General features: G+C 42.0%; 13 non-coding genes across 13 annotated transcripts; all 13 read right to left on the reverse strand.

Annotated features, from left to right (window-relative positions):
- Positions 1-17683: 17683 nt before the first annotated feature.
- Trnat-ugu lies at positions 17684-17757 on the reverse strand. Its single transcript has one exon. It is a non-coding gene; the product is annotated as a tRNA-Thr (tRNA).
- A 364-nt stretch (positions 17758-18121) lies between these two features.
- On the reverse strand, positions 18122-18195 carry Trnat-ugu. Its single transcript has one exon. It is a non-coding gene; the product is annotated as a tRNA-Thr (tRNA).
- Positions 18196-18559: 364 nt separating this feature from the next.
- Trnat-ugu lies at positions 18560-18633 on the reverse strand. The gene has a single exon. It is a non-coding gene; the product is annotated as a tRNA-Thr (tRNA).
- A 364-nt stretch (positions 18634-18997) lies between these two features.
- On the reverse strand, positions 18998-19071 carry Trnat-ugu. Its single transcript has one exon. It is a non-coding gene; the product is annotated as a tRNA-Thr (tRNA).
- Positions 19072-19435: 364 nt separating this feature from the next.
- Trnat-ugu lies at positions 19436-19509 on the reverse strand. The gene has a single exon. It is a non-coding gene; the product is annotated as a tRNA-Thr (tRNA).
- Positions 19510-19873: 364 nt separating this feature from the next.
- Positions 19874-19947, reverse strand: Trnat-ugu. The gene has a single exon. It is a non-coding gene; the product is annotated as a tRNA-Thr (tRNA).
- A 364-nt stretch (positions 19948-20311) lies between these two features.
- Positions 20312-20385, reverse strand: Trnat-ugu. Its single transcript has one exon. It is a non-coding gene; the product is annotated as a tRNA-Thr (tRNA).
- A 364-nt stretch (positions 20386-20749) lies between these two features.
- Positions 20750-20823, reverse strand: Trnat-ugu. The gene has a single exon. It is a non-coding gene; the product is annotated as a tRNA-Thr (tRNA).
- A 364-nt stretch (positions 20824-21187) lies between these two features.
- Trnat-ugu lies at positions 21188-21261 on the reverse strand. Its single transcript has one exon. It is a non-coding gene; the product is annotated as a tRNA-Thr (tRNA).
- A 364-nt stretch (positions 21262-21625) lies between these two features.
- Trnat-ugu lies at positions 21626-21699 on the reverse strand. Its single transcript has one exon. It is a non-coding gene; the product is annotated as a tRNA-Thr (tRNA).
- A 364-nt stretch (positions 21700-22063) lies between these two features.
- Trnat-ugu lies at positions 22064-22137 on the reverse strand. Its single transcript has one exon. It is a non-coding gene; the product is annotated as a tRNA-Thr (tRNA).
- A 364-nt stretch (positions 22138-22501) lies between these two features.
- Trnat-ugu lies at positions 22502-22575 on the reverse strand. The gene has a single exon. It is a non-coding gene; the product is annotated as a tRNA-Thr (tRNA).
- A 364-nt stretch (positions 22576-22939) lies between these two features.
- On the reverse strand, positions 22940-23013 carry Trnat-ugu. The gene has a single exon. It is a non-coding gene; the product is annotated as a tRNA-Thr (tRNA).
- Between the last annotated feature and the right edge of the window lie 49076 nt (positions 23014-72089).

The raw sequence follows: 72089 nt of genomic DNA on the forward strand, positions 1-72089 counted from the left end.
TGGCCAGTCGTATTGACGTCATCGAAAGTACTAATGACAATAAAGCAGACGATACTGCACCGATTTCATTTAACCAAACACCTGAATTTCAAAATTTACAGCAGACAATTAATGAGATCGATTCGTCTAATAACACGTTGCGTAGAAAATTGTCGAGTTTACAACAAGAAGTAACAGAGATGAAAAACATTTCAGTTAATAATAACATACAACAGACGCCACTTTATGAACATTTGTCAGACTCACGCAGCGCGTATAATTTGGGTAATCTACAGAGAGTACGGGACTTAAGATTCCGATCAACCTCAGTTCAATAGATTCTCTTACGATCCTGAACATGTTCCATCACACAGAGATGATAATTTCGACTACAAACATTTTCTGTCAGTGAGAAAGTTTAAAGTTTTTAAAAACGATAGAACGCAGATTCACCCACTGGATTGGATTCAACAATTTAGCTTTGCTCTTCCACCGACTTGGCCTGTAACGCATAAACTTGAATTTATTTGCAGTTTTTTGGAAGGCGAACCGGCAACTCGTATGAGACCGATCGCGAGGCAATGCTATTCAGTAGAAGAGTTTCAGAATGCTTTTCTATCTGCGTACTGGTCGAAGACGACACAGCGCGGAATTAAAGATCAACTAATTAGTTTGCCAAATTATGAGAACTCCAATTTTCCCAGTGTCACGCAATTTTTTGAGTATATGGTCCAACAAAATCAGTACCTAAGTGAACCGTACAGTGAATCTGCACTTATACAATTATGCATTTCCAAATTACCACGGTCATTACGAGTGTCACTTCTAACGGGCCAGCAAAAAGAAAACATTTCAGCATTCAGAGATTTGTTACAGCTCTTGGAAGTACAGCAATCCGATTATTCTTTTGTAAACAAAAACTTTTCTTATAATAACCAAGGTCAACAAAAGTACAGCAATTATGATCAGACACGTAATTTCAATAGGAAAAGTAACAGACGCTTTAGGAACGACAACTATCAGGACTTAAATCACAGACAGAATTCTGTTTATCAATATCGTCAAAATCATCAGCAACAGGAACCACATTTTGGTAATAATAGAAGTTTTCCACCGCAACAGCATGAAAGTCAGACGGTTGGAATACGTAACCAACAATGTAATGCACAAGGTCAACCAGGCTTTAATGTTCCGCCGCGTGCACGTATAGTCCCAGATCCAACAAATAGTAATGCACGGCAGCAAGGAAACAACTACGTACAGAGAAGACAGTATTTCAATTCCTATCGCAATACACCGTATAGGAATGACTATTACGACAGACGTAAAAATAATGAGAACAATTTTCAGCGTACATCTAACAACAGTCGGACATACCAACAGCAAAATTATACACAAGAACATATTCTCATGAATGAACCCGACAGTAGGTATCATCCAGAGCGTAACACGTCTGGAAGAAGTAATAGAACGGTTCAAATAGTAGAAATGCCACAGAATCCTCCTAATGATAATAACACGTCAGATAGAATCTGACTAGATACTGTACAGGACGCATCTTCTAATAACACAAGCACTACCTTTGACAAGCAAAATGTTGTTCACGAAAATGTAATTACTTTTGACGATATCAGAGACACTCTCTTGCAGGAAAGACCAGTTGTTCAGAAAACTATTTCACATCCTGTTATCGAAATTAAAATTGGTTCATCGAAATTCTCAGCAGTAATTGATTCCGGCTCACCTATATCAGTAATAAATGAAGAGACTTTCAACGAGTGTAACAAAGAGAATACGTATCCGACATTACCATTAGGCAAAACAAAAGTGAAGGGAGCAGTATCGAGTAAAGGAGTAGACGTTAAATTACAAACGCATTTATCATTTTGTATTGGAGGTCATACTTTCCACTCTAATTTTTGGATTGTTCCTTTATTGACAACAGACATTATTTTAGGTACGAATTTTCTGGTACAACACGACGCAGTTATCGATTTTCAAAATTCTTATTTAATGTTAAGGGATGAAAATGTACAACTTGCTTTAGAATTTCAGCACTCATTATCTGCGGAAGAACAAACAATTAACCGCACAGAGGTCATTTCCGCAACACGTAACATAGACTATAATCCCACATTGTTCACGGATACGTACGTACACAACTATAATACTCCAGACGAAGCTGACTACGACGTAATGCAATTGATTTCTGATAAGGTTAAAGAGAGCAGTGCAACTACAGACGACGAACGAACGCAATTACACAAAATTCTTTTACAGCAATCTCCAGTTTTTGACAACATTCCTGGTACTATGTCCGGATTTATGTATGAATTTCAAGTCAAACCGCACGACACATTTAAAGCAAAGCATTATCCCATTCCATATATTCACAGAGAACAAGTTAAAAAAGAATTGCAGGATATGCTTGATCAAGGAATTATAGAACCAGCAGTTAGTCCGTACATAAACCCGCTGCATATTGTTAAGAAAAAGGATGGCTCACTTCGCCTCGTACTTGATTCACGTCACACTAATGACATTATTATTAATGAAACAGATCGACCACAGACTCTAGAGGAACTTTTACAGAAATTTCATGGTACAGCTATTTATTCTACATTAGATTTGAAATCGGGATTTTGGCAAATTCAACTTCATCCAAATTGCAGAAAATATACAGCTTTTCTCTGTTTTGGCGACTGTTATCAATTTTGCAAATTACCGTTCGGCTTAACTATTTCTTCTGCAGCTTTTATTCGCGGTTTGAACACAATACTTCCGACAGAACTTAAAGACAGAATTACGACGTACGTAGACGATATTCTTATCGCAGAAGCTAACTGGTCTGAACACAATCTGATTCTTGAACAACTGTTACAAACTTTTCGTGCACAAGGACTTACAGTTAACCTCAGTAAATCGCATTTTGGCAAAACTTCTATAAAATTTCTTGGACACGTAATTTCAGCAGAAGGCATTGCAACTGATCCGGAAAAACTTCAAGCTCTACGTGACATTACTATTCCTACGACAAAGAAGCAATTACGCAGTTTTTTGGGCTTAATTAATTTTTTTCGTAAATTTATTCATCATTCTGCTTTAGACACACCCAGGTTATGCCAATTAACAGGTAAAAACACTATTTGGTCTTGGGATAAGCAAGCACATTCTGAATTTGTGAACCTGAAACATGCTTTGTTGAATGCTCCACTTTTATCGCACCCAGATCTTACCAGAAATTTTTGCATTGCCACTGACAGTTCCAATACCGCTTTAGGCGTACACATTTTCCAGGAAATTGAAGAAGATGGCTCTACAGTAATTAAAAACATCGCATTTGCAAGCCGCATTTTGTCACCTGCTGAGCGAAATTATTCCGTTACAGAACTGGAAACATTATGTGTTGTATGGGCTTTCACGAGATTTAGGCACTTTCTTTATGGCAGACATACCACCGTTTACACAGACCACAGAGCGATACAATTTTTACTTTCGGCCAAATTCACTCACGATAGATTAAGTAGATGGAAACTGTATTTACAGGAATTTAATTTTACGATTGTTCACATTCCCGGCACACAAAATGTTATAGCAGACGCACTATCGCGTTTTCTCGGCAACAATCAGCAAGACGTAGCAACCAACTTCTGCAAAACAAATTTCAGTGTCATGTACATTCAGCAAGTTGCATTTGAAAATTTTATTTCATCGTCATTACAGGACATAGCACAAGAACAAAACAAAGACAATGTGTGGAAAGAAATTAAACACCTTTGGCAAGATAGGAAAAATGTTACGATTAGGAACCACTACACTGTACGCAATGACATTCTGTTTCGCCGCTCTCATCCTGACAGCAACAATTGGTTATTATGCATTCCTGACGAACTGGTTAACAAATTAATCTGGTACACTCATTTAAGTTACGCACATTACGGAGCAAGAAAATGTTTTCTTATACTGAGACAGAACTGTTATTTTACCAACATGGAGAAACGTATACGACGAGTTTTAGCGTCTTGTAAAATTTGCCACAAAGCTAAATCAGACACCACTTCACATATTCCTCCATTATATCCCATTATACCTGTTAAATTAAGACACATGGCCGCTGTAGACATTTTTGGTCCAATTCCGAGAACTAACAGAGGTTTTTGCTACATCTTTGTCGCTGTTGAGCTTACTTCAAAATTTGTTACTTTCACTCCGTTACGCAAAGCTACTGCTAAAACTGTTTCAAAAGCATTTGTAAAACATTTTCTATTTCATGTAGGGCATGTAATGAAAGTAATTTCTGACAATGGATCTCAATTTCGTAGTAGCGTATGGACACGCATGTTACGAGCCAGAAACATTTCTCCGATCTATATATCCAAGTACCACGCTTCTTCGAACCCCTGTGAAAGATTAATGAAAGAAATTGGTAAGCTGTGCCGAATATACTGCCACAAAAGACATATTGATTGGGATACACACATACTCTCATTCCAAGATGTGATTAATTCCATTCCAAATGAATCCACTATGCTATCTCCGTCTGTTATACTGAAAAACGTTGAACCACCAAACAAAATTAAAGAATTAGTAAAATTCCCCAAATGTCGGCGACTAAGACACCACGAAATAATTGACATTGCGCTGAACAACATCAAACGTGCCGCAGAGCGCCGGAGAAGACAGCAAAAACAGGTTTGTAGACGCCGAGACTTTCACGTTGGACAGAAAATATTAGTACGTACACACTATTTATCCAGCAAATTAAAAGGTAAGTGCAGTAAATTTGAACTTCTATACGCCGGTCCATATCGGATTCGCAGCATGCCTCACCCCAATGTTGTACACGTCGAAACTTTGAGAATCAGAAAATCGAAAGGCAATCACCATATCTCAAACATTAAACCGTTTATTGAGTGAAGACACTTTATGATTCAACACACTATGATGTCATTTACTAATGCAATTATTTCACCTGACTAATTACTGATGATTATCGTATTTTTTCTTGGCAAGTGCCCGACAAGGTAAGGTTAGCAGGTCGTTTTTCTTGTCGTTACACATCAGACCGTGCATATTTTTTCAGAGACACTTACGTAATTTATGACTAATTAAGCAATGTTATCTAATGACATGTTAATTTCGTTACATTTTTTTCCATTAAAGTCTTTAATTCTCGCCTCTATACAAGCTGAACATAACGAACGTCACATTTTGTCTTTTTATGTATGATTGTATTCCAGTTTTGTTTGTATGTATTGTGAAATAGTTAGGATATAACACACACCAGTTGACTTTGACATTTTTTGCCTTATGACATCTCAACATCGTGACTGTTTTACATTTTTTTTTGCTGCTGCATTGTATTATTCTGTGTACATTTTTGCATCTGAACACTGTCAATGTCTTTGACACATTACGTTTTCTGTCATGTTATGCTGTATGGCTAATTGTGTCACCATAAACCAGTCATTATCTAGTGGGTATATGATTTAAATGCAAGACATTAATCCTTGTTCATCAATTTCAGAAAGAAATGATGCGTGTAAGAAATAAATTCAACAGAAATGGGAATTTCACCTACGGAATAAACGAAAGAGGATGCAATAACTTTATGAGGAAGAGTAAATGGATCAGGATTGGCAGGCATTAACAAGAATATACTATACTCATTGTAGAATAGCAGTCTTAACTAATTTTTTCTTTCAGAATACAAGGTGATTGATGCAGGCTGTCAGACAGAACTACACATCTTAGTTTTAGTGATGAAATACGCTAGAGATAAGGAATAGTTGTATAATGAGTAATGAAGTGATTTTTTGCAGATGATAATGAATACTGATGAATAATGATGAAGGATATGCTGTTATGAATAATGAAGTTTTTCTTTACAGGTGATGATAATAATGAAGTTATGATAGTGTGGATAATGAAGTGATTGATAATGAAGTTTTTTCTTTACAGATGAGGATAATGTTGAAGTTATGTATTTATGCTATGTAGTTATTTAAGTATTTGTTGCAGTTTGTTTTGACAGCAGGTGTTACATTGCATAGTAGGATGACGGAAAGTTTTGGAAAGGACAGCTATGGAACACATTTTTATACACATTTCACTACCTGTTAATTCGAAGTTCACTACTTTTCAGCATAGTGTGCGTTTCTTCTTTCAGGTCAATAATCCATTTTATATTTTTCAGGAGAAGTTTTTCATGATGCTTACTAAACCTGTTACTTATTATACCTGTTCTAGTACTTGCATTTTAATTTTTACCCATTTGTGTTTATCATTTATAAATGTGATCACATATACTGCCTTATTACATAACCTTGCTACAGCTGACTCATGACGAATGACGTTACTATCCTCATTTGCAGCAATAGGTCAAAAACAAATAGTGTTATGCCTCAGCAATTAATTATCGATCCCAACACAATGCATTGCTAACAAAAAAAAAAAAAAAGTATTACCAGTCCCAAGTAGTGATACCAGTTTGAGAAAGTTCTGAGTAATACTGATTAGCTCTGAATAGTATGTCACTTCAGTAATGACTTCTTAATGAGACAAAAAAAAAGTGTATATATAAAATAATGCTTTGTGACTGGCTAATAACTGCCACTGTTTATTGTAATGAGACTATTTATAATGCCTGTGATTATTAATGCTTTCATTGTAATTAGCTGATTATTAATAATGACTTCATAATGATCTGAATAATACTGAATGAGGAACAATGTTTTATTGTAATGAGACTACTTATAATGCCCATGATTATTAATGCTATGACTGTAATAACTGATTTTTTAATAATGACTTCGTAATGATCTGAATAATACTGAATGATGAACTATGTTTTTATTCTATTCAATACTTGCTGGCCACTGAGTGCCAATAATTAATGCCACTCAATTGTTATTAATTATGCCATTAATTAGCTCTTGTTTTCAATGTTCATACTTTGTAATTGGAAATGAATGTGACTGTTTAATAATGCTTTGTAATTAGAAGAAGGCTAATGATTCTTACTATTGGAATGACAAATGATTAATTAACTGACAAATAATTAATTAACTATGCTATACTTTGTAACTGGAAAAGAATATGATTCTTACTATATTGAAATGACAAATGATGCTATGCTTTGTAATTAGAAGGCTAATGAATCTTAATTACTGTTTAATAATGCTTTGTAATTAGGAGAAGGCTAATAATTCTTACTATATTGGAATGACAAATAATTAATTAACGATGCCATACTTTGTAACTGGAAAGGAATGTGACTGTTTAATAATGCTTTGTAATTAGGAAAAGGCTAATGATTAATACTATTGGAATGACAAATGATTAATTAACCATGCTATACTTTGTAACTAGGAAAAGAACGCTACTGATTCTATGTAAAACAATTAATGAACATTTTTCTGTAATACTACATACTTGGTACAGAAATGTTCAATAACTGGGCTATGGATGCCACAAACTACTAATTAAGTCTGTAATTGTCAATATTATGTGACTTGATGTCCTTCACCTCATGAGTTAACTACCCTGAATTACTGCAATGTCCATTTGTCCTGTTTATCCTAGTGATCATGGAGCACTATCTTTGGTTTTGCACTAATTCTACGTTGGTGTGCCTTGTAAGAGCGTGGTGTTGACACGACATGCTGTCCACCACCGTGAGCGATGAAGACGTTATTATGGTCCCACTGTTTGGTGTACCTAATGTACTGCCAAAATGAAAACATGTAATATTACTACGACAATTCAGTGTCTTGGCTACGCTGATAAATTCTGATGGGAAAAGAACTTAGAGTTGTGTCACTTGATGTTGTACTTCTGTGGAAAGATATGGACTTTCAGAACAGCTGTGTGCAATCTAATGTGCTACAACCATGATGCAATCCTTCCCTTTCCTATCCTAATTCTTGTCACATAGTGAAAATCATTTTTTGCTAACATTATTTATGTTCATGGCTATACATTTTTTTTTAGATTTGCTCAACTCCAGTGCGAGTACATTTATGTCACTGGTCGACATGATGTTTTGCCATTATGTTTGTTTATTGCGAAAATGCTAAAGACATATTTTTTCGATTTGTTCTGAAGTACAGTATATGTACACTCTTGTCTTTTATATTGTATATACATTTTTATTTTAATGATATGTTTTGAACTACAGTGCATGTGCACTTATGATAGGTGTTAATATGTTTTCTACTGAACTTCAGTGCCTGTGCACTTTTCTCATTTTTCAATATGATTTGTACTACTATACTGTATATTCAATACTTCAATGCGTATGCACTTATGTCATTTGTTACTAATTGTATATACATTTCATCATTTACTGATATGTTCTCAACTGCAGTGCATGTGCACTCATGTCACTTGTCAACATAATATTTTTTGCCAGTCTGTTTATTTGTTCTGAATATGCCAAAGAATTTTTTCAGTGCCTGTGCACTTTGTTATCTGTCAAATAATTTGTATATACATTTTTCTGATTTGCTACTATGTTTTGTACTCATATCTTGTCTTTGTCTTATATATTTTGTACTCAGTGCGTGTGCACAACATTTAATTCATGTACTACATCTAAATATTCTGTAAATTGTAGAAGTTTATTAATTAAAGAAAAATTTTGCCGCGATTGGCAAGTCCAAATGACTCACCATCGCTGCCAAATTTTTGCCCCCCCCAGTGGAGGGTTATGAAACACGTATGTAACGTAGCAGCGATGGCGAGGCATTGCAGCGTCTCTGACCAGAGAGTCTGCGCTTGACCGCGCGAGTGTTGCGAGCAGTTCGCTAGTTGTCGCTATGCAGAGCAGTACTCTGTCAGTAGTCGTTGCGAGTCTGTAGCTCTGTTTAGTTGAGTGCAGTACTCTGTCAGTAGTCGTTGCGAGTCTGTAGCTCTGTTTAGTTGAGTGCAGTACTCTGTCAGTAGTCGTTGCGAGCAGTAGCTCTGTTTAGTTGCGTGCAGTATGTCGGTAATAGCAGTCGAGTGGAGTTGTGTGTGTGAGGAGTCGGCGAGCGTCGACATGGCATTCTGGTCAAGAGGCTAAATGAGGTATATTATTAATTAAGGTAATGATCACATAATGTAAAGTTCTCCAACAAGTGCCCCAATAATAATTTTTATTTCAAAAGCATTTTTTCAAAAATTTTATTTTTTATTGAACTAAAGATTTCGTTGCACTTCCCATTTCATTCCACTTCCGTTAAAGAAAAATTTCAGTAAAATCACAGAAAAAAGGAATATTATTATTTGCAATGCAGTTCCTCCAAGCCGCGCGCAAGAATAAGAGCAGAAATTTGACATCCAGTTATACTGAGGTAAGAATTTAATTCTGATTGTTTTATACAGGGCCAAAGACCGATATTTCGGTTTAATTGAATTTTCTTATCACTGAATAGACTTTAATTTTTTGTGAGGAATTTATATTTGAGTCAGATTGCGGTTCTCATTTTTATTGTCATTAAATGTAATTGCTGGAGAGGTTACACTTAGCGCAATGTCCATTAGCATTTCTTAAATAATATTGTCAACCATTTCTTTTTAAATTTTTGTGGGGAGGTTACAAGGTGTAAATGAAGAAACTAAAGAAGAAAAGATCTTATGGATTAATCCGAAGCCGTCTTCAACCCTCTTTTGCAGACCACTGAAGTTAGAATTTACAAAGGAAACAGAGCAAACGTCTTTAAATGAGAAAGCGTATTACGACAAACAGATCGAACAATTCCAGTCATTCTAAACAGTTATTAATGGGAAAGACATTTCCATTAAATACAATTTAAGCATGAGCATGGTAGATGGTAAAGTGTGCAATGCTATCATCAACACGAAATCTGCGCAACTGTGCTATCTCTGCAAGGCTACGTCTGCCCAGTTTAATAACATTGACGATGTTTTGAAAAAACAAGTTACCGGCGATTATCTGCAGTACGGACTATCAACTCTTCACGCCTGGATTCGATGTTTTGAATGTTGTATTCATTTGGCATACCAAATGAAAACAAAAAAGTGGCAGGCACGTAAAGCAGAAGATAATGAGGAAAAAGCAATACTGAAAGCCAACATTCAAAAAGCTTTCAAAGAGCAGCTTGGAATTGTAATTGACATGCCGAAACAAGGGTTTGGCAGTACGAATGACGGAAACACCGCTCGACGTTTTTTTGAAAACACTCCAACATCAGCGCTGATAACTGGAGTTTCCGAAGAACTAATCCACTGTTTCCATATAATTTTGCAGACGATTTCGAGCGGACGTCAGATCGACTTTGAAAAGTTTCGAGCATACGCCTTAGCAACTGCCAGGCACTACGTGAAAGAATGCCCCTGGTACAACATGCCAACAGCAGTCCACAGATTGTTGATTCACGGTTCAGACATTATTTCTTCAGCCATTTTACCCATCGGTCAACTATCAGAATGCTCAGGAATCAACCAATAAGTTGATAAAGCAATATCGCCTCAGTTTTTCTCGAAAGTTTTCAAGAGTTAAGACTATGGAAGACGTGTTCAGGAGATTGTTGGCAACGACAGACCCCTACGTTTCTTCCTTACGCAAATCTTCGCCGAAGAAACTGAAGAGTTTGTCGCCAGAAGCCGTTGCCCTCTTAGTTCCTGTGGCGGAAGACTATGAAGATTCAGATGCAGATGCAGATAATGAGGAAACAGTGTTTGAGGATGATGACGATTCAGTTGAAGCAGAAGATGAAAAATGAAAACTTGAAAATTAAGTTATAAAAAATTTACAAAATAAATAATTGTAATTAAAATGAAATAATTTTTTGTAATATTTTACACCATCTTGTAACCTATATTTGGTCCTTTCTTCGAGTTTTCCACTTTTTTGGTTTATTTTTTTAAGCATTAACTACAATAACCCCTAAATACTGACTTTTATATGAATAAAAATATATAAATATAAATAAATAAAAAGACATAGATTTTGACCGCCATCTTGGATCCACCATTTTTAAATTTTTTGAAGTCTGTCATCATCAGTAACCTCGATAATTCCCTAAAAATTACTTTTATACGTAAAAAATGATAGTAGTGTACATAGAGCCTGCCATCTTGGGTCCGTCATTTTGTTTTTTTCACTTTTTGATATCATATTCTTAATCAGAAACTCCGTAAACCCTTACATACTAAGTTTGGTACAAATTGAACAACTACTTATGTTTTGACCAGCTTTTTGGGATTCTGACCCACTGTGCGATACCACAGTTCATCAAGAGTAGTGACTGGCGAATTGTGACGAGCCAGTTGCTCGGCCACCGTTGACCAGACGTTTCCAATTGGTGAGACATCTGCAGAATGTGCTGGCCAGGGCAGCAGTCGAACATTTTCTACATCCAGAAAGGCCCGCACAGGACCTGCAACATGCGGTCGTGCATTATCCTGCTGAAATGTAGGGTTTCGCAGGGATCGAATGAAGGGTAGAGCCACGGGTCGTAACACATCTGAAATGTAACGCCCACTGTTCAAAGTGCCGTCAATGCGAACAACAGGTGACCGAGACGTGTAACCAATGGCATCCCATACCATCACGCCATGTGATACGCCAGTATGGCGATGACGACTGTAGGCTTCCAATGTGCGTTCACTGCGACGTCGCCAAACACGGATGCGACCATCATGATGCTGTAAACAGAACCTGGATTCATCCGAAAAAAATGACGCTTTGCCAATTGTGCACCCAGGTTCGTCGTTGAGTACACCATCGTAGGCGCTCCTGTCTGTGATGCAGCGTTAAGGGTAATCGCAGCCATGGTCTCCGAGCTGATAGTCCATGCTGCTGCAAACGTCGTTGAACTGTTTGTTCAAATTTTTTTTCGGGTAGAGACGTGGCTGCACGATCCGTTACAGCCATGCGGGTAAGATGCCTGTCATCTCGACTGCTAGTGAGACGAGGCCGTTGGGATCCGGCACAGCGTTCCGTATTACCCTCCTGAACCCACCAATTCCATATTCTGCTAATAGTCATTGGATCTCGACCAACGCGAGCAGCAATCGCGTTTGTGATAGGCTACAATTCGCCCTTTATCAAAGTCGGAAACGTGATCGTACGCATTTCTCCCCTTTACACGAGGCACCACAACAACGTTTCACCAGGCAACGCCGGTCAATTGCTGTTTGTGTATGAGAAATCGGTTGGAAACTTTCCTCATGGCAGCACGTTGTAGGTGTCGCGAACGGCGCCAACCTTGTGTAAATGCCCTGAAAAGCTAATCGTTTGCATATCACAGCATCTTATTCCTCTCGGTTAAATTTCGCGTCTGTAGCGCGTCATCTCATGGTGTAGCAATGTTAATGGCCAGTAGTGTATTAGGAAAAGCAAATGCCGGAATGAGATTCGTGGGAAGAGTCTTAAAAAAGGGAATGCAACTCATCCTCAAGAGAATTCACTTATAAGACAGTTGTTCGACAGATTCTTGAGTATTGCTGATCGATCTCGGACACTTACCCGGTAGGACTGGTCTAACAGGTAGAGGAGATCCAACATAGAGCGGAGTGCTTCGTCGCGGGATCGTTGACAAAGGCGGGAGATCGTTACAGAGATTCACAGCAATCTCCAGTGGAAGACGCTACAAGAGAGACATTGTACATCTCGAAGAGATTTACTATTGAAATTTGGAGAGAGTGCTTTTCGGGATGAGTCGGACAACATATTGGTCTCCCATACATACAGCTAACGATATGAGCATGACGACGAATTTCCAGATATTAGAGCTAATACAGAGGCTTACCGACAATAATTCTTCTGACGCGCCATCTGCAAGGAAGTTGTACCAAAATTGCCTTCCACCGCAAGTCGGAAAGTGGGTTGCGGAGTATTGATGTAGATGCAAAGCTTGGTGGAATAGCGAAACGAGATGATGGCGCAGTCAGATAAGTCCGTAGAGAAAATCCGAATGATGGGAGAACAACTTTCACACAGATTCTGGTGGGAGGAAAAAAATCTAGAGCGGACAAACTGTTTCTCATTGGTGGGCGATTTTTTAGACGGGGACTCAGTGGAGGACAGGGCAGAACCACGAGAAACGACTATCGTACACGTCTCTTGCTCGCAGATCTTCGGGGTACACAGTTTGCGGCAGAGAGAGTTTGTGGCAGAGAGGAACACAGACGCTCTTGGCTTGGCGGCAGATGATATTTCGATTTCGCCTTGCTTTGAGGCAGCCTCAATTATCAAAGGAATTCCGGTGACGTCCATGTGCACGATCTACAGTCTACTCGTCAACACACATCAGTGTGGTGAGAATACGTGGTGGCATAGGCTGGTTTGGACGGACAGTATTAGCGGTTTTCCAACATTTCAGTAAATATGAACAGACTCGCCTCTGACCTGGAAGACAAGGATAGTTGCATGTTTAATTTCACTCCTCTTTCTGGTACGATTGCACTATCACTGTTGTTCACCCAGGGCTATGTGCGCTAACTTAACGTATTAGAAAACTCATTATCACGGACCTCATTCCTTGTCAGATAAATATGCCAAACCTGTCAGAGTATGTTGTATGTTGTAACTTTCATGTTTCAGTCAGTTGCTTTTGTGGTGCCTTCAACATATTTCTATGTAATTCCGTTATTAATCTGTGTATTGTATTGTATTGTACTGTACGTTAACCGGGGGCCTAGAAACGACGGAGAGGCTCCGTCCCGCCGCTGCCGCAGTGGTCCGCAACCCCACGGCGACTACCGCAGTCCACTTCACCCTTCCGCCGCCCCACACTGAACCACTCTTTCAGGGTTATTGTGCGTTTCGGCCCCCGTTGCCCCCGCCCCCACCCCCCACCCCCGCTCTCAAGGAATGTCACACACCAGACGAGTGTAGCCCCTATGTTTGCGTGGTACAGTAATGGTAGTATACCGATACGTGGACAAGTTGTTTGCGCAGCAATTGCCTACGTGGTGTAGCTGAGGCGGAATCAGGGGGAACCAGCCCGCATTCGCCGATACAGATAGAAAACCGCCTAAAATCCATCCACAGACTGGCCGGCTCACCGGACCTCGACACGAGTCCGCCGGGTGGACTCATGCCGGAGACCAGGCGCTCCTTCCCACTCCGGTAAGCCCTGCGTTAGACCGCTCGGTAACCGGGCGGGCATTAATCTATGTAAACTGAATATTTGCTTGAAAACAAAACTGTGTTCACTTTGGCCAAGTTTTAATTTTACAGTAAGTGAATCCTTTTCACGCAGTCTGATAATATTGAATTATATTATGGCGTGTTTTCTATTAATAGCGTTCATCATAATCCGTTGTGCAACACTTTTATCGAGTAACTGAGTTCCTTGAGGTGCAGACTGGTTCTCAGCATCCAACTCATGCGGATCATTGCACCATTCCAGAAGAAAGGGACGGCGAGTCTTGCATTTCGCATTAATGTGAAGTTTAAAATCTTATCCCAGTATCTCTTGCATCTATATGAAACGTGTGATTATTCAGAAACACGGGATGTCCACTCGTCAAACGGTATTTTGTGACACCCTCACAATATCGGGAATGAGAATATCATAGAATTTTTCTTTCTTGAGACGTCAGTCTTCTGACTGGTTTGATGCGGCCCGCCAAGAATTCCTCTCCCGTTCCAACCTCTTAGGCACTTACAGCATACGCCCTCAATTGTTTGCTGGACATCCAATCTCTGTCTTCCTCTATAGCTATCACCCTGTAACCATGCAAATTATTTCCTGGTGTCTTAAAAAGTGTCCTATCACCCTACGTCGGCGGAGAAACTCAATTCCTTACGTATTAGTACACCTAATTTACATCATTCTTCGGTAGTACCACAGCTCAACCGCTTCGATTCTCTTCTGTTCTGGTTTTCCCACAGTCCATGTCTCACTAACGCACAATGCTGTGCTCCAACGGTACGTTCTCAGAAATTTCTTCCCCAGATTAAGGCCTATGTTCGACACCAACGGACTTCTCCTGGCCAGGCATGCTCTTTTTTCCGTAGCTAGTCTGCTTTTAATGTCGTCCTCACTCCGTCCATCATGGGTTGCTTTGCTGCCTGGGTATCAGCATTCCTTTAATTCATGATACCCAGTTATGATATTAAGTTTGTTGCAGTTCTCATTTTTGCTACTTGTCATTATTTTCGTCTTTTTCCGATTTACTCTCAATCCATATTGTCTACTCATTAGACTCTTAGTTCCATTCAGTACATGCTACAATACTTCTTTAGTTTCGCTGAGGTCTGCAATGTCATCAGCGAATCTTATCACCGATATCCTCTCACCCTAAATTTTAATCCCATTCTTGGACCTTTCTTTTATTTCTGTCATGCTTCTTTGATGCACACATTGAACAGTAAGGGTGCAAAACTACATTCCTAAATTACACCATTTTTAATCCGAGAACTTTTTTCTTGCTCGTCCACTCTTATTATTCCCTCTTGGCTCTTGTACATACTGTATATAACCGTCCTCTCCCTGTAGTATACCCCTACTTTTCTCAGAATTTCGAACATCTTATACCATTTCACATTGTCGAACGCTTTTTCCGGGTCGACAAATCCAATGAACGTGTCTTGATTTTTCTTCAATCTTGCTCCCATTATTAACCGCAACGTCAGAACTACCTCCCTCCCGCCGGAGGTTCGAGTCCTCCCTCGGGCATGTGTGTGTGTGTGTTGTTCTTAGCGTAAGTTAGTTTCAGTAGTCTGAAGAAGTGTGTAAGTCTACGGACCGATGAACTCAGCAGTTTGGTCTCTTAGAAATTCACACATATTTGAACTTTTTTTGAACATAACTGCCTGTTTGGTGCCAGTACCTTTCCTACAGCCAAACTGCACGTTATCTAACACATTGTCAATTTTTTTTCCACTCGTCTGTATATTATTCTTGCCAAAAACTTGAATGCGTGACCTGTTAAGCTGATTATGCGATAATTGTCGCACTTGTCGGCTCTTGCTGTCTGCGGAATTGTGTGGATGATGTTTTTACGAATGTCTGATGGTATATCGCCAGCCTCATACATTCTACACATCAAAGTGAATAGTTTTCTTGTTTCCACTCCTCCCAATCATTGTATGAATCATTGGGCGAAATGGAACAGAGCAATGGAATGTTATCAATTCTTTCCGCCTTATTTGATCTTAAGTAATCCAAAGCTCTTTTAAGCTCTTATTCTAATACTGGATCACCTGTCTCTTCACTGTCGACTCCTGTTTCTTCTTCAATCACATCACAAAATAAGTCTTCCCTCTCGTAGATACCTTCAATATACTCTTTACACCTATCCGCTCTCTCCTCTGCACTTAACAGTGGTATTCCCTTTGAACTCTTTTTGTTACTACTCTGGCTTTTAGTGCACCGGAGGTTGTTTTGACTTTTCTATATGCTGAGTTCGTCCTTCTGACAATAATTTCTTTTTCTATTTCTTCATTTTTTCATGCAGGTATTTTGCCTTAGCTTCCCTGCGCCTTCTCTTTTCTTCATTTCCAAGGGACTTGTATTTCTGTATTCCTGAATTTTCCTGAACATTTTTGTATTTCCTTCTTTCGTCGTACAGCTGAAGTTTTTCGTCTGTTACACATGGCTTCCTCGCAGTTAAATCCTTTTTACCTAGGTTTTTCTCTCCGAATTCTGTGATCGCCCTTTTTAAAGAAGTCCATTCTTCTTCAACGGAGCTGCCTACTTAGTTATTCAACATCGCAGTATCTGTAACCTCAGAGAACTTCAAGTGTGTCTCTTGACCGTGATCTGCTTCCTTACACATTGCTTCTTCCTAACGAGTCTCTTAAATGAAATGATAATTAAATAGACACCCTAGCTGCAAGCAGGCGTTGATACACTTCATTGGGGACATGTTGAAAATGCGTGCCCCGACCGCGACTCGAACCCGGGATCTCCTGCTTACATGGCAGACGCTCTGTCCATCTGAGCCACCGCGGGCACAGAGGATAGTGTGTCTGCAAGGACTTATCCCTTGCACGCTCCCCGTGAGATCCACATTCCCAACATGTCCACAACACTACATTCGTAGCGCGCCTAATAGATGTTTGCCCATCATACTCATTACTCGCGGCAGATTAATCTACCAAGTCCCGTAAGAGTTCGGGCATAGCGTGTGCGTTCGCACAAGAAGGTCAAAGGCCGGGAACCCATATTTTTTAACTATATATGACGGTAGTATCTGTTCCCGAAATAACAGTTACCGTGGATGACCATGCAGCTTTGCTAGAAATGAAATGATAATTAGACACCCTAGCTGCAAGCAGGCGTTGATACACTTCATTGGGGACATGTTGAAAATGTGTCCCCCGAACCCGGGATCTCCTGCTTACATGGCATACGCTCTATCCATCTGAGCCACCGCGGGCACAGAGGATAGTGTGTCTGCAGGGACTTATCCCTTGCACGCTGCCCCTGAGATCCACATTCCCAACATGTCCACAACACTACATTCGTAGCGCGCCTAATAGATGTTTGCCCATCATACTCATTACTCGCGGCAGATTAATCTACCAAGTCCCGTACGAGTTCGGGCATAGCGTGTGCGTTCGCACAACAAGGTCAAAGGCCGGGAACCCATATTTTTTAACTATATATGACGGTAGTATCTGTTCCCGAAATAACAGTTACCGTGGATGACCATGCAGCTTTGCTAGAAATGAAATGATAATTAGACACCCTAGCTGCAAGCAGGCGTTGATACACTTCATTGGGGACATGTTGAAAATGTGTCCCCCGACCGGGACTCGAACCCGGGATCTCCTGCTTACATGGCAGACGCTCTATCCATCTGAGCCACCGCGGGCACAGAGGATAGTGTGTCTGCAGGGACTTATCCCTTGCACGCTGCCCCTGAGATCCACATTCCCAACATGTCCACAACACTACATTCGTAGCGCGCCTAATAGATGTTTGCCCATCATACTCATTACTCGCGGCAGATTAATCTACCAAGTCCCGTACGAGTTCGGGCATAGCGTGTGCGTTCGCACAACAAGGTCAAAGGCCGGGAACCCATATTTTTTAACTATATATGACGGTAGTATCTGTTCCCGAAATAACAGTTACCGTGGATGACCATGCAGCTTTGCTAGAAATGAAATGATAATTAGACACCCTAGCTGCAAGCAGGCGTTGATACACTTCATTGGGGACATGTTGAAAATGTGTCCCCCGACCGGGACTCGAACCCGGGATCTCCTGCTTACATGGCAGACGCTCTATCCATCTGAGCCACCGCGGGCACAGAGGATAGTGTGTCTGCAGGGACTTATCCCTTGCACGCTGCCCCTGAGATCCACATTCCCAACATGTCCACAACACTACATTCGTAGCGCGCCTAATAGATGTTTGCCCATCATACTCATTACTCGCGGCAGATTAATCTACCAAGTCCCGTACGAGTTCGGGCATAGCGTGTGCGTTCGCACAACAAGGTTAAAGGCCGGGAACCCATATTTTTTAACTATATATGACGGTAGTATCTGTTCCCGAAATAACAGTTACCGTGGATGACCATGCAGCTTTGCTAGAAATGAAATGATAATTAGACACCCTAGCTGCAAGCAGGCGTTGATACACTTCATTGGGGACATGTTGAAAATGTGTCCCCCGACCGGGACTCGAACCCGGGATCTCCTGCTTACATGGCAGACGCTCTATCCATCTGAGCCACCGCGGGCACAGAGGATAGTGTGTCTGCAGGGACTTATCCCTTGCACGCTGCCCCTGAGATCCACATTCCCAACATGTCCACAACACTACATTCGTAGCGCGCCTAATAGATGTTTGCCCATCATACTCATTACTCGCGGCAGATTAATCTACCAAGTCCCGTACGAGTTCGGGCATAGCGTGTGCGTTCGCACAACAAGGTCAAAGGCCGGGAACCCATATTTTTTAACTATATATGACGGTAGTATCTGTTCCCGAAATAACAGTTACCGTGGATGACCATGCAGCTTTGCTAGAAATGAAATGATAATTAGACACCCTAGCTGCAAGCAGGCGTTGATACACTTCATTGGGGACATGTTGAAAATGTGTCCCCCGACCGGGACTCGAACCCGGGATCTCCTGCTTACATGGCAGACGCTCTATCCATCTGAGCCACCGCGGGCACAGAGGATAGTGTGTCTGCAGGGACTTATCCCTTGCACGCTGCCCCTGAGATCCACATTCCCAACATGTCCACAACACTACATTCGTAGCGCGCCTAATAGATGTTTGCCCATCATACTCATTACTCGCGGCAGATTAATCTACCAAGTCCCGTACGAGTTCGGGCATAGCGTGTGCGTTCGCACAACAAGGTCAAAGGCCGGGAACCCATATTTTTTAACTATATATGACGGTAGTATCTGTTCCCGAAATAACAGTTACCGTGGATGACCATGCAGCTTTGCTAGAAATGAAATGATAATTAGACACCCTAGCTGCAAGCAGGCGTTGATACACTTCATTGGGGACATGTTGAAAATGTGTCCCCCGACCGGGACTCGAACCCGGGATCTCCTGCTTACATGGCAGACGCTCTATCCATCTGAGCCACCGCGGGCACAGAGGATAGTGTGTCTGCAGGGACTTATCCCTTGCACGCTGCCCCTGAGATCCACATTCCCAACATGTCCACAACACTACATTCGTAGCGCGCCTAATAGATGTTTGCCCATCATACTCATTACTCGCGGCAGATTAATCTACCAAGTCCCGTACGAGTTCGGGCATAGCGTGTGCGTTCGCACAACAAGGTCAAAGGCCGGGAACCCATATTTTTTAACTATATATGACGGTAGTATCTGTTCCCGAAATAACAGTTACCGTGGATGACCATGCAGCTTTGCTAGAAATGAAATGATAATTAGACACCCTAGCTGCAAGCAGGCGTTGATACACTTCATTGGGGACATGTTGAAAATGTGTCCCCCGACCGGGACTCGAACCCGGGATCTCCTGCTTACATGGCAGACGCTCTATCCATCTGAGCCACCGCGGGCACAGAGGATAGTGTGTCTGCAGGGACTTATCCCTTGCACGCTGCCCCTGAGATCCACATTCCCAACATGTCCACAACACTACATTCGTAGCGCGCCTAATAGATGTTTGCCCATCATACTCATTACTCGCGGCAGATTAATCTACCAAGTCCCGTACGAGTTCGGGCATAGCGTGTGCGTTCGCACAACAAGGTCAAAGGCCGGGAACCCATATTTTTTAACTATATATGACGGTAGTATCTGTTCCCGAAATAACAGTTACCGTGGATGACCATGCAGCTTTGCTAGAAATGAAATGATAATTAGACACCCTAGCTGCAAGCAGGCGTTGATACACTTCATTGGGGACATGTTGAAAATGTGTCCCCCGACCGGGACTCGAACCCGGGATCTCCTGCTTACATGGCAGACGCTCTATCCATCTGAGCCACCGCGGGCACAGAGGATAGTGTGTCTGCAGGGACTTATCCCTTGCACGCTGCCCCTGAGATCCACATTCCCAACATGTCCACAACACTACATTCGTAGCGCGCCTAATAGATGTTTGCCCATCATACTCATTACTCGCGGCAGATTAATCTACCAAGTCCCGTACGAGTTCGGGCATAGCGTGTGCGTTCGCACAACAAGGTCAAAGGCCGGGAACCCATATTTTTTAACTATATATGACGGTAGTATCTGTTCCCGAAATAACAGTTACCGTGGATGACCATGCAGCTTTGCTAGAAATGAAATGATAATTAGACACCCTAGCTGCAAGCAGGCGTTGATACACTTCATTGGGGACATGTTGAAAATGTGTCCCCCGACCGGGACTCGAACCCGGGATCTCCTGCTTACATGGCAGACGCTCTATCCATCTGAGCCACCGCGGGCACAGAGGATAGTGTGTCTGCAGGGACTTATCCCTTGCACGCTGCCCCTGAGATCCACATTCCCAACATGTCCACAACACTACATTCGTAGCGCGCCTAATAGATGTTTGCCCATCATACTCATTACTCGCGGCAGATTAATCTACCAAGTCCCGTACGAGTTCGGGCATAGCGTGTGCGTTCGCACAACAAGGTCAAAGGCCGGGAACCCATATTTTTTAACTATATATGACGGTAGTATCTGTTCCCGAAATAACAGTTACCGTGGATGACCATGCAGCTTTGCTAGAAATGAAATGATAATTAGACACCCTAGCTGCAAGCAGGCGTTGATACACTTCATTGGGGACATGTTGAAAATGTGTCCCCCGACCGGGACTCGAACCCGGGATCTCCTGCTTACATGGCAGACGCTCTATCCATCTGAGCCACCGCGGGCACAGAGGATAGTGTGTCTGCAGGGACTTATCCCTTGCACGCTGCCCCTGAGATCCACATTCCCAACATGTCCACAACACTACATTCGTAGCGCGCCTAATAGATGTTTGCCCATCATACTCATTACTCGCGGCAGATTAATCTACCAAGTCCCGTACGAGTTCGGGCATAGCGTGTGCGTTCGCACAACAAGGTCAAAGGCCGGGAACCCATATTTTTTAACTATATATGACGGTAGTATCTGTTCCCGAAATAACAGTTACCGTGGATGACCATGCAGCTTTGCTAGAAATGAAATGATAATTAGACACCCTAGCTGCAAGCAGGCGTTGATACACTTCATTGGGGACATGTTGAAAATGTGTCCCCCGACCGGGACTCGAACCCGGGATCTCCTGCTTACATGGCAGACGCTCTATCCATCTGAGCCACCGCGGGCACAGAGGATAGTGTGTCTGCAGGGACTTATCCCTTGCACGCTGCCCCTGAGATCCACATTCCCAACATGTCCACAACACTACATTCGTAGCGCGCCTAATAGATGTTTGCCCATCATACTCATTACTCGCGGCAGATTAATCTACCAAGTCCCGTACGAGTTCGGGCATAGCGTGTGCGTTCGCACAACAAGGTCAAAGGCCGGGAACCCATATTTTTTAACTATATATGACGGTAGTATCTGTTCCCGAAATAACAGTTACCGTGGATGACCATGCAGCTTTGCTAGAAATGAAATGATAATTAGACACCCTAGCTGCAAGCAGGCGTTGATACACTTCATTGGGGACATGTTGAAAATGTGTCCCCCGACCGGGACTCGAACCCGGGATCTCCTGCTTACATGGCAGACGCTCTATCCATCTGAGCCACCGCGGGCACAGAGGATAGTGTGTCTGCAGGGACTTATCCCTTGCACGCTGCCCCTGAGATCCACATTCCCAACATGTCCACAACACTACATTCGTAGCGCGCCTAATAGATGTTTGCCCATCATACTCATTACTCGCGGCAGATTAATCTACCAAGTCCCGTACGAGTTCGGGCATAGCGTGTGCGTTCGCACAACAAGGTCAAAGGCCGGGAACCCATATTTTTTAACTATATATGACGGTAGTATCTGTTCCCGAAATAACAGTTACCGTGGATGACCATGCAGCTTTGCTAGAAATGAAATGATAATTAGACACCCTAGCTGCAAGCAGGCGTTGATACACTTCATTGGGGACATGTTGAAAATGTGTCCCCCGACCGGGACTCGAACCCGGGATCTCCTGCTTACATGGCAGACGCTCTATCCATCTGAGCCACCGCGGGCACAGAGGATAGTGTGTCTGCAGGGACTTATCCCTTGCACGCTGCCCCTGAGATCCACATTCCCAACATGTCCACAACACTACATTCGTAGCGCGCCTAATAGATGTTTGCCCATCATACTCATTACTCGCGGCAGATTAATCTACCAAGTCCCGTACGAGTTCGGGCATAGCGTGTGCGTTCGCACAACAAGGTCAAAGGCCGGGAACCCATATTTTTTAACTATATATGACGGTAGTATCTGTTCCCGAAATAACAGTTACCGTGGATGACCATGCAGCTTTGCTAGAAATGAAATGATAATTAGACACCCTAGCTGCAAGCAGGCGTTGATACACTTCATTGGGGACATGTTGAAAATGTGTCCCCCGACCGGGACTCGAACCCGGGATCTCCTGCTTACATGGCAGACGCTCTATCCATCTGAGCCACCGCGGGCACAGAGGATAGTGTGTCTGCAGGGACTTATCCCTTGCACGCTGCCCCTGAGATCCACATTCCCAACATGTCCACAACACTACATTCGTAGCGCGCCTAATAGATGTTTGCCCATCATACTCATTACTCGTGGCAGATTAATCTACCAAGTCCCGTACGAGTTCGGGCATAGCGTGTGCGTTCGCACAAGAAGGTCAATGGCCGGGAAGCCATATTTTAACTATATATGACGGTAGTATCTGTTCCCGAAAGAACAGTTACCGTGGATGACCATGCAGCTTTTCTAGAAATGGAATGATAATTAAATAGACACCCTAGCTGCAAGTGAAGTGTATCAATGCCTGCTTGCAGCTAGGGTGTCTATTTAATTATCATTTCATTTCCAGCAAAGCTGCATGGTCATCCACGGTAACTGTTCTTTCGGGAACAGATACTACCCCGCTTGCCCTCAAATACCATGCAGTGGGTTCCTGAATGTAACTCTTCACCGAAAAGGATGTGCCAGGATTAACAAATTCGGTGGACTTCAGTAAACAATGTCCGCGCTCACTGTCCCTAGCACAACTGGAGCCAACTTGCTTGCCTCTCGTCTTCTGAAGACGTAGCTGTCGTGCCAAGTGGTTTCTTCTCCGCTGGCTGCAAATTCTCACTTGCATGTACTGAACAGTGCATAACGTAGTGGTTCAAATGGTTCAAATGGCTCTGAGCACTATGGGACTCAACTGCTGAGGCTATTAGTCCCCTAGAACTTAGAACTAGTTAAACCTAACTAACCTAAGGACATCACAAACATCCATGCCCGAGGCAGGATTCGAACCTGCGACCGTAGCGGTCTTGCGGTTCCAGACTGCAGCGCCTTTAACCGCACGGCCACTTCGGCCGGCCATAACGTAGTGGCAAATGGAAATAACTCGGAGCTATTAACACTGAAATTACGGAGTATTGGGCTTCCACTGGATTTTATTTCTATTAATAGGTGCAAAAAATGGAGGATAGGATTCTGAGAGACAACCTATCGTTAATATTCATAACAAGATTCCCCGTCATTAATCATAAGTTCCCGACCACCGCAAAAGTCACAAAGAAACTTTACGCGATCATGAAACGCAATTAAGACCGCATAAATATGTTTTCCGAGTCCTGCTATGGAAAGAAATTGCACCCCAGACCATCACTCCTGGTTGACAGGTCGTTTGGCAGTCGACAGTCACGTTGGTATCCCACCGGTGTCTGCTGTGTCTTCAGACACATTGTGGCTGGTCCTCGAGGCTCAGTTCGGACTCATCACTGAGGACAATTCTACGCCATTCACCGAAATTCAGGCCGAAGACGTGTATGGAGATGCTCCGGACAGCAATGGCGTACCAACCTGAGTGTCGATCGCCACACGGACTGACGACCCAGAGTGTTGGTCTGCGGTGCCATTCTATTCCTGGCAGACACCTTTGAGTCTCACCATGCGCCCTTACAGCACAGCGGAACGTCGACAATAGTCTAAGCCCCGTTTTGTTGTCCTTCATAGCAAGCCATTCTGGGCTTATATTTCAGCAAGACAATGCCCGCCCGCACATGACAAGAATTTCTACTGCTTGTCTTCGTGCGTGGCTTGACCAAAATGGTCGCCGAATCTCTTCCCAGCTGAGAATGTTTGGACCATTACGGGCAGGACCCTCCAACCATCGTAGGATTTTGACGATCTAATGTGCGAATTGGACAGATGTGGAACGATAGCCCTGAGGAGGCATCCAACAACTCTGTAAATGAATTCCACGCCGATTAATGGCTTGCATAAGGGCTACAAAAATTTTTGTAACATTTTTTAAAAATTTTTGATGAATACTATGTTTGTAAATATGCATCACATCTACTGATTCCCGTCACATTGGGATGCTTTCTTTGTGATGGGTAGTTTTTGTTTTTTGTCTTAGAATGTATCATATACAACATAAGCAATAAACCCATGTAACTCCCTAATGAAAGATATTTGGATTCTGCTTAAATGGAGTTTTTCTAAATGTTTTGATGTCAGGAACACACCCATATATTTGTGACCACCAATTTGAAAACACCCTGTATGGAAGTAAAACAGTAGTTTGAGAAAGTAAACATACAGGGTGATTTTTGCTAAATGGAAAATGTAGTAGAAGAAGCAGAACAGGTCAAATGGACCTACGTACAGTAATGCATTCCAAAGGAGGTTCATCTGCTGGAAGGTGGAGATGCAAAACTTCTGTCAGTATAGGTTCCAATGATAGAAAACGGAGATGAGAACACAACTGTTAAGTGGAAATGTTCTGTATGTGCTACAGTTGTAGTGGAACAGTTGCAGCGAATCATGAGCACCAGTCCAGCCTCAATGTGTGGTCAGGGTCGATGTTGTCGACATTCCTCCGCGCGGAAATGCGGAAGTGAGCTGGACCAGCAACATGTAGTAGCTACATAATCCTTCGTATCCTCAAAGTCACCTCTTGTAGCAGGAGAGGTAGGATCAGGAAGTGCACACATTTTCAGGCGTTGTTACGAAAGAACGACCGATCCAACAAGGCACTCGTTTATAATCCCCACCCACACATTGAGAGAGAACCAGTGCTGACGGTTTGCTGCCTCCATAGAACTGAAACACTAGTACAGACAGAACGTTCCCACTTGCCTTGTGTGTTCTCTCGTGTCCTTCCTGTAATTGAAACCTACACTTTCAAAGAAATTTCATCTCCACCATAGTGGGCATATCTTCTTTGGAACGCATTTTCGGTAGTACTCGTACATTCATCTTTTTTGCACATTACCCTCTCAGCGATCGATTCCTGGAGCTTTCCCATTTGGCAAACGCAAAAAAATGGTTCAAATGGCTCTGAGCACTATGGGACTATGTGGTCATCAGTCCCCTAGAACTTAGAACTACTTAAACCTAACTAACCTAAGGACATCACACACATACATGCCCGAGGCAGGATTCGAACCTGCGACCGTAGCAGTCGCACGGTTCCGGACTGCGCGCCTAGAACCGCGAGACCACCGAGGCCGGCTGGCAAACGCATCCTGTATACAGGGTGAAAAGTATTTAAACCGACAATCTCTGGGAGGTTGTAGGGGACATCAAAACAAATATTTTTCCATAATGTCATTTTTTTTCCTATGAGGATTATTTAAACCGGTGGAAGCCGTACTAGGCTCTTCAGTTGTAAGAGGCCGTATTAAGATCTTCAGTTGTCAGAGGGCGTATTACGCTCTTCAGTTGTAGGCAACTGCTGTCCACCAGTGTAGTAGTGCATTGTCTCTGTTTACTAATGGAGCGATACACCTGGAGTGAATACACTGATATGGTTAGTGCGTACTACGTAGCGCACCACAACGGACGAGGTGCACAGCGGGTTTATCAACAACAATATCCCAATCGCCGTATCCCGCATCATACGACCTTAGCTGCTGTGTCCCGACGTCTGCGTGAGACCGGGTCATGTAGCAGATTACCTGGACAGGGACGCCGTCGCACAGTAAGAACGCTGCAATTTGAGGAAGCTGCCTTGCAGCATGTGGAGCGGGATCCTTCAATCAGCACTCGTGCAATTGCACATAACATGGGGACGAATCAGACGAATGTGAGAACAGTTCTTCGAGAGCAATTGTTACGTCCATTTCACTTACAGTGTGGCCACAACCTGGAATCAGTTGATTATCCACCCAGAGCACAGTTTTCGCAGTGGTACCTGTAACAGTGTGCAATGCATCCTACATTTCTATCCTCTGTGTTGCTTACCGATGAAGCAACGTTCGAGAGTGATGAAGCCCTCAACATGCACAATTCGCATGTTTGGAGTGAGGAGAACCCACAAGTCACAGTTACTAGCGCTCATCAAGTGCGGTTCTTCGTTAGTGTGTGGGTCGGTGTTGTTGGGGACTGTTTAATTGGGCCGTATCTGTTACCTACGCCATTAAATGGCAGGCGCTATTACAATTTTCTCGCCAGAGCATTGCCATAATTGTTGGAAGACGTCCCGCTCCCTACAAGACAATGCATGTGGTTCCAACATGACGTGGTGCCGGCACATTTCAGTCGCCGTGTGCGTCGATTCCTGGACCGACGGTTCGCAGAAACGTGGATTGCCAGAGGTGGTCCTGTACCATTGCCTGCTCGATCCCCAGATACGTCCCCTCTGGACTTTTTTGTGTGGGGAGAGATGCGCAACCTCGTTTACGCAACTCCTGTTGCATCAGAAGAGGATCTGGTTGCCCGGATAGTAGCAGCAGCAGGAACAATTCAGGATACGCCTGGGGTTTTTGCCCGTGTCAGACAGAACGTGATCCGACGGTGTAACCTTTGTTTACGTGTCAATGAAGGCATTTTTGAAAATCTACTGTAATTGAAATTGGGTTGTGTTAATGTGTTGTCTCTTGGTCATAGCCGGCCGGAGTAGCCGTGCGGTTCTAGGCGCTACAGTCTGGAGCCGAGCGACCGCTACAGTCGCAGGTTCGAATCTTGCCTCGGGCATGGATGTGTGTGATGTCCTTAGGTTAGTTAGGTTTAATTAGTTCTAAGTTCTAGGCGACTGATGATCTCAGAAGTTAAGTCGCATAGTGCTCACAAGGGAACCTCCCCATCGCACCCCCCTCAGATTTAGTTGGCACAGTGGATAGGCCTTGAAAAACTGAACACAGATCAATCGAGAAAACAGGAAGAAGTTGTGTGGAACTATGAAAAAAATAAGCAAAATATACAAACTGAGAAGGCCATGCGCAAGATAGGCAACATCAAGGATATTCTGAGATCAGGAGCGCCGTGGTCCCGTGGTTAGCGTGAGCAGCTGCGGAGTAAGAGGTCTCTGGCTCAAGTCTTCCCTTGAGTGAAAAGTTTACTTTCTTTATTTTCGCAAAGTTATGATCTGTCCGTTCGTTCATTGACGTTTCTGTTCATTGTAATAAGTTTAGTGTCTGTGTTTTGCGACCGCACCGCAAAACCTTGCCATTATAGTTCAATTCTTTTATCTTGGCGGCTCGCGCATGCCCGCCCAGATGCGGGAGATTGCTACGTCGCCAGTTGCACACGACGCATGCGCCAATAGAAGCAACGCCATAGTATAGCATAGTTCGCAAGCTTACGTTTAGGGGGGAGCGCGTAGTTCATGAAGTAAAGCCACCACGGCCGCATTAACCCTGAAACGTCCCCTTTGAACAATTCTTACACGACTGTCCTTAAACTGACACACAATATTTTGTTAGCGCAACGCAATCTGACTTTCAAAATTCCCTGCAGAAGAATGGCCCTGACTAACATTAAACTATACCTTTCACAAATCACTTACCTCACAAAAATCTTCGCTGCTCAAGCTACTGCAATACAGCGAGCGCCACTACTGCCAGCTAAATAAAAGATTCAAACTATGGAAGGCACTAACTACTGATAGGGATAGTTAGCAAATGAAAGATATTAATAGAGAACAAACAATGTATTTACCTTGATATCATCATATATAAATATAGCAGTTCATGACAACTTTCAAAACTCCGCCATCTCTCTCCCCACATCCACCACTGCTGGCGGCTCACCTCCAACTGCCCAACGCTACGCGCTGTTCACATCCAGCTGCCTAACACTACAATGGCAGACAACAATGCAAACTAGCCACAGACTGCACACAGCACAGCCAGTGATTTTCATATTGAGCGCCACGTAACGTTGCCAATAAGAAAACATAAACAGCCTACTTACATAGCCCCCATGCTCCCCACAAAAAATTTTACAAATTTTTTTTTGGGCAGTGGCCAATAATGATTTGATAAAATTTTTCATAATTACAATAACAAAGAAATCAAATGCACACACTTATTGATACAATGTTGGTCAAAAGCTAAAATTTTCTCACAGTCTATAAAGACAGTCCTGATTCATCACAGTAAAATTACAGTGTTTTTCTTTTTTTTTTTTTTCAAAGTCTGAACAGTAAAAGAGAATGCACACAGAAGTGGTGGATTTCCATGTAGTCTTGAAGAAGTAGCGTTGTCCTTCCAACAGAAAGACAGTGCTGACTCTTGACATGCTGACAGATAATGCGCCACAACAGAGCAAACCCACAGCAGAGTCAGTCGAAGTTTTGAAGAATATTGGTGGGTAGGTCATCACAGAGCAGACCCACTGTAGTCCTGGTAGAGATTACGGTATTGGTGGGCCACCAGAGGTGCAGACCCACTGCAGTCCTTGTAGAAATAATGGTACTGATGGATCATCAAAGATGTAGACCCACTGTAGTCCTTGTAGAGATAATGGTATTGGTGGGCCACCAGAGGTGCAGACCCACTGTAGTCCTTGTAGAGATGACCAGCAGCCATCTGCTGCGATTGTGCAGGTGCACATTCACCATCGAAGAGTCTTGCGGAGAATATAGCAAGTCCATAAACCACCACTTGTGCACTCACAAAGTTTTTGGAATTGTCCTTAGAACCAGCAATGCTGTTATCCAGTCCCTTGCTGAATTATTAACACACGTGCAAACACTAACAGTCCCTACTTCTCACATATTGTCCATATATTATGACCAACAGAAACGTGTGCAGTGAAATGTAACTTACAAGTTAATAATAAGATGAACTGGTGACAATTACAATTTTATAACATAAGAATACAATAAAGGTACAAAATACATCATTAAAAACATAACACTATAGATAACATTTGTAGTACAGGCTTTACAAAAGAATAGAAATAGACATATACGTCAGTGTTAGAGGGATTATGACATGAGTACATACATAGAAGATCAGAATAACTTACGAAACATCAACTTCACTCATGAGCATTTAAAGAGAATGAATAATGTCTAACATCTTTACAAAGTAAATAACATATTATTAATGCCAATTATATTTGAGGATAACAGTATTCCTCATCATAGTGAATGTAGCTTAATATTAAAAGAGAAAAAAAATTCTATGAAACTACACAGAGACAGGAAGAAAACAACTACACAAGGGTACACAAACACATAGTGGGATAACACCAATAGGAAAGGATAGGGTTCGTTTTCAGTGTAACATTTGGTACTGCAGTCCAACCCAAAACTTCATATATCTTTCCTCTTATTTCATCCTTTGTTTCCACCAAAAAAATTCTATCTAAGCATGCTTTCTGTATTTATATGTTCACACATTTCTCACCTCAACATTTATTTCCAAGAAAATCCTACCTAAACCTGTTTTCTGTACTTTTTTTTTGTATAACTTCTCAATGCGTTTCTTCCAATTCATCGAAACTCATTCTCTTAGAGGCTACCCCCTCTTAAGCTAACTTAAATCTACTGAGCTCAGATGCTAAACTAAGGGACGAGGCAATGCAGCATCACATAACAAATTATCACAAACAGCAATGCAAAAAAAAAATGGAAAATTGCAAAGCAAGCCACAGTAAATATAAATTACCAAGCAATGCAACATTACAACTAATATGAGCCAATGTACAGTAACAAGAAAAATAAGTCAGTAGTAAAACTAGCTTAACAGAGTAACACAATTTAAAATTCAGTAGCGCTATGCCTGGCATACAGCAGCAGCAACTTATATCTAAACATGACAAAGCTCAAGCAGAAAAAATATTACACTAAAATGGCCATGTCTAATACCTATGTCACATCTTAACATTAGAGTGATGCATCACAAAAACTTACGCTAGTAGATAAGTTACCAAATCATAAAAAAATTATTTATGCAATTCCTGTGAAGGGAAATGTCTTTTTGTGCTCCCTCATTTTTTTTGGATAGATCATAAAATTATTTACTGGATCTGTAGGCATAAAATATTTATATTAGTACATATATTAAATTTTATTTTAACCAATGCTGCAGTGCAGCTAGAAACTTGATATTAAACAAAATGTGTAAATAAATACATAAAGCAAGCCATATGGCATTTTTCTTAACTAGCAAGGCAATAGCTGTGAAATGTTTCTCATCGTTTCATTAGGCATTTCAGTAAATATCATAAATTACGAGCTCCACAGTATGCTATCAACAAGGAGATGTCAGTAGCGCGGACAATGGCCTTCTCTTTCTTTTTTTTTCTATCTGTGCTTCTGACGAGGCACTCACACTAATGGCTTGTTCTCCAGGTGTCTGACACAGCTGTGTGCCCACGACGCATTATGTGCAGGTGGTCACTTAACTTTCTTACGGAAATATTTACGACAGCTGTTTCCGCTACAGTGACAGTCTCATATACAAAATATTTCACAGGTCAAGAATTTGCGATACAAATCTGTAGAAACAAAATCCTATGAATATAACAGTGTCCAAAAAAATTTCGTCGGCATTGTGATACATTCAAGCATTTACACACATCTCATAACTCTTAAAGTACGATTCTCGGTTTCCAACATCCTTTTTCACAAGTCAAGAGTCCTTAACTTCTTTCATTACTCCTTACCTTATTCGTCGACACTTCTTCAATATTGCATCATAACAGATAAGTAGCATAATCAAATAACTCATATAGCATGAGCCTATTAATCATAAACATACCTCAGCAGCATAATACACATCGTCATCGTAAAAATAACATCATAACACCTCAGTCAAATCTCAAAAAAATCGTAGCTTTCTGCAATAATTTCAAAACCTAAAGAAAATTCTCTGCTCATTTCAGTAGTGTCATCTACCTCAAACGTACTTTAAAAATCATCAATCCATACCAAATACATCATCCAAAGCTCTCATAGTATCACAATGGTTCCGAAAAAAATATGAAGAGTTCACACAGTACAGACAAAATACAATTTCGTAAGTGTGAAGTTATCCAACGGTGTAATTACGTAAACATGCGTCACTGACGTAGTAAAAAACATGTTTATCTCTCAGTTAAATGATCAGATAGCTGTGTAATTTGTGTGTTAGAGAAATATGGTACCGATGTGTAAAGTTGAATAAGCAAATACCATATTAGCTAGGGTTCCTTGTGGTTGCCACACACATGGTACACAAAGTAAGCATGTACCCCCCTGAGGATTAATGTAATTATACCCTCAGGTGTTACAGATTACAGCAATGGAATGAAATGTATCACGAAAAACTTTCTTTGTAATTCAAAAATCTTTAAAAATAAATGTTTTAAGTATAAAATTGATCACTCAAATACGTGTACTGTAGCGCTAAATGTGCGTCTTGCTGTAAGATAATTCTGTGGAAGTGTCGTAGTTATCGTCCTCCGAAAGCTAAGTTCTGCTGAAGTCAATGTACTTACCTCATGATAAACAAAAGTGAAATGCTTTGCGTATAGATATCGTAGTTATTATGCTTATTGGCGTGATGAAGAAAGTACTGTATAGTAACGTATTGTTGTGCCACGAAAAAGGCTGTCTCATTGTTGCTATAGCACAAAAGTCACCACTAAAACATGTCTCACTTTATAGAAGAATTCAGAAAAAACTGTGCAGATATAAAACAGATACACCGCAAAAGCAACATTGTAAATTGTCACGCATTAGCAGCGTCGTGATAAAATCGTGTAGCTGTCACATAAACTAACCACTGTGCCATCTGGTATCTCACTGAAAGTACTTTAAATCCAGAATATATTTTCAAGTAAACCAAGATGTTGCATTAAAATCTCAATAGCAGTACTGGTAAATGTTCTAAGTATGTAAGCCTTATAGTCGTTCCATAATCGTGCAACTAACAAGCAAGAATGTACACACACAATAACACTGTGACGTCTGTTCACTATAACAATGCATTCGTCATTTCTGTTTAAATAAGTTCTTTTGGTTCTTGATTGGATATTTAACTTCAAACATTGTTGTATGTTAACAGATTATAAGTCTGACAAAGCATATTAGTAATGTGAAGCGAAAAATTTTATGACAAAGGCTAAGTTAAAAAGCAGATTATCTTTCAATAAACGGTTTTACATGTGAAATGTGGTGTAAACCTTTACTCTTCCTAGTACGCAGAGTTTCAACTTCAACGCAATTATCATGTGGTATACGTAGTTAAACAATACTGGAATTTTTCTTAAGGTTAGCGTCTATGTTATTTTTCTCTGAGCCAGCCGGCGCAGGTGGCTGCCTGCGGTGCGAGTCATTGTCTGTTTCTTTGTTGACGCGCGCCGTTATTGGGATTTGGAGACCTAACTTCTACAAATTCACCGTGACGAGAGGGCCCTGCTCTGTTTGAATCCCGCCAGTTCTGATGCAGTTCAGGTCTATCGTTACGATCATATCGCCTGTCGTCATGTCGGTAGATGCCATAGTTTCTTTCTTGTCGGTCACGTGGTGGAGAATTTCTCCCTGAATCGAAACTGCGCGCTGGACCGTTGCGTCTAAAGTTATTCTGTCTCCCCTGATAATATTTATTTTGGTTCCCATATTGTCTGTTTCTCTGATTGTCTCTGTGATAGTCATTACCACGGAGAGGTGATCTTTCCCTGTAGTTATTACTACCCTGCCAACGGTTGTCATACGGGTGGTGTCTGTTTTGGTCACAATTTGTGTTGTGAGAATAGCCTTGTCGTGTCCAGTTATTACTTCTCTCATCGCGGATTTGCGACGGATGTGACCTGTAATTGTTGTGTTCCTGGTTTCGCGTTCCGCGATTGTCAGTGTCAATTTCTAATTCTTGTAAGAGTCCCTGAAATGCTTCAATGTCGTCTTTGCAACGTCCTGCCAAAATAATATGTCGTAAATGTTCAGGCAGTTTGATTAAGCAAATGCGGATGAGTTCTGAGGGGCTGTATGGGTTTGAAAGATACTGATTCTTATGTAACATGTCTTCAAAATATTTGACAAGACTGGAAAATTCACATTGTTCGAAATGTTTCATCATTACGATGGTATGTTTTACTCGGTCTTGTGTGGCTTGAGACCAATATGCTGAGAGGAAGGCATGATAAAATTCTCCTTCACTGCGACAATCGTGAATGACCGATCGCATTCTTACAGCTGGTTCATTCTCTAAGTAGCCACACATAAATTCTAATCTGTGTTCTAACGACCAGTTGGGAGGAAAACAATGAGAGAATTGATGGAGCCATGCTTGTGGATGAATGTCGTTGCCTGAATTCTTAAATGTTTTGAATTTACGTGTAGTAATGAACAGCTTATAGTCAAAATCATCATGTCGGCGAGTCGCATATCGGTCATTGTTAGGTCGTGTCGGCCGTTCCATCTCGAAATTCGGTGCACATTGCCAGTTTCTTTCATAACTTCCGAAATGCCCTGTGTTATTATTTTGCGTCTTTTCTGTGTTTCTAAGTCCCTCTTCCCGTGTTGGAGCGCGAGTATCCTCTGAAATACATAATTCTTGTATTACCTGTGTCAGCTGATCTTGTACTTCCCGGATTTCTCTTTGGTGTTGCGTATTAATTTGATTCTGATTTTGTTTGAATTTCCTAATTTGTTCATACTCTTCTGTGTCAGTGAAGGCTACAGGTGTTGTGTCATTCAGATCATCATCTACCTTTGTAGATAAGTTAGTGAACTGATCTGAAAGTTCGGCTACTTTCTCCGATAGTGTACTTATTTCCTCAGTGTGTTTTTCTGAACCAAGTATCTACTGTGTCCTTTAAGTTTTCCTGAGTTTTTGCAAGTTGCGTAACCGAATCGGTAGATGCAACTGAGTCAAATTTAGCTTGCAAGGTCTCATGATTTTCATGAACAATAGTTTGCAGTTCTTTTATGGCTGCTTCGTGATTCTGTAATGCATTTTCATGCCGCGAAAAAATAGGTTGAAAATGCTCACAAATTTGAGTTTTTACGTCATTACAGACTTTTTGACATTTCGATTCAATGTTATGTAACTCAGTAGTTAAATCTTCACGTGTTTGTTCAAGAGTTTGTTCCAATGAGTCTAACTTTTTAAGATTTTGTTCCACTGTGTCTAACTTTTGCTGTGTTTGTCTCTGATTTTGTTCCATTGTGTCTAACTTTTTGAGATTTTGTTCCACTGTGTCTAACTGTTGCTGTGTTTGTCTCTGGTGTTGTTCCATTGTGTCTAACTTTTCAAGCTTTTGTCCCATTTGTTGCATTAATTGTAATAACAATGCACTGGTGTCTGAAACATGTTCCTCAGTGCTTTTCGGCAGTGAAGTTGCACCGGCAACATTCACATTTTGAAAAGCGGAAAATGTGTCTTGACTCATTTGAGAAAACGGTGAGAACCCAAAACCTGAGTCTGCAGTATTTGCAATATTGTGTTCTGTCATTCCCGATTCCTGAGGCGAGCTGTTGCCGACCAATCGATCGATAACGCTTCCCTGTTCACTACCTGTTTCACTGTCTACACCATTGTTTGCCGCCCGCTCCATTTCCCTATGCGCAATTACCAAATTACTACTTTGAACATTAGTTAATTCATTACTCTGCGGCGCTAACACACTGCCTTCGTTTTCACTGTCATTTCTCAGTTTACTTTGGAGCCTAGTATTACGTTTTTCACACGCCACAATTGTCACAATATTTCACACGACAACACAGAAAAACATAATTTGAAGATCAAAAATAAGAGAACACATTAACATAGCACTGAAAATAATATCTAGTTAATTGCAAGCGCAGCTGCGAAATACTTGGTGCAAATCTACATGCATGCCACAACTGTTTTACTGTACAACAATGAAAGACTGCAACTACAAAGGAAATTCTCTCTATAATTACGCGCTAGCAATGAACAGAATCTACACTAATTACACAAACTACAAGAAAAAAATCAGAAGATTCCAGTGAGGTATCCTCGGCTAAGGGTCGACATATGAAACGTCCCCTTTGAACAATTCTTACACGACTGTCCTTAAACTGACACACAATATTTTGTTAGCGCAACGCAATCTGACTTTCAAAATTCCCTGCAGAAGAATGGCCCTGACTAACATTAAACTATACCTTTCACAAATCACTTACCTCACAAAAATCTTCGCTGCTCAAGCTACTGCAATACAGCGAGCGCCACTACTGCCAGCTAAATAAAAGATTCAAACTATGGAAGGCACTAACTACTGATAGGGATAGTTAGCAAATGAAAGATATTAATAGAGAACAAACAATGTATTTACCTTGATATCATCATATATAAATATAGCAGTTCATGACAAATTTCAAAACTCCGCCATCTCTCTCCCCACATCCACCACTGCTGGCGGCTCACCTCCAACTGCCCAACGCTACGCGCTGTTCACATCCAGCTGCCTAACACTACAATGGCAGACAACAATGCAAACTAGCCACAGACTGCACACAGCACAGCCAGTGATTTTCATATTGAGCGCCACGTAACGTTGCCAATAAGAAAACATAAACAGCCTACTTACAACCCTTTCGCTGCTACAAAGACGTGCTCCCTGCATTCGCGCTGTGCGCGATTTTGTCACTGCACTGCTCGCCTGTGCAGACACATCGTGTTCCGACTGCTTTGACACTCTTGTCAATCGATTCCACAAAAACTATTTGGCCCAAAAATTAGATTTTTACACATCTTCTTGACTGATGCCTTCCCCCCATAAAGGACTTAATATTGTTTCGATGTTCAACGCAGTTATTATGCAGCATTAAATATAGTAAACCATTGCACGAAATTTTGAAGAGTTTGCAGAGGTAAAAGTCCATAGAGTATACTTTCCGTATGCTCGATTTTAGTTGCTACAAGGTTGAGAATGAAATGTGGACAATATACCTAAATTTCATATAAAATTTACTGTATAACAGTAGCTCATTTAAGTACCACATAGGTGTCATATGTAATATTGAGAAATATTCCGTCTTTCGCAACTGTAACAAAAGTTTTATTTACACTGAGCACGTTTGGCTTTATTTAAAAGCACTTCAATCAATCAAAAGGAAGTAGACAAAATACATTAAACAAAACTGTGGACTTATAAAAGCAGTAGGACTTGAATATACCGTCTATCAGTGAAGTGCTCTGAGCTATGTCAAAAATAATTTTTGTGTGTGGCACACACAAACATCATTTACTTGCTAAAACACTGATCTTCCAACACAAACGTTGAATATTGTGTTACCGCAGCACAAAACTACGAAAGGTGACTTGGCAATGGAGGAGACAAAATACTGTCCACTGAAGATGCTTCAAAAGAGAGAAACGCTCTGGTCTAAATAAGTCCCTGATTACAGTTGCAGAAGAGGAATATATTTCAGTACCATTGGTAAAACTGCGACTGTGGAACAAAAACAAGAAAGAGAACATGAGTACCATTGTGTATGTGCCATACCTTTCCTTGATTGAAGTGCTTTAAAATAAAGCCAAACGCGTCCGGTGTAAATAATACTTTTATTACAGTCGCGAAAGACGTACTATTTCTCAATATTACATACGACACCTACGTCGTACATAAATTAAATGAGATATTGTTATACAGTAAATGTTATATGAAATTTAGGTATCTTGTCCACATTTCATTCTCAACATTGTGGCAACTAAAATCGACCATACGGAAAGTATATGCTATGGACTTCTACCTCTGCAAACTCTTCAGAATTTCGTGCAATGGTTTACTACATTTAATGCTGCATAATTACTGCGTTTGCGTCTGCACAGGCGAGCAGTGCAGTGATGACAAAATCGCGCACAGCGCGGAATGCGGCGAGCACGTGACTGCAGCAGCGAAAGGGTTAATGAAGAGGCAAAGCACTAGAAATTTCAAAAAATTGCGTTCAAACGAATATAATTCGTGAAGTAAGGCACTTCGATATCGTTTTTAAATAATGAAAATATTAAGCACTGCACAAGGTTTGAACTCATAACCTTTCGCATAGCAGCTGAATACTTTAACCGTTACATTAACGCACCTCGCCTAACTAAATCACGCCATGAGTGAATACATAACGCTATGATGACTATAACACGTCACGCAAAATACTGACAAACACTGTTGGTATGACTATGAATTACTCACGCTTCGTCGAAGTACAATAGGAAATAAACAATTACCGCTGTTCTTTATTGCGAAAAAGCGGTTTGTGAGAGTGATACAAACACCTTTCCTTGCTATCGCCTGAATTAGGAGTCTTATGGCTTGTTTGGTTTAATTAATTAATAGAATATGAGCCAATTGGTATAAAGAATGCTTTTTCCAAACTTTCTATAAAGGAATGTCTGCTATCAAGACATTGCTTTTGTCCTATTACTTTATTTATGACTGAACGTTTCTAAAACTGAAGACACTCGTCCATGCTCTGCACTGCAGTCGAGATGTGGCAACGTCGTTCTCTGTTCATTGGCTGATTGTGTTTTCTGACGTCAGATGCGCAGAACGAACCTAAACTCGGCCGCCAACATAAATGACGCGCACTTTAGTAGACGAAAGGACGCGCCTCTCCAATGGGAACCGAAAACATTTGATCGCAAGGTCATAGGTCAACCGATTCCTCCACAGGAAAACACGTCTGATACATTCTATACGACACTGGTGACAGCATGTGCGTCATATGACAGGAATATGTTGTCGACCCACCTAACTTGTACACTTGGCGAATGGGTAAAAGATTCTTCTACCTTGCCCGATTTAGGTTTTCTTGTGTGGATGTGATAATCACTCCCAAAAAAGTGAGTAAAACATAAGAGTTTGTTGTATAAACTGCAACAAATGAATGCAACAGTTTCACAGTCGCACAGTTTTCCCTGTGCTCTGTCAAAACATGTTTTTAACGTTTTTAAATTTTCCGTGTGTAGACCGTCAAATCCTGCATATGTCCAAGCAAATCTGAACATGTCCTGGAATTTTGGAGAGCGAAGTGTGTGAGTGCCTGAACTTTGATAATTGTCTGAAAATAAAAATTTTATCACTCGAGGGATATCTTGAACCATGGTCCTTTCGTTCCACAGCTGCTCACGCTAACCACGGGACCACGGAGCTACTCAGTTCATGTTGTCCTTGATGTTGCCTATCTTGCCCATGGACTCCTTACTGTATATTTTGCTTTTTGTTTCATAGTTCCATACAACTTCTTCCGATTTTCTCGACTGATCTGTGTTCAGTTTTTCAAGGCCTATCCACTGTGCCGACTTATAACTAAATCTGAGGGGGGTGCGATGGGGAGGTTCCCTTGTCAGAGCCATTTGAACTATTTGAACCATCTTGGTCATAAAAAATGGAAAAGTGTTTCTTGGTTTAATTAATTTGCCGCCAGAGAAATCTTCCTCTGCCGGTTTAAATACTCCTCATAGGAAAAAATGACATTAGGGAAAAATATTTGTTTTGATGTCCCCTACAACCTCCCAGAGTTTGTCGGCTTAAATACTTTTCACCCTGTATTGTTGAATTGGGGCGCAGTAGTTCGCCACTGATACAGGTCTTGTGCGATGTTAGACCGTGTCTTGTTAGGAGCAAAGAGCCGTTGAGCTACAAGGACAGCTGCTCCGGCAGTGTCGCCGCTGAGGCATCGCGTGAGCGAGACACGTAAGGTATGGCGGGAGAGTGCGTGCGCGCAATGGCTTGGCGGGAAGATAGGCCGTCGCGAAGACGGAGGGTCGGCCCGTATCTGTGGTGACTCAGGGGACGCGCCATCATTCACAGGTGGTCGCGGCGTCGGCGGCACGTGGGCAGCGCGGGTCGCTGACCACAGTCCTTGAGCGAGCGACCCCATACGTCAGCATAAAGAGCCTGTCGCGGTTGGACGAGGTGAGGCTCCTGCTAGTGACAATGCGCAGCAAACGCGTCTTTCGGACAGAGGAAATACGATTACTGAAAGAGGGAGGAAAACGTAAACCGACTCAACGTCTTCAGTAAAGTGCCCAGGTAAGTAAATTATCCCTCTTACCCACGTGTCGCATTTTCCTTTATTTCAGTTACTATGATTTCTCTTGTGATTCTTGAGTTTCTCCCGGCGTATTTGATAATCAAAATATCCACGGGTGTACAGCCGGTTTACAGTGTCCAACGGGCACAATATTTCGGCGATCATACTTGTCGCCATCATCAGGTGAACTGACGGACTGAGCTCCTGTGAACGTGCCGGCACGGAGATCCGTACGCTATGGCAGCTCAGGGGGAACTGCGTTCGGTCGCGGCGGCGGCCGATTTAAATACCCTCCGCCCGCGGCGCACTCCCTACGCTGTCCGCGCTCCGCGCCACGGTCGCTCGGTGGAAAAGATTGCGACGGCGTCTGAGATGACGTCGGAGTGATGGCTCTGTCCGCCGTGGTTGTCACAACTATACGTTTGTTCAATTTACTCTTGATTAACCCAATCGCTGGTTCCCACTGAACTTTTTAGGCATGTCTTGAGTTCCACGTATTTTCTTTTTAATGGAGAATACTACGAACAAACGGAGGGAGTCGCCATGGGTAGCCCACTCTCACCGGTGGTAGCGAATTTGTACATGGAGAACTTCGAGGAGGAAGCCCTGTCGTCATCCGAATGGAAACCTACTTGCTTTTTCCGTTACGTGGACGACACGTTTGTCATCTGACCACATGGTATGGATAAACTACTTGACTTCCTTACACATCTAAACTCCATACACCCCAACATCAAATTCACTATGGAGACTGAAACGGAGGGTAAATTACCTTTCCTTGACGTCTTGGTCAAGAGAAGGGCTGACGGCACCCTAGGTCATGGTGTGTATCCGAAGACAACGCACACTGATGTGTATTTGCACGCAGACAGCTGCCACCACCCATCACAGAGGAATGGGGTACTTAAAACTCTAGTACATAGGGCGCGCACTATCTCTGACGCAGAGAGTCCACCCCAGGAATTGGAACATCTGAGAACTGTATTTCGAAAAAATGGGTACTCAGAGTGGCAGATTCAACGTGCTCTCCGCCCAACCACTACAGCACAACCTGTGGAGATGTATGAAATCACGAGGGAGGAGGTAGGCACTGCGTTTATTCCATATACAGGCGCACTCTCGGGGAAAATCGCCCGCATTTTGAAGAAACACCGGGTCGGAACTGTGTTTTGTCCTCCGAATAAAACTCGTGCACTGGTGGGGAGCGCCAAAGATGACCTCGGTTTGAGGAAGGCCGGCGTGTACCAGATTCCGTGTCAACGTGGCAGTCGTATATTGGTCAGACGATGCGTACCGTCGAGGATCGATGCCGTGAACACCAGAGGCATACTCGACTGATGTATCCGAGCAAGTCGGCGGTCGCTGAACATTGTTTGTCGGAAAATCACGCTATGGAGTATGAACGCACGAGGATTCTGGTACAGACGTCGAGATACTGGGACAGCGAAATTCGCACCAATAACGACCTCATAAACCGTGACTATGGCTATAATCTTAGCAAGGCTTGGGAACCAGCGATTGGGTTAATCAAGAGTAAATCGAGCAAACGTATAGTTGTGACGACCACGGCGGACAGAGCCATCACTCCGACGTCATCTCAGACGCCGTCGCAATCTGTTCCACCGAGCGACCGTGGCGCGGGGCGCGGACAGCGGAGGGAGTGCGCCGCGGGCGGAGGGTATTTAAATCGGCCGCCGCCGCGACCGAACGCAATTCTCCCTGAGCAACCATAGCGTACGGATCTCCGTGCCGGCAAGTTCACAGGAGCTCAGTCCGTCAGTTTACCTGATGATGGTGACATGTATGATCGCCGAAATATTGTGCCCGTTGGACACTGTAGACCGGCAGTACACCCGTGGATATTTTGATGATTTCTCTTGTTGTGTTGACAGTTTTGCTTTACAAACTGCTTCTTCACTTACCTGCATAATATCATTAGAGTATCTTATCTGTTTGTAATTTAGGACCTACAGTATTAGAAACAAGATTAGTGTGTCCAGTCACACCTTTTGGAACATGTCACCGAAGTTTATTCTTCAATTTATTTTCTTCTATGAACAACTGTTGTAATTTGTTAATAGTTCATTAGTTAAAGTGTCACTTATTTTGTCTTAGTTAAATAATCTTACAACGCAATTACACTGAAATTATCCCCCATCTTTAATTCATAAATATAAGATTAACATTTTTCGTCTCTGGAAATGCGGATACTCTGTAGATGCACTAGTTTAAAATCTATGATCCAACAAAATTTCACTGCACCACATCTTTGTACCTGATAACGGTGTAAAAGCCGGAAACCGATTTGGGAAATAAATAATAAACACAGTTTAAGTAGGCTGTTGAGGTTTTTATGTTGGTAACGCCACGTAGCGCTCTGTATGAAAATCACTGACTGTGCTGTGTGCAGTCCTGGCATTGTTGGAATAATCGCTAGTATAGCGTTGGGCAGCTGGAGGTGAGTCGCCAGCAGTGGTGGATGTGGAGAGAGAGTTGCCAGAGTTTTGACCAGACTATCTGGAAGTGTGTCCGTCAGGAAAATGAAATCTGTTTAATTGGATGTCACAACATTATATATATATAATTTCGTAAACCAATTCAAATACTGACGAACCGATTCCACAGACCGAACGTGAGGAGAGGGGCTAGTGTAATTGTTTAATACAAACCATACAAAAATGCACGGAAGTATGTTTTTTAACACAAACCTACGTTTTTTTAAATGGAATCACGTTAGTATTGTTAGTACATCTGAACATATAAACAAATACGTAATCAGTGCCGTTTGTTGCATTGTAAAATGTGAATTACATCCGGAGATATTGTAACCTAAAGTTGACGGTTGAAACCTCCGACGTTCAGTTGCGTGTTGTAACAAACACGGGCCACGGTCGGCGAGCAGCATCTGCGAGGACATGTTTACGATGTCGACCGTGTTTACGAGTGTAGCTGTAGTGCACTGTTGTGGTTTGGTCTAGCTGTCGCAGTGTCCGCATGTAGCACTTGCTGCTATTGTTATTCTGCATTCGTCTCCGCACGCAGACCAACTGTAGTACACCGTGTTACCAGACGTCTGTGAGAGTGTAGTGTTGTAGGAACTGTGACCATGGCGTATTCGAACTCTGAAAAGGCGGAGATGATACTCATCTATGGCGAGTGTCGACGAAATGCAGCTGAAGCCTGCAGGGTGTATGCAGAACGGTACCCGGACAAAGAGCATCCAACGTGCCGCACATTGCAAAACATCTACCGCCAACTGTATGCAACAGGTATGGTCGTAGCACGCAAACGGGTCCGTAACAGGCCAGTCACAGGAGAAGCGGGTGCAGTTGGTGTGTTAGCTGCTGTTGCCATGAACCCACACATGAGTACACGGGACATTGCGAGAGCCGGTGGACTGAGTCAAAGTAGTGTCATGCGCATACTGCATCGTCACCGCTTTCACCCGTTTCATTTGTCACTACATCAGCAATTACATGGTGATGACTTTAATCATCGAGTGCAATTCTGTCAATGGGCATTAACAGAGAATGCGTTGCAGTTCTACCTGTTTACCGATGAAGCGGGTTTCACAAACCACGGGGCATTGAATCTACGGAACATGCATTACTGGTCCGTGGACAATCCTCGCTGGCTCAGACAGGTAGAGCGACAGCGACCGTGGACTGTAAATGTATGGTGCGGAATCATTGGCGACCACCTCATTGGTCCTCACTTCATTGCAGGGGCCCAAACAGCTGCAACATACATCGCGTTTCTACAGAATGATCTGTCAACGTTGCTCGAAAATGTCCCACTGGAAACGCGTCGACGTATGTGGTATCAGCATGATGGTGCACCTGCACATTCCGCAATTAACACTAGGCTGACCCTTGACAGGATGTTCGACGGGCGTTTCATAGGACGTGGAGGACGCATAAATTGGCCAGCCCGTTCTCCTGATCTTACACCTCTGGACTTCTTTCTGTGGGGTACGTTAAAGGAGAATGTGTACCGTGATGTGCCTACAACCCCAGAGGATATGAAACAAGGATATGAAACAACGTATTGTGGCAGCCTGCGGCGACATTACACCAGATGTACTGCGGCGTGTACGACATTCATTACGCCAGAGATTGCAATTGTGTGCAGCAAATGATGGCCACAAGATTGAACATCTATTGGTCTAACATGTCGGGACACACTCTATTCCACTCCCTAATTGAAAACGGAAACCACGTGTGTACGTGTACCTCACCCCTCATGGTAATGTACATGTGCGTCAGTCAAAAAGGCCAATAAAAAGGTGTTAGCATGAGGACTTAATGTGCTGTTCCAGTCTCTTCTGTACCTAAGGTCCATCACCGTTCCTTTTGGATCCCTACGTAATTCGGTGCTCTCCGATACACACGATCGAACAGCGGAGGAGTGGTACTCAAGCGTCAGCTTTAAGGTACAATATCTCCGGATGTAATTAACATTTTACAATGCAACAAACGGCACTGATTACGTATTTGGTTATATGTTCAGATGTGCTAACAAAACTAACGGGGTTCCATTTAAAAAAATGTAGGTTTGTGTTAAAAAACATACTTCCGTGCATTTTTGTATGGTTTGTATTAAAAAAATTACACTAGCCCCTCTCCTCACGTTCGGTCTGTGGAATCGGTTCGTCAGTATTTGATGTGGTTTACGAAATACATCCTGCGGTAACGCTAGGTGACTCACCCTATATATATATATATATATATATATATATATATATATATATATATATATACGAGGGCAGTTCAATAAGTAATGCAACACATTTTTTTTCTGAAACAGGGGTTGTTTTATTCAGCATTGAAATACACCAGGTTATTCCCCAATCTTTTAGCTACACAACACTATTTTTCAACGTAATCTCCATTCAATGCTACGGCCTTACGCCACCTTGAAATGAGGGCCTGTATGCCTGCACGGTACCATTCCACTGGTCGATGTCGGAGCCAACGTCGTACTGCATCAATAACTTCTTCATCATCCGCGTAGTGCCTCCCACGGATTGCGTCCTTCATTGGGCCAAACATATGGAAATCCGACGGTGCGAGATCGGGGCTGTAGGGTGCATGAGGAAGAACAGTCCACTGAAGTTTTGTGAGCTCCTCTCGGGTGCGAAGACTTGTGTGAGGTCTTGCGTTGTCATGAAGAAGGAGAGGTTCGTTCAGATTTTTGTGCCTACGAACACGCTGAAGTCGTTTCTTCAATTTCTGAAGAGTAGCACAATACACTTCAGAGTTGATCGTTTGACCATGGGGAAGGACATCGAACAGAATAACCCCTTCAGCGTCCCAGAAGACTGTAACCATGACTTTACCGGCTGAGGGTATGGCTTTAAACTTTTTCTTGGTAGGGGAGTGGGTGTGGCGCCACTCCATTGATTGCCGTTTTGTTTCAGGTTCGAAGTGATGAACCCATGTTTCATCGCCTGTAACAATCTTTGACAAGAAATTGTCACCCTCAGCCACATGACGAGCAAGCAATTCCGCACAGATGGTTCTCCTTTGCTCTTTATGGTGTTCGGTTAGACAACGAGGGACCCAGCGGGAACAAACATTTGAATATCCCAACTGGTGAACAATTGTGACAGCACTACCAACAGAGATGTCAAGTTGAGCACTGAGTTGTTTGATGGTGATCCGTCGATCATCTCGAACGAGTGTGTTCGCACGCTCCGCCATTGCAGGAGTCACAGCTGTGCACGGCCGGCCCGCACGCGGGAGATCATACAGTCTTGCTTGACCTTGCGGCGATGATGACACACGCTTTGCCCAACGACTCACCGTGCTTTTGTCCACTGCCAGATCACCGTAGACATTCTGCAAGTGCCTATGAATATCTGAGATGCCCTAATTTTCCGCCAAAAGATACTCGATCACTGCCCGTTGTTTGCAACGCACATCCGTTACAGACGCCATTTTAACAGCTCTGTACAGCATTGCCACCTGTCGGAAGTCAATGAAACTATACGAGACGAAGCGGGAATGTTTGAAAATATTCCACAAGAAATTCCCGATTTTTTCAACCAAAATTGGCCGAGAAAAAAAATGTGTTGCATTACTTATTGAACTGCCCTCGTGTATATATATATATATATATATATATATATATATATATATATACATATATATATATATATATATAATGACTTTTGAACGCTATTAATGTAAATACATTGTTTGTTCTGTGTCAAAATCCTTCATTTGCTAACTATACCTATCAATAGTTATTGCTTTCAGTAGTTAGAATCTTTTATTTAGCTGGTAGTATTGGCGCTCACTGTATTGCAGTAGTTCGAGTAACGAAGATTTTTGTGAGGTAAGTGATTCATGAAAGGTATAGGTTATTGTTAGGCAGGGTCATTCTTTTGTAGGGATTATTGAAAGTCAGACTGCAGTGCGCTAAAAAAATATTGTGTGTTCTTTTAGTGATGATCAGAATAAGTAAAGTGAGAACTGTCTGAGTACGTTCAGTTTTACTCAGCTGTCTTTGTATCTAATAACGCAGAAATTTACCAGCACAGTAATTCATAATTTTTCTAAGGGGACGTTACAACAGTATCTTTTCGAAACCATGGAAGTTTCGTGATTGAACCACAAGGTCAGTATGAACGCCCTTGTTAAATTATTGTTCACAATCTTTGTTTCTAAAAGAGAAAACAATAGTCCATACCATGTGGACAAAAGTGGTTTACCAATTTTTTCTATCAAAGAAGTTTAGTTCTTCAGTAACATAAGCATATCGCTTACGTGTTGTATTGAAAAAGCTGAGTACACAAATGTTGCAAAGCACATACAGTTACAGCCAAGATATGGTGTACAATAGTCAGATATTAGTGTTTGCCAGTGATACAGCGTTATTAATGGGAAATATTAAGCTTAGGTAACTATCGAAGCAGATGTCATAAAAGGTATGACAAAGTCCTGTCAGCGTTGTAAAAATTGAAAATAAGTGAAGTTAAAAAAAAAAAAAGTAAGTTTTCGATCTAACTTTGCTAGTCAGAGATTGACAGTCAACTCAACTGGTAACAACATATAGGACACGGATGTGAAACATGTTCTATCTCCTATGAATGTAATACACATGAAACGGCTAACAAAACTCGGTATCTTGGAACAGTGGTTATGCAGGCTTTCTGAGCCACAACTTTGATCGCTAACAGATGTGGGGCCAGTCATCAAGTTTGAATGGGAAATATCGTCGTACTCTAGAGCAAGTCAGAATTAGAAGCTGAGCTGCTGCACACCTCTACTTATTTGTCTAGGAACAGCAAAAGCCTTCAGTCGACATTTCTTCAACTGCCTCAGTCATGTAAATGAAAATCAGAATACCTTTAATCTCAAGTATGAAGTCTACAGGTACACCACTAATAAGAGAGAGAACAAACAACCAAACTTATTGATTATATAAAATATCGGACAATTTTGCAATATGTTGGCCTCTATAACACAATCGCATAATTTATTTTGTCGCCAACAGGTTTCAACCCGCGATGGGGTCATCTTCAGGGCAATTTACACCATTTGGTCGCTCGTTCTAGTCGTAACCCTGCCTGTGCACGGTTGGTAACTATAGTTACCAACTGTAGTTACCAAGCGTGCACAGGCAGGGTGACGACTCCAGCGAGCGACCAAATGGTGGAAATAGCCCTGAAGATGACCCCATCGCGGGTTGAAAGCGGTTGGCGGCAAAATAAATAATGCGGACTGTCATTTTGAATAATTGATTATAAGTAAATTAGTCGCTGTTATCTCCACACAACTATGTTGTCTAAAAGCTCTATAACACAGTTTTGCTATGGATATGTTCAGGGCGGAAATTTAACAATGCTCAGGAATTTAATCATACCGAAGTTGAAGAATGACTGTGTGGATCTGCTAGACCTTGTAAATAATTTCTATCAAGTTATGACTATTGTTATTACATTTTAATTTAAGTGATTACCATCTATGGAATCTTAAGAGGCTGAGTTACTACTGTTATCAGTCCCTCTGTATTGGTTACGTCATAAACATGAGAGTAAGTCAGGTGATATAAAATATGAGCAAAGGGGGTAAAAAAACTGAGAAAACATAGTAGTTACAATTCTTAAGAATGAATTATTGAAAGAGCCAGAAGATGAAAGATGATATCGTATGGTGGACTTCGGATGGGAGTGACTGGAAGCCCACCATGGTGTGGAATGCTCTATACTGTGTAGTCCATCAACTGACCACGCTCCTCCACCCCAAGTACCAGATTACCAGTTCAGTGGAGTCTAAAAGTATGTCAGCTAATACGAGGCGCACTAAAACAATTTTTAAAACACAAATAAGACTTTTAGCACTATGAAAATTGAGTAGGTATTTCAGGGTCAAGCCAGCCATCCTCCATCATCTGGCAGCCCGCAGGATCATAACAACAAAGATTTAAAGTGAAAGCTGATTTGGTTGGTTGGCTGGTGAACGAGGTAATCAGTGTCTCTTTCATGAATAGTTCATCTGGAGTTCGTGGCATCAACCACAACTATGATCGAACAGTGACAGTATGCAGGAGACGCCAAATATAAGAAATAATTGAGTGACAGGTAAAAGTCTATGTGTTAGACTGATCAGTAGGTCAGGGCGCTAGTGTGATCTCCTCTACGGCTCATCTGTGGCGAGAGGCACCTGACCTCAGCCGACATCACGCAGGTGTATGACCGCTATGGGATTAATGACTCCTTTTAGTCGACTGGAGAGGATGTCCACAATGCTAATAGTGAAAAGGCCACAAATATTATGAAAATCAACACGACCATCGGCAGTAAAATTTACTAAGAGAAATTATTAGGTCGGTAGTTGGGTGGGTGCAGCGAAAGTCCCTGGCACACAATACAAAGGGGAGGGCGTCTGTCCCACAACCATCCCACCCCAAATTAGATACGGTCAAGGCGTTACAGATAGGTATTGAACACATTATCTCAGAAGACTAATCTGGCAGCACTTCCTAAGGGGGTAAGGGGAAGTCCCAACTGAGTCTCTAGAAAACCCACACCCGAGAGCAAAGGTCAGAAGATTATGACTCCCTGTGTGAAAAAAATTATTGCAAAGTCATAGCGGTGGGAAACTGTCACAAGGAGACTGAATAAGTGAGCAAGAGCTCGTCTGAAAGATCCCTGATTTGGTGCAGGGGCTGTTTGCAGGACTAGTCCATATGGCACCAATGGCCAGTCTTACTCCATGATAATGTACTGGTTCTGATAATTTCAAAGTCAAAGGTGCTACTGAGATTAGGGCCAGGTAAATATGGAGAGAGCAGGATGATCCGCACATCAAGAGGTGCTGGCGATGAGGCAGAGAGCCTTAAGCTCTCACAAATAGATAGTCTTAAGCTGACAAGCTTTTGGCAGCCATGTAAACTTTCCATCAAAGAAGAGTTCCAAATATTGGGACTGCACAACAAATTGAAGTGCTAGTTACCCAAATAAAGTTCTGGGTCAGAGATAAAATATAGTATGACAGAATTGTATGACTCAATTTCGTGAGAGAAAATTGGAAGCTATGGGAATGGGTTTAAGCAAATGCCCTTTGGATGCTTTCTTGGAGATGGTATTCATCCGCGGCTACACTATGGGAGTTATACTAAATGCGAAAATCATCAACATACAGTACAGGTGGTCACTAGCCCACTGATGGCGATAAGGGAGTGTGTAACACACAACACAGAACTCCGAAGCTCTTGGAACCACGGGAAGCAGAGCAACGTACCAGCTCTAACTCGAAACTATTGCGCGATAAAAACTGGCTACTGAAAATCTGTAGGAAGCTTCAAAAGTCCCAGTCATGGATGATAAGTGAAATGTAATGGCGTCAAACGGTGTCATATGCCTCAGTAGGTCAAGAAGCCTGACACTCAGGAAAAGCCTGTGGGACTGCTGTTTCTCACCCAACCAGCCTGTGGGTTGCGCATTGTTTCTCCTGAAAACAGGCTCTGTGAATCAAGAACACATCACAATTGTCGGAATACAGTCCTTTCGGTCACTTTACAGATCACGTTGGTGAAACTAATTGGTCGGTAGCCGTCAGTATCAGAATTTTTTTTTCTCAGCTTCATCACAACTAGTACTTGATCATCATCTTCTTCACTTCCTTATTCTTCTTGCATTTATGACATGGTCATAATTTTTAGCATATTTCTGTATAATTTTTTCAATATATGATAAATACTCATGGTATGTTGCTACTCGGTGATGTGCTATACGTATATGTTGCAGTATGCGCAAGCGTCCAGACTGCAGTGCCATTCTTTGTTCTCGGGAGTCCTAAATCTCTCTGGTCGCACCAATTCACTTATATGTACATTTGAAACAATTGTTCTGTCGATCACTGCCAACTTCTAACGAAGAAAATTCCACGTATTATTTGTGTGTCTGTAAGTAGATGGACTAATGTATCAACATTTCTACGTTTAATGTTGTCATCTGTCTGGCTAAGGTGTGCTTTGTTCATTGGTCGGAACTTACAAGGGAAGTCTCTCGGCTCGGTGTTACAATTGTATTTAGAAACTTTATGTACCATTGTGATTAGGATGGTGGCAGTAGTCGATTGTGTTACTCTTAGACTGTCCACTATCTGTTGGTGTGTAGTTTTTGCATTTCTGCTGTGGTGTTAATATAACCAAACTCATGGTAATACAATCTGACATCCTGATAAAGATTGGCTTGGTTTCTGCTTTTTCACTTCTGTCTTTAGTCGATTAATAAAAAGTGTTCAGCATTTACGTCTCAAGCTCACAAGATTAAGGCCTCTGTTGTCAAATGGTAGAGTTAGTGTTAGAACTGTGTTTTAAGAACTATTACTCTCAAGAACAACCAGCATAAGGCTCACTGGATGTTCTGGCCAGTGGGTTTGCTCCATGTACCGAAGTTTACTTGCTGTTCATATGTCTATCATTTTCACTTTTTGAAGGAAGTCTAATTCCTCCACAGAGTGAATTTTGAAAACGGATCTTATTTTGTATAGTATATCCCTCAAGTTGTACGCTATCATCTGAGCTGGAATTACCTTTAGGTAGGCCCCTAGTGATTCATGCGATGTGCCAGTTTTGCACTAGTCAATGCTGTCAGTAATGCTGATACCTTGTCTGACGTTTAACAGAGTCGTCTTGTTTGTACTGAGCTTGACACTTGTCTCATTTCCTCTTCCTATCTCCACTACCGAATTCCAGTCTCCCACCACATTTTAAATTTTTGTCTCTCTTGACTGTTTGAGGAACCTCTTTTATCTTATTATAAATTCTTTTAATCTGTTCATTATCTGTGGTGTTGTTAGGCGTATTAATTTGTACCATTATGATGGTGGATGTTGGTTTTATTTCGGTCTTGGATGGGAAAACGTTAGTGGTAGTTTAGAGATGGAGATGAGTATTGTGATACTACTTCACTGATTGTTTCTGTAAATGATAGTCGTAGAGTGGTTAAAATAGATGATATTGCTGTAGAAAATATTGGGGATCAACTCCCAGACATTTTCAGTTCTAAATAAATGCTTACTGCGTAGAAGATAATGTACTATCATTACAATAAACTGCATTTAGGTACTGCGAGTTGCAGTGCTGAATGTTGTTACGGGTGTCACAGCAACTTTTTGTTGGGACGCGTTCGGTTTTGTAAATGTTGTTGACTATATAATGAGATAGGGAACAATTATTAAACGGTAATTCATTAAATTTGAGGCAGCAAAACATGAATAATGAAACATAAGAAGGAATATTTCGTGAAGAAACTTAAATATTGGTATGTCTTCACCCAACATTATCTTTCTTTCGTATATATACATTTAATCAAATGCACAGCGCGTTTCAGTGGGTCGCCACACATACCTCAGTAGCGGTCCGTATTGGCTACCTCTGGCGTCTGAAGCTTCCAGGGGCGAACGTGTTCCGCGACCCGCCGCGTTACAGCGGGAACTCTTGTCGCTGCAGCTGCTACGTGCCGCGCTGCTGCTCTCTGGTGAGAACCGGCCTTAACACACGTGGCGTGACAAGCGAGCAATGTGACACGTGGCGTGTCAGATACGTGACACTGGCGTGTCACGCTGTAAGTAGGCTGTTTAGGTTTTTATGTTGGTAACATCACGCAGCGCTCTGTGTGAAAATCACTGGCTGTGCTGTGTACAGTCTGTAGCTGGTTGGCATTGTTGGAATATTTGCTATTGTAGTGTTGGGCAGTTGGATAGGAACAGCGCGTAGCGCTCAGTGTTGCCAATTTAGCGACTTTGTCGCTAGAAATGGCGACTTCTGCCTTCGTCTTAGCGACAAGAAAAACGTTTTAGCGACAAAAATTATTTAGCGACTTATCTGGAGACTTTTGGAGTACTGGCGACTTTTGAAGTACAAATCAAAACTATTTCGGGCCAGTATTTTCAATAACAAAACTAAGATTTTAACCATAGAATGGGTACTACACTGACTTTGTTCTAGATTTACTAAGTTTAATTAAGTTCTTAGCAGATCATGTAGCATTGTTCAGCATTTAGTAAACCTGAATGTGGGAATTGCCTACAGAGTAAGAAAACGTCGACTATGGAACAATTCATTATTCATTACCCACTAGCCTGTTATCGTCGATAGCGTATCGATCTATAATTCTTCAACTTTTGAACTCCATTTATTTTTCGAATTGACGAAAACCATATGTAATATTAAGTATAATAAAATACACTTCTGTCCAGCAACCTCTAATTTTTCGAAATGTTAACTCGCAGTCAAATTATTACCTCATGCACAGTGGTTACGTAAGAACAATTCTGTGGGGGTATCTAAGACATTATTACGTTTTAAACAATGAGCAATAGGACTGATATCGAGTTACCGAGCGAGTAGATTGTTTCACGATCCCTAGTTCGCCTGAGTTTTAATGTATTTTCAGTGATTATAAAGTGGTGAAACTCATCTTGTGGTGGCTTACATAATGGATTTCCCGCAGAAGAAGAAGCAGTACGCTCAAAAATATCGGGATGCGTGGGAAGCAGAACCTGAGTTCAATGGGTGGCCGAAACCAGTCGTTGGAGACTTATCCAAGGCAAGATGTCAAGTATGTGCAACAGAGTTTTATGCTGAATTGTGTGATATTAGAAAGCATTCGAAAACTATTAAGCATAAACAAAAAATTGATTTAAAAAAAACACAAACCACCTTACCTGTGAAAATTGTTCTGAAAACTACAGTTAGAACAGCAAGCAGAGCGGAAGGCGCCCTTTATTTATTTATTGCGGAACATTGTTCTATTTTATCTGTAGATCATTTAGGAATACTGCGCAAGAAGGTGTTTTCCAGTGATGAGGGCGCTAAAACATGCAATTACATCGTACAAAGTGCACTAACATTATAACTGAAGTTTTGGCTCCATATTTTACACAATCATTGGTTGAAGATGTAAGTAACCAAAAATACAGTGTACTAATAGATGAATCCACAGATGTATCAATATCTAAAAAGCTGGGTATCGTTATACGGTACTATAGTGCAAACAACCAAACCATTAAATCAGTATTTCTCAAACTCGCTGTAGTTGAAAATGCAGATGCAAGAAATCTGGCTGCTGTTCTTGTGAATTCTTTGAAAGATCTCAAACTTCCAATAGCTAATATGGTAGGAATTGGCAAAGATAATGCTTATCCAATGGTTGGAATAAACAATGGGCTTTTCGAACAACTCAAGAGAGAATATGTTTTGAAGCATTTGTCACTCTCTTCAGCTTGCAGTTTCACACGCCTCAGTGAGTGCCATAGCTAGAAACATAGAGGTTCTTGTACGGGAAACCTACAATTGGTTCTCCATTTCACCCAAAAGACAAGAGGAATATAAAAAGGTTTATGAGACAATAAATTGTGGAAAACAGCCACTAAAATTTTTGAAGGTCTGTGCAACACGTTGGCTTTGAATTGAATCAGCAATACGAGGAATTCTGGAGCAGTGGGAAGAACTAAAGCTACATTTTTCACTTGCCATAGTTCAAGACAATTGTTACACTGCCGATCTTTTGTACAAGATGTATTGTGACGACTCAGATCATATTTACATGTTTTACCTGAAACATGCTTTAAAAGACGTACAAATAGCAATAAAAGCATTTGAAGGAGAAGACAATGACCCCACTAAATTACTAGATACTCTTTTATTTCTCATGCAGTCACTCAACAAAACATAGTGTTTCCAACTGTTGATTTGTTGACAACACCAGTTCCTAGCGAATGTATGTACGCAAATCCGAACCTTGGCTTTATGTTTGAACAGAAATTGTCTGAGTCAAGTTTGTCTGAAGAAAATAAAGTTTATTTGAAGAAGAGATGCATTCAGTTTAGTCTGAAACTCATAAAAGAAAGTCAACAAAGACTGCCAAGTAACGTTACGATCCTGAAAAAAAGTCAATGCTGAATGTTGAAGAAACACTAGAAGTTAATAAAAATAATGCTGTAGCAGATGTAGCCAAAGAATTGTGTTTTAGTGGCGATTTCATAGACGGTATGCTGCAAGAATCGCGTAATATCAACTTCATTAGGTGGAATAACACTACTAACACTGTTCGATTTTGGAGTGAGGTTTTGCAGTATAAAAATGCCGCAGGGGAGAATCCTTTTTCTTTGATTTCAAAGCTAGCAATGACTGTTCTATGCCTACCGCATTCAAATGCAGAAGTGGAGAGAATATTCAGGTCTATGAACATTATAAAAACTAAACAACGTAACAGATATCGTTAAAGACAATTAATGCTTTGATCATACTGAGAGACCAGCTGAAGAAACAATGCCATCAGACGTATTGGAGCTTATTGGAAGGAACAAAAGTTACTCTTTTGCGACAAAACCAGTCGAACTGCAACATCATCTTTTGAGCGACGTTCAACCCTCTACATCAACTACAGTTCTGTCAGAGCATGAAACAGAAGAGTTATTCGATGTTCTGAGTGACGACGACGAATAGCTCACATACCGGTATATATATGTTTCCTAACCTAATTTGAGTTCTTGCTTTCTTTTGTTACAAATATAGTTGTATATTTCTAGTATATTTGACTACTGTGATTGAACCAACAATTTAGGTGTTGCGTCAATTATGATAACATGTTTAATTAAACGTTAGCGTATTTTATATGTCTGTTGTTGCAAGCGATGCGTCATTTAATTAAGACAATATAGCAATTACGTATGAGACAGTTTTTATTAATATTTTATTCCCCCCCCCCCCCCCCAACCCACTGGCTTCTTGCTCCATTCACAGCACGAAATTTTCAGTACACTCCTAGTAAAATCAGTTTTAGCGACTTCCTAGCGACTTTTGATATTGAATCTGGCGACTCGGGGTTTTTAGAGTTGGCAACACTGGTAGCGCTGCGCAGTTGGAGGTGAGCCGCCAGCAGTGGTGGATGTGGGGAGAGAGATGGCGGAGTTCTGAGAGCAGACGATCAGGACGTGTGTCCATTAGAAAGAGTAAATTTGTAATACTGGATATCATGAACTGATATATATATATATATATATATATATATATATATATATATATATATATATATATATATATATATAACTTTTGAACATTATTAAGGTATATACAGTGTTTGTTCTCCTTCCAAATCTTTCATTTGCTAACTATGCCTGTCAGTAGTTAGTACCTTCAGTAGTTAGGATCTTTTATTTACCTGGCAGTATTGGCGCTCGCTGTATTGCAGTAGTTGGAGTAACGAAGATTTTTGTGAGGTAAGTGATTCATGAAAGGTATAGGTTATTGTTAGTCAGGGCCATTCTTTTGTAGGGATTATTGAAAGTCAGATTGCGTTGCGCTAAAAATATTGTGTGTCAGTTTAGTGATAATCAGAATAAGTAAAGAGAGAATTGTCTGAGTACGTTCAGTTTTGCTCAGCTGTTTGAAAGACAAATACCGTAAGGGATTTACCAGCACAGTAATTCTTAAATTTTTCCAACGGGATGTTTCAACACGTGTAACTCGATGCTAATGGAAATGAGAATAGTTAGCAGCGTGGCACCACGCCTTATTTGGCCAATAAATCTTTCCGGCTTTAGTCAACTTAACTCTTAACTCGAGAGGTGTGGTCTACAAGACTGTGCAATCGTTTTAGAACGCCATCTCTAACGTAAATTCCGGTGGATTGCTTCTCTACTCCACTTACCCTCCTTAAATAGCCAAATCTATAATGTTTTATTCTCAGTTGCGTTATGGTCTTCTTTGTTTGTTGCTGACACATGCTGTTGACGTATTTCGGGGTTACGCAGATCAAGAAATAGACGGAAAAAAAACGACAAATTTGCAATAGCCAGTGATCGTGATTCAGCTGGCGAATAAGAGGATCATTCAGAGGAACAGGGCAATCGTGTTGGCCGCATTCTTATTTCTCCAACAACATACATTGTGTTAGGTATTTGGAAATGTGTTCCAAGTTATGTTAAAGAAAAATGTAGAGTTCAGGATTGAACGTCTCTTTTGAAGACTTACTTTTAGTCTTGTCGAGTGCAATTGTTCCTTACAAGTTTAAGCCCTGGAATTTAGTTTTATGTGAAACTTCACCTGCTACAGAGGTACTATGCTTGTTCAGAATGTAAAATTCGGTTCTCCAACAGTTTGTCTGTGTGCTATTAAGAAACTGCAGGGAAGTAAGCTATTTTGTGTGACAGGAAGTAAAATACTACAGGCTGTGTTTAGTGCAATAAAATCCATGCGTATTTAATCATAATTGAAATACCAGGTCGATGTGGCGCTTCAGTCTGGAAACGCGCGACCGCTACGGTCGCAGGTTCAAATCCTGCCTCGGGCATGAATGTGTGTGATGTCCTTAGGTTGGTTATGTTTAAGTAGTTCTAACTTGTAGGGGACTGATGACCTCAGATGTTAAGTCCCATAGCGCTCAGAGCCATTTGAACCATAATTGAATTAACTGTAAAAATAAATGTTTTGTAAGTTAAGTGAAAATTTTCAAACGATTTATTAAACATTGGGTCACAGATACCACACCTAGTAGTACACATTACAAAAAATCACCTCATGAGTTTACATTCATGAGCAGCTAAAGAAATCTATTATGAAGCTACAGTACACCTACATTACGGTATCAGTTCGGAAAATACGACGCACCAGTTGCCCAGATGTGTGCTTTAGTTAATTCAAAAATGTAACATACTTTGGAAAGACATGTCCTATAAGTTCTTAGAAATGTTATGCTATGCAATAATTATAATTGAATCCTATCCTTCCGAAACATGGTGTGTTTAAAAGTTAAATACGGAACACATTTGGACAACTGGTGCGTCACATTCACCATATTGATGCTGTTTCGGTGGCATGGTGCTTATAGACGACCTGCCGTCTCCAGATCCTACACCTTACCTTCAAGGAGTTTGGTTGGTTTTGGGGGGAGGGGACGAAACACTGAGGTCATCGGTCCCATCGGTTAAGGAAGGATGGGGAAGGAAGTCGGCCGTGCCCTTTCAAAAGAATCATCCCACCGTTTGCCTGAAGCGATTTAGGGAAATCACGGAAAACCTAAATCAGGGTGGCCGGACGCTGGTTTGAACCGTCGTCCTCCCGAAAGCGAGCCCAGTCTACTAACCACTGCGTCACCTCGCACGGTACTGCAAGCAGATTGCAAATTTCCTTGTTATTTTGGTGCGTGGAAAGCTTTTGACCTCACAAGATAATGAGGTCATATCCTCATTGACAATTAATTTTGGATTGGCTAAGGGAAGGATGTACGTAGAATGTTCTTTTGGTATATTAGTGCCGAAGTTCTGGTTGTTGGTTCATAACAAATCACATTGCATATTTTTGTTTTATAACATTATGCTTGATAGAGACGGCTATGGAACAGAAGATACATTACCGATAATTGGGCTTGAACAAGTGCAGGCAGCTGGACAGTTATATGGAAAAACTTCAAAATACAGGGTGTAAATTATAAGCTGCCAAAAAAATCCTATTAGTAGAAGAAAGGTCTAGTAACATGTTTGTCCATTTCCTACACTTGTTCCAGAACAAAAATAGTCCATCTCGGGACAATGTTTTCGGAAAAGTAGACATTATTGCTGCGAGTAAGCACATCACGAACGTGAGTCGCAGACACGAACGCTACATCGGCCTGCGTCCTTGAGTCACTGTAACAAGCAGTGGTCGAGTTACCTGTGCTGACGTACTTGCAACTCCGTTAAACGTTATGACAGAAGATAGAGCTACTGTCGCTGAACTATGGGATATTCATTTAATTTAGCAAAAGGTGTTGCGAGGGCAACTGTACGAATTTATCGAGAACGCTGCCCACAACGTAGACTTCTTCCACGGTCGACATTGGTCGCTGTTCACCAAAGATTTGTATCACAATAATTCTCTACTTTTACTCGATTACTTTGCGAGTCATTCGTAACGAAATACAGTAGTTATCTTTACCCTTAATTCTATATGCGAACCGTGTTCAAATGACTCTAAGCACTATGGGCCTTAACATCTGAGGTCATCAGTCCTCTAGACTTAGAACTTCTTAAGCCTAACTAACCTAAGGACATCACACACATCCATGCCCTTGGCAGGATTCGAACCTGCGACCGTAGCATCAGCGCCGTTCCGGACTGAAGGGCCTAGAACCGCTCGGTCACAGCGGCCGGCGCGAAACGTATTGTTTGTCTTGATACGCTTCTTTTTTATTATTAAGTAAATCACGACAGAAGATGGATTACGAATACGTCTTTAATTTGTATAGATTGAGACATACTGGCTCTTTACCATTCCGAGCGGAAGGAAGAGGCCCACAACGCGAAGAACGTGCGTTGGAAGCTGAGGAACGTACTCTGGACCGCACCCACGAAGATCTTCTCAAAGTACTAGAAGCATCGCCAAAAGTGGGTGTATCATACACTGTCGTTCACTGCACTTTGAAACTGAAGCGTCTGCACCCTTACCAAATTCAACGCGTATAAACGTTCGAAGAGCTAGATTTCACTCTGCGACGAGAATTCTCAGAGTGGTTCACGTTAAAAGTGAGCAGAATGATTTTGTAAACAAAATACTCGTCAGAGGTGATGCGTGTTTCTCTCCGAACGGAATAACCAATTTCCATGACCTGCTCACTTGGAGTGTACACAATCCGCGCCAAGTCGTGTAAGTAGGCTGTTGAGGTTTTTATGTTGATAACGCCACGTAGTGCTCTGTATGAAAATCGCCGACTGCGCTGTGTGCAGTCTGTGGCTGGTAGGAATCATTGTTGGAATATTCGCTAGTGTAGTGTTGCGCAGTTGTATGTGAGCAGCGCGTAGCGTTGGCCAGTTGGAGGTGAGCCGCCAGCACTTGTGGATGTGGGGAGAGAGATGAGAGAGTTTTGAGAGGTTACTATGAGCGTACGATCTGGACGTGTGTCCGTCAGAAAAAGGAAATTTGTAAGAATGAATGTCATGAACCGATATACAGGGTGGTCCATTGATAGTGACCGGGCCAATATCTTACGAAATAAGCATCAAACGAAAAAACTACAAAGAACGAAACTCGACTAGCTTGAAGGGGGAAACCAAATGGCGCTATGGTTGGCCCGCTAGATGGCGCTGCCGTAGGTCAAACAATATCAACTGCGTGTTTTAAAATAGGAACCTCCATTTTTATTACATATTCGTGTAGTACGTAAAGAAATATGATTTTTTTGGTTGGACCACTTTTTTCGCTTTGTCGTACATGGCACTGTAATAGTCACAAACGTATAAGTACGTGGTAACACGTAACATTCCGCCAGTGCGGACGGTATTTGTTTCGTGATACATTACCCGTGTTAAAATGGACCGTTTACCAATTGTGGAAAAGGTCGATATCGTGTTGATGCATGGCTACTGTGATCAAAATGCCCAACGGGCGTGTGCTATGTTATGCTGCTCGATATCCTGGACGACATCACCCAAGTGTCCGGACCGTTCGCCGGACAGTTACGTTATTTAAGGAAACAGGAAGTGTTCAGCCATATGTGAAACGTCAACCACGACCAGCAACAAATGATGATGCCCAAGTAGGTGTTTTAGCTGCAGTTGCGGATAATCCGCACGTCAATAGCAGACAAATTGCGCGAGAATCGGGAATCTCAAAAACGTCGGTGTTGAGAATGCTACATCAACATCGATTGCATCCGTACCATATTTCTGTGCACTAGGAATTGTATGGCGACGACTTTGAACGTCGTGTACAGTTCTGCCACTGGGCAAAAGAGAAATTACGGGACAATGACAGATTTTTTGCACGCGTTCTATTTAGCGACGAAGAGTCATTCACCAACAGTGGTAACGTAAACAGGCATAATATGCACTGTTGGGCAACGGAAAATCCACGATGGCTGCGACAAGTGGAACATCAGCGACCCTGGCGGGTTAATGTATGGTGCGGAATTATGGGAGAAAGGATAATTGGCTCCCATTTTATCGACGGCAATCTAAATGGTGCAATGTATGCTGATTTCCTACGTAATGTTCTACCGATGTTACTACAAGATGTTTCACTGCATGATAGAATGGCGATGCACTTCCAACATTATGCATGTCCGGCACATAGCTCGCCTGCGGTTGAAGCAGTATTGAATAGCATATTTCATAACAGGTGGATCGGTCGTCGAAGCTAATCTGACGTTCCCCGGATTTCTTACTGTGGGGAAAGTTGAACTATATTTGGTATATCCACCGACAACGACTGACAACATGCGTCAGCGCATTGTCAATGCATGTGCGAACATTACGGAAGGTGAACTACTCGCTGTTGAGAGGAATGTCGTTACACATATTGCGAAATGCATTGAGGTGGACGGACATCATTTTGAGCATTCATTGCATTAATGTGGTATTTACAGGTAATCACGCTGTAACAGCATGCGTTCTCAGAAATGATAAGTTCACAAAGGTACATGTATTACATTGGAACAACCGAAATAAAATGTTCAAATTTACCTACGTTCTGTATTTTAATTTAAAAAACCTACCTGCTATCAACTGTTCGTCTAAAATTGTGAGCCATATGTATGTGACTATTACAGCGCTATCTATCACAAAGCGAAAAAAGTTGTCCAACTAAAACTTTCATATTACTTTACGTACTAAACGAATATGTAATAAAAAAGTGGGTTCCTATTTTTAAAAAACGCAGTTGATATCTGTTTGACCTATGGCCATCTAGCGCTATCTGGTTTCCCCTTTCAAGGTAGACAAGTTTCGTTCTTTGTAGGTTTTTTCGTTTGATGCTTATTTCGTGAGACATTTGGCCCCTTCACTATCAATGGACCACCCTTTATATTATGACTTTGGAACACTATCAAGGTAAATACATTGTTTGTCCTCTATCAAAATATTTCATTTGCTAACTATGCCTATCAGTAGTTAGTGCCTTCAGTAGTTAGAATCTTTTATTGACCTGTCAGTATTGGCGCTCGCTGTATTGAAGTAGTTCGAGTAACGAACATGTTTGTGAGGTAAGTGATTCATGAAAGATATAGGTTATTGTTAGTCAGGGCCATTCTTTTGTAGGGATTATTGAAAGTCAGACTGCGTTGCGCTAAAAATATTGTGTGTCAGTTTAGTGATGATCAGAATAAGTAAAGATAGAACTGTCTGAGTACGTTCAGTTTTGCTCAGCTGTTTGAACATCAAATAACGTAAGAGTTTTTCCAGCATTGTCATTCTTTACATACAAAGGGGAAGTTTCAGCAACATACTTTCCGCGCCGCTTTTCCTTACGTGTATAGGCGGGTATAATCGATGATTAAGTATTGAGGTTTACGTTTTACCTGCACGATTAACTGATAACAATTATCACGCCTTTCTAGACGAAATGTTGCTGCGATCTTTATTAGAAAACATTTCGTTAACCGTACGTCATAACCTGTGGTTCCTCCACGTCGGTGCTCCGGATCATAGTGTTCACAGAGTACGAAGATTTTTCAATGGACGATTTCCAGGACATGGATAGGACGTATTGGTGCATGTCGACGGCCAGCATTCACTCCTGATTTAAGTCTACTGGATTTTTATTATTTGGGCCATATGAAGGAACTTATGGTCAGGAAATAAATGATGCAGACGAACTTAAGGAAAGGATTTTCGATGCTGCCAATACCATAAAGCCAAATCTGCACGTGTGTGAAAGAGTGCGGCGAAACAGGGTTCGCCGTAATGAAGCATGTGTCGAATCGAATGGTGGACATTTTGAACGCTTATTGTAGTATTGATATAACAGGAAACAAAATTATGTGGGTTTTATTTTCATTACAATACTGTTGTAGAAAAGGAAAATAATCTCAATTTAATTTTCGTTGTGCTATTCTCGTAAAAAGAGGGAACAGTGGATTGTAATTAATGCACAACAAATTACGTGGTAATTGGTTAATTTTGTACTAAGGGAAACACATTTTATTTAATGTTAGCTTTTCTTTATTACCAAGACCTTCATTATAGTATGTTATAAAAAACTTTGGGTTGTACTTAATTTATTGTTTACGTAAAACGAAATATACGTTCTTGACGACCCAGTGACTGTTTACATCGCTTGTTTCAGTTGTACCTAGTTGCCGCGCCTCGTCGTTGTAACGCCCAGTGTTTACATTGCCCTGGTTCGTCAGTTACCTTTCTCTGACCGTCACGTCGATGTCGGTAATACACAAGCAAGGTCATGTGTCGTCAGCTGACAATGCTACCAGAAATACGTCACTATCAGTCCTACAAATATCTGTGTTTTAGAAATACAAAAACAAAGAACATGTTACGACAATACATTACATTTTTTTGTAAAGCACACCGAGATGTACTGCCTGTACAATTTTGGCAGCTCAAGCTGTTTACATCCCGTACAATGTGAAGAATATAATGATGGATTACTTTTTTACTTCAGCAGGGTCCTTAAACTGGCAATTTTCTAAAATGTAATTGTATAAAAAACTATACAGGGAAAATATTGAAATAAGCCAAGACGCCAGACAAAGGCGTACTTTATTGCCTACCCTTTGTAATATTTATATAGACGACGCCATAACGAAAAGCGCCAGAAGTGATCCATATAAATAGGAATAATATAGTAATACATTTTTAAATGCGATGACATTGCATTAACAGCAAATTCTGGGGAAGAACTACAAAAATCAACCCATCTTCTAAACTTTATTGGAAAGGATTGAAATTTTTAGACAGTACTACATAAAACTAAGCCAATGTCATTCCATGGGAATACGCAGTATGGAACAGAATAGCAATTGAAGATAACATTTTGGAACAAGTTGAAACTTAAATTTACCTGCAGAGCTATAAATCTTTTAACGAAGATAAGAATGCAGATGTTAAATGACAGAGATACACTCCTGGAAATGGAAAAAAGAACACATTGACACCGGTGTGTCAGACCCACCATACTTGCTCCGGACACTGCGAGAGGGCTGTACAAGCAATGATCACACGCACGGCACAGCGGACACACCAGGAACTGCGGTGTTGGCCGTCGAATGGCGCTCGCTGCGCAGCATTTGTGCACCGCCGCCGTCAGTGTCAGCCAGTTTGCCGTGGCATACGGAGCTCCATCGCAGTCTTTAACACTGGTAGCATGCCGCGACAGCGTGGACGTGAACCGTATGTGCAGTTGACGGACTTTGAGCGAGGGCGTATAGTGGGCATGCGGGAGGCCGGGTGGACGTACCGCCGAATTGCTCAACACGTGGGGCGTGAGGTCTCCACAGTACATCGATGTTGTCGCCAGTGGTCGGCGGAAGGTGCACGTGCCCGTCGACCTGGGACCGGACCGCAGCGACGCACGGATGCACGCCAAGACCGTAGGATCCTACGCAGTGCCGTAGGGGACCGCACCGCCACTTCCCAGCAAATTGGGGACACTGTTGCTCCTGGGGTATCGGCGAGGACCATTCGCAACCGTCTCCATGAAGCTGGGCTACGGTCCCACACACCGTTAGGCCGTCTTCCGCTCACGCCCCAACATCGTGCAGCCCGCCTCCAGTGGTGTCGCGACAGGCGTGAATGGAGGGACGAATGGAGACGTGTCGTCTTCAGCGATGAGAGTCGCTTCTGCCTTGGTGCCAATGATGGTCGTATGCGTGTTTGGCGTCGTGCAGGTGAGCGCCACAATCAGGACTGCATACGACCGAGGCACACAGGGCCAACACCCGGCATCATGGTGTGGGGAGCGATCTCCTACACTGGCCGTACACCACTGGTGATCGCCGAGGGGACACTGAATAGTGCACGGTACATCCAAACCGTCATCGAACCCATCGTTCTACCATTCCTAGACCGGCAAGGGAACTTGCTGTTCCAACAGGACAATGCACGTCCGCATGTATCCCGTGCCACCCAACGTGCTCTAGAAGGTGTAAGTCAACTACCCTGGCCAGCAAGATCTCCGGATCTGTCCCCCATTGAGCATGTTTGGGACTGGATGAAGCGTCGTCTCACGCGGTCTGCACGTCCAGCACGAACGCTGGTCCAACTGAGGCGCCAGGTGGAAATGGCATGGCAAGCCGTTCCACAGGACTACATCCAGCATCTCTACGATCGTCTCCATGGGAGAATAGCAGCCTGCATTGCTGCGAAAGGTGGATATACACTGTACTAGTGCCGACATTGTGCATACTCTGTTGCCTGTGTCTATGTGCCTGTGGTTCTGTCAGTGTGATCATGTGATGTATCTGACCCCAGGAATGTGTCAATAAAGTTTCCCCTTCCTGGGACAATGAATTCACGGTGTTCTTATTTCAATTTCCAGGAGTGTATAATAATGGATGTAGCACTATGAGAATACATTACAAAATAAGCAAAGAATGACAAAAATGTAAGTGTGTGAACTGATGGCCGTACCTATTCTGCTGCAAGGCGGTGAAAGCACGGTAGTGAAGAGGAAAGATTCTAGCCACGCTCAGAGGGCTGAAACGATATTTTTACTAGCAGTCAAAGGTTGCACAAAGTTGGACAGTATTCCTATTAAAAACATAAGACGAGAACTGTATATTTTTGCAGTAAATGACAAAGCAGAGGAACAAAAGCTAAACTTGAACGAAAAACTGGAAGAAATGAAAACACAAGGGTTCTGAATATGGCCTTACAATACAAATCCAGAGGGAAGATGGACACAGGATGGCCATTTAAAAGATGTAACTAATTCTTCCATCAGCTTCTTTCTGAATTATCCTGCACCGACGTTCTGCTGTTGTTCATTCATCGCGTGACCAAATCGAGCAACTGAAGGGCACTGATCGGAAACAGGGACAAAGAGTAAGGCGTAGTGGTAAGCGAAGCGCATCGCGCATGTGCACACTGTAAATTCGCAGCCAGTACGGAAGCGAGTGCAAGCGCGTGGCACCCGCGTGGTGGTAGACAAGCGCGTGGTTACAGCAGATCTCCCGAACAAGTCGCTGCCCTGAGTGAGTGTACGGTCCCATCGACAGTGCAAGAACTGCATCGAGACACAGACATGTCGCTGCCTTACATCTCGCTCAATCTATTCTGTGGACATGGTTCTGCAGCAGCACGTCAGCAGAGCCTGGGAATACTTAGCCTGGTTCTCCAAAAAGTTGACAAGAAAAGAATCCTCTGCTCCACTGCTCATACAGAGCTGCCGGCTGCCTATGAGCGCATAAAATATCTCAGATTCATAGCTGAAGGCTACATCTTCATCGTGTACAGCTATCACTGACAGCTGCTATCTGCATTTTCAGAGTCCCGGGCAGTTATTGATCAGTCCAACTGAATCACCGGAATTTAATTTCCTAGTACCTGACTCACATTCAGCACATCTCAAGCAATTAAAATGGAGTTTCTGCCAGTCTGTGTAATTGGCACCACGTGTCCGGTAAGAGATTTCAACGAGCGGGCCACGGTGCAGAAAGATGACGCAGGACTGAGGGATCTACTGCAACGATGTTGTCACTTCATTTGTAGCACGTGCCACTGGCAGGTGCCGCTGTAGCAGTGGACTCGTGCAGTGACAAAGCCATAGGATTTACCACAATTTTGGGTTTCACTTGAAATATCTTTCGTACAAAAGCAGCATCAGGTAGTAGATAACCATATGAACAAGGTGTTTAGCATTACACCACAGCTTTTGAACTTCTTTTATTCAAAGTACGAACAGATGTGGTTTACTGAACGTCATTATCATGTGAACTGATTTTGGAAATTACATGAGTACCTAAAATTTAACATGAAATACGAACCAGTGTGCAGATCTTTATTTTTAACGCACAAAAATCATTGACAGAACACTGTGTACGTCTAATAAATGCTAAAAATAAGTGGATGGTTAGGCGTTCTTCCTCAAATCATATGTTTGTATTTTACAACAATAAAACTCAAATGGGACATGCACGTAACTCCAACAACAGCAAATCACAATAATCAAAAACTCGACTTTGACAGATATAAATTTCTAGATACGCGAAATAGACTTACCTGATATTGACTGATAGATAATCGGGTAGTTGTTTAGCTTCGCAGTGAAAGATACGGTTTTGTCTCTTGGCTGGTAGGACACATTTGCACAACCTGGAATGAAACGGTTGTACTAACATGACCGTTAAGCCACAAAACAAACATACACACATGTACACACATGTATTTCTGGTAATTCTGCGTGGTAACAACATCCACACGCTTGACGGCAACACCCACGTTTCTCACCATTAAACTTGTCTTTTGCCCACTTTTCTGCAATGTTTGTCTCATCCTTTCCACCCTTTTCAGCTTCACTCAGCCTTTCTTTTGTCCATTCTCCTACAAGATATGCTTCATTCTGCATAAATTCAACGGTTTTATGAGCAATTTCTCTTGTCCAGTCTTCAATTTCGATCATTCAGTTTTCAAAGTTTTTAGGCAATTGTGAGATGAAGACAATCATTAAAAGAAGTAAAAGCATATAATAATATTTTTAATAAAAATTAAGTGGATTTGATAAAAAGACATCTGAACTGAAAAGTGAGATAAAATGTCAAACGAAAATCTGAAAAACAGGAAGCAAAACTCACTCATTTAATAGGTGGGTGGCTTTAAACTATTAGTCATATTTACTGATTTATTCGAGTAATAAAATACGACAGAGTTAATATTAAATGGAATGAGATATATGGCAATAAAGAGTCGTTAAAAGAACGTGAACTCCGTCCACAGGCCCTGGCGGACCCAGCGGTACCGACCGGCCACCGTGTCATCCTCACTCAGCCCACAAGCGCCACCGGATGCGGATATGGAGGGGCATGTGGTCACCACACCGCTCTCCCGGCCGTATGTCAGTTTCCGAGACCGGAGCCGCCACTTCTCAGTCAAGTAGCTCCTCAGTTTGCCTCGCAAGGGCTGAGTGCACCCCACCTGCCAACAGCACTCGGCAAACCGGATGGTCATCCATCCAAGTGCTAGCCAGCCCGACAGAGCTTAACTTCGGTGATCTGATGGGAAACGGTGTTACCACAGTGGCAAGACCGTTGGCAATATAAAGTCTGTACTATCTGATAAAAACTATCCAGACACCCCTGCGTAATATCGGATTGACCACTATATGTTACGAGAAGTGGATCCGCTCGTATAAAAGGAAGTGGAACGTGTCGTGTCGTCAGTATAGAAGCATTAACAACAGATGGCAGCCCTGGACGCCCACTTACAAGTCCTGACCGCTCGGCCTCTTGTACATGCTTTTATTATCTCGCAATAAAACCCAAGTATGTTTCCTTTTTTTCCGCCGTTTATCTTCCAAATGTACATATGGTGCAATTTTAGTACAAGCAACTGCAGCCCATAGTAAGTAATTGTTGTCCACCATCTTGAACTTTGGCGAAAAATACAGGGTGTTTCAAAAATGACCGGTATATTTGAAACGGCAATACAAACTAAACGAGCAGCGATAGAAATACACCGTTTGTTGCAATATGCTTGGGACAACAGTACATTTTCAGGCAGACAAACTTTCGAAATTACAGTAGTTACAATTTTCAACCACAGATGGCGCTGCGGTCTGGGAAACTCTATAGTACGATATTTTCCACATAGCCACCATGCGTAGCAATAATATGGCGTAGTCTCTGAATGAAATTACCCGAAACCTTTGACAATGTGTCTGGCGGAATGGCTTCACATGCAGATGAGATGTACTGCTTCAGCTGTTCAATTGTTTCTGGATTCTGGCGGTACACCTGGTCTTTCAAGTGTCCCCACAGAAAGAAGTCACAGGGGTTCATGTCTGGCGAATAGGGAGGCCAATCCACGCCGCGTCCTGTATGTTTCGGATAGCCCAAAGCAATCACACGATCATCGAAATATTCATTCAGGAAATTAAACACGTCGGCCGTGCGATGTGGCCGGGCACCATCTTGCATAAACCACGAGGTGTTCGCAGTGTCGTCTAAGGCAGTTTGTACCGCCACAAATTCACGAAGAATGTCCAGATAGCGTGATGCAGTAATCGTTTCGGATCTGAAAAATGGGCCAATGATTCCTCTGGAAGAAATGGCGGCCCAGACCAGTACTTTTTGAGGATGCAGGGACGATGGGACTGCAACATGGGGCTTTTCGGTTCCCCATATGCGCCAGTTCTGTTTATTGACGAAGCCGTCCAGGTAAAAATAAGCTTCGTCAGTAAACCAAATGCTGCCCACATGCATATCGCCGTCATCAATCCTGTGCTCTATATCGTTAGCGAATGTCTCTCGTGCAGCAATGGTAGCGGCGCTGAGGGGTTGCCGCGTTTGAATTTTGTATGGATAGAGGTGTAAACTCTGGCGCATGAGACGATACGTGGACGTTGGCGTCATTTGGACCGCAGCTGCAACACGGCGAACGGAAACCCGAGGCCACTGTTGGATCACCTGCTGCACTAGCTGCGCGTTGCCCTCTGTGGTTGCCGTACGCGGTCGCCCTACCTTTCCAGCACGTTCATCCGTCACGTTCCCAGTCCGTTGAAATTTTTCAAACAGATCCTTTATTGTATTGCTTTTCGGTCCTTTGGTTACATTAAACCTCCGTTGAAAACTTCGTCTTGTTGCAACAACACTGTGTTCTAGGCGCTGGAATTCCAACACCAGAAAAATCCTCTGTTCTAAGGAATAAACCATGTTGTCCACAGCACACTTGCACGTTGTGAACAGCACACGCTTACAGCAGAAAGACGACGTACAGAATGGCGCACCCACAGACTGCGTTGTCTTCTATATCTTTCACATCACTTGCAGCGCCATCTGTTGTTGAAAATTGTAACTACTGTAATTTCGAAAGTTTGTCCGCCTGAAAATGTACTGTTGTCCCAAGCATATTGCAACAAACGGTGTATTTCTATCGCTGCTCGTTTAGTTTTTATTGCCGTTTCAAATATACCGGTCATTTTTGAAACACTCTGTATGATGACAGTGTAATGCTCCTTTTTAGCGCCACACCTTAAATCTTTGTCACACAAATTTGACGAATCTCTGATCACATTTCTTTGTCAAAGATATATGACAGGATAATAGCAGCCTCACGTCATGCTCGCAGACCAGAGTCGTCCACATTGGCCCGGCTAGCGGTCTGCGGCTGTGCTGGACTATACTCCATTCATCATAAGACCCTCATTGGATTTCGTTTCACGTGGAGCAGAAGCCAATCTGTCTCGAGTACAGTCAGTTACGATATTGAAGATAAGTTTTACGCTGTGCGTTACGCGTACATCGACTCAGCGATAATAAGGGGACAACAACTTTACCGGCGTACTTAACTTGGAAAGCACTGCCGAGCCACCTTGTCCAACTAACCTGCAGTAATGTGAACAGTAGTAGTAAAGACGTAAAAAGAGACGAGCAGAGAACAATACAGCCTTGAGTGTCATTTAATTTTTGAACAGAAGAAAAAATGGCAAAAATCAGGTAATACGCTTCTTAGGTGTTCTGAAGGAAAACATGCCCTCGATCTTAGCTAACATAGTACTGTAATTAAAAACTAGAGTGATGAAAATTCCTGACTTTAACAAGGGTAATTTTTCTGCCTGAACCATGCGTGGCGTAAAAGCGCACTGCTGGGATATCACCATGTAGTTAAATACTGATGCCAGTTAAGGTGTTACAGTCAGACGTCTGTTAATCTCAGAACTTCTTCCATATCGAATTCCGAGGAAAACGGTACATTTCAGTACTGCTACGCTGATAATGAGGTGATCAACAACAGAATCCCAAGCCACCAAAAAGTCCACATTTCCTCATCCTCCTCTTTTATGACGTCCCGTTCCGCATTTCGTCATCGTTCGGCAGTGACGTGTCACAAACTTTCGTGCATTAGTTCCAGTAAGTTTGGCAACTTAAATGTCTTGTTATTTCTCGTGACAAATCGTTTAACTTGGCACCACATCAATTCTATTGCTTTCAGATAGCAGTGGTACGGTGAAAACTGTAAATATGCACAGTTTGTACAGTGCGCTCGATGCCGTGAAAATTGTTTTCCCTGTTTCTACGACGCTTATCACTCTGGCTCGTGTGTGACCACATCTGTCCTACAAAACAGTGGGCATATTCAAACAACGTGATTTTGATTTTTCAGTTTTCTCCAAAAAATGTAATTGTGTAATGTTTACTTAACGTCAAAATCTGTAACAGTCCATTATTATATATCGATAATCAAGAATGTGTATTTGCAACGAAAACCAGAATTCTGCGTGTGATACGTAATTAGAAACCAACAGACATGCATTTTTTCTTTAAAAATTATGGTTAAGTATGAATTAATTACCACATATTCATAAATTTCATATTTAAATGATTTAGCTATTGAAACAGAACAAAAAATATAATTAATCTCACTGGGTTACGAACCACCACGCACCATTCCGCTCGACTGTTAATCTTCGACGCTAACGATTGCACCAAGATTCCTTTACACATTGCGTTTCTTCTATAGGGTATATCGTTGTTGTTGTTGTTGTTGTTGTTGTTGTGGTCTTCAGTCCAGAGACTAGATTGATGCAGCTCTCCATGCTACTCTATCATGTGCAAGCTTCTTCATCTCCGAGTAACTACTACAACCTACATCCTTCCGAATCTGTTTAGTCTATTCATGCCTTCGTCTCCCTCTACGATTTTTACCCTCTGCGCTTCCCTCCCATACTAAACTGATGATCTCTTGATGCCTCAGAACATGTCCTACCAACTAATCCATTCTTCTAGTCAAGTTGTGGCACAAATTCCTCTTTTCCGTAATTCTATTCAGTATCTCCTCACTAGTTACGTGATCTACTCCTCTAATCTTCAGCATTCTTCTATAGCACCACATTTCGAAAGCTTCTATTCTCTTCTTGTCTAAACTATTTATCATCCATGTTTCACTTCCATACATGGCTACACTCCATACAAATACTTTCAGAAAAGACTTCCTGACACTTAAATTTATACTCTACGTTGACGAATTTCTCTTCCTCAGAAATGCTTTCCTTGCCATTGCCAGCGTACCTTGTATATCCTCTCTCCTTTGACCATCATCAGTTATTTTGCTCCCCAAATAACAAAACTCATCTAGTACTTTAAGTGTTTCATTTCCTTAATCTAATTTCCTTAGCATCACCTGACTTAATTCGACTACATTCCATTACCCTCGTTTTGCTTTTGTTGATGTTCATCTTACATCCTCCTTTCAAAACACTGTCTACTTTCTTCAATTGCTTTTCCATGTCCCTTGCTGTCTCTGACAGAATTACAATGTTGTCGGCAAACCTCAAAGTTTTTGTTTCTTCTCCATCGATTTTAATTCCTACTCCAATTTTTTTCTTTTGCTCTTTTGCTTCCTTTACTGCTTGCTCAATATACAGATTGAATAACATCGGAGATAGGCTACAACCCTGTCTCACTCCCTTCTAAACCACTGCTTCCCTTTCGTGCTCCTCGACTCTTATACCTGTCATCTGATTTCTGTACCAATTGTAAATAGCCTTTGGCTCACTGTATTTGACCTCTGTCATCTTCAGAATTTGAAAGAGACATTGTCAAAAGCTTTCTCTAAGTCTACAAATGCTAGAAACGTAGGTTTGCCTTTCCTTACATAAATCATATTTCTCAACAAGCGTCAAAGCTTATTTTTCTCTGTAAAGTTGTGAAAAACATTAAGAACAACTTGTTTCTAGCCATTAACGGTGTTTCGCGCCCGTGTTTCACTACGAAGCAGGAAGCAGTTTCATCCGTTCTCGCAGTACATAAGAACAATGAGACAATCAGAGGACAAGTAGCACTTAGAGAGACTGTGACTGTAGACGATTTTTGAAATAAGAATTACGTAGCTGAAGTAAGATTAAGAATAACATTGATGTCTGGTAATACATCAGAATGTATTAAAGTTTCATTTACAGTGACATTGTAAT

Source organism: Schistocerca americana, chromosome 2 (genome assembly GCF_021461395.2).
Source record: "Schistocerca americana isolate TAMUIC-IGC-003095 chromosome 2, iqSchAmer2.1, whole genome shotgun sequence".
NCBI lineage: Eukaryota > Metazoa > Arthropoda > Insecta > Orthoptera > Acrididae > Schistocerca > Schistocerca americana.